This window comes from Coffea eugenioides, chromosome 5, assembly GCF_003713205.1.
Source record: "Coffea eugenioides isolate CCC68of chromosome 5, Ceug_1.0, whole genome shotgun sequence".
Classification (NCBI taxonomy): Eukaryota; Viridiplantae; Streptophyta; class Magnoliopsida; order Gentianales; family Rubiaceae; genus Coffea; species Coffea eugenioides.
In genome coordinates this window covers 37,464,942-37,537,030 of record NC_040039.1, presented here as the reverse complement: position 1 = coordinate 37,537,030, position 72,089 = coordinate 37,464,942, and the positions used below count along the sequence as shown (strand labels likewise).

General features: G+C 34.1%; 4 protein-coding genes across 4 annotated transcripts; 3 read left to right on the top strand and 1 right to left on the bottom strand.

The window, feature by feature from the left end:
- The first annotated feature begins 3,790 nt into the window (after nucleotides 1–3,790).
- LOC113771538 (dirigent protein 11-like) lies at nucleotides 3,791–4,342 on the top strand. The gene has a single exon (XM_027316114.1). It carries the CDS (start codon nucleotides 3,791–3,793, stop codon nucleotides 4,340–4,342), a length of 552 nt encoding a protein of 183 aa, XP_027171915.1.
- Nucleotides 4,343–16,745: 12,403 nt separating this feature from the next.
- Nucleotides 16,746–17,468, top strand: LOC113771537 (dirigent protein 19-like). The gene has a single exon (XM_027316113.1). It carries the CDS (start codon nucleotides 16,746–16,748, stop codon nucleotides 17,466–17,468), a length of 723 nt encoding a protein of 240 aa, XP_027171914.1.
- A 25,438-nt stretch (nucleotides 17,469–42,906) lies between these two features.
- On the top strand, nucleotides 42,907–52,166 carry LOC113771536 (cellulose synthase-like protein H1). Its single transcript, XM_027316112.1, has 8 exons — nucleotides 42,907–43,221; nucleotides 44,123–44,248; nucleotides 44,817–44,933; nucleotides 45,055–45,267; nucleotides 46,851–46,962; nucleotides 47,682–47,869; nucleotides 50,215–50,565; nucleotides 51,615–52,166. The coding sequence occupies exons 1-8, from the start codon at nucleotides 42,922–42,924 to the stop codon at nucleotides 52,164–52,166; spliced, it is 1,959 nt and encodes a 652-aa protein (XP_027171913.1). The 5' UTR covers nucleotides 42,907–42,921.
- Nucleotides 52,167–54,217: 2,051 nt separating this feature from the next.
- On the bottom strand, nucleotides 54,218–58,960 carry LOC113770275 (NADH dehydrogenase [ubiquinone] 1 alpha subcomplex subunit 13-B). The gene is made up of 3 exons (XM_027314694.1): nucleotides 58,649–58,960; nucleotides 54,703–54,774; nucleotides 54,218–54,582 (listed from the first exon to the last, which is right to left on the bottom strand). The coding sequence occupies exons 1-3, from the start codon at nucleotides 58,861–58,863 to the stop codon at nucleotides 54,438–54,440; spliced, it is 432 nt and encodes a 143-aa protein (XP_027170495.1). The 5' UTR covers nucleotides 58,864–58,960; the 3' UTR covers nucleotides 54,218–54,437.
- Between the last annotated feature and the right edge of the window lie 13,129 nt (nucleotides 58,961–72,089).

Here is a 72,089-nt window from a genome sequence, read left to right as displayed (position 1 = left end):
CTAATAATGAATATGGACGCTTTTAACATTCGTACCGTTTATTTTCTTCTTAACATGATTACACATTATCTATAAAGGTATGATTAGTACACTCGGATTAAATCTAAACAACGTTACAACTAACATTTCTAGATAAACATTAAGATCTAGTTAAATAAACTCACAACTAAACAGAGATGAACACAAGACATCTAATTTTTGGAGTTCAACCTTGATTGTTATAAAATTAAAAGGGCTTCATTGATAAATCACAATATTTAGTCGCATACCAAGTTTTTAATGAAGATATTTGACCCCATAACCAATGTTTTTCAGAATCAGACCGGACCGGCCGGTTCGACCGGTTGGACCGTGAACCGGACATACCACCGGTCTTGTCTAGTATCAAACCAGCCAATTAATGAAAAACTGTTAGAAACCTGTCTAATCGTATGAATCGTGAAAAACTGTCCAAACCGTAACCTGATGGTTTTGGAATTTTCAACAATTCTCCAAATATTTGTAAATACACACAAAAGGTTTACTCATAGTTGATAGAAAGAAGATGTTCACAGTTTCTTCTCTTTCGTCTCCTGTGTCAAGAGTGAGGCAACCTGATAGGTTGCAATTTTATCATTTATTTTATTATTAATTTTCCCTATTATCTGACCTGATGTGGATTAATTACAAGATTCTACTCACTTTTGATATTTTGCATTTATTTCAGGGAGTATAGCGAAAATATCATAACAAGTGCCAATTTGACAGAAAAGGAATCCAGATGATAGAGCTTGGCCTAGGGACATTTTTGGAAAAGAAGATGTTACGCCCATTTTGGTAAATTCTGCAAAGGAAGGACGGCTGAAGGGGTTCTTCTTGCTGGTAGGAGCCACCGCACAGGGATCTTAGTTAGTAATTAGATAGAATAAGAATTGCAGAGGATGAGCATTACTTTAGTCCTTAGCTTTGACTTTTCCTTGGGTTCTTTGTAGCTTTTCTCCTCGGATGTCACAGGAGCAATTAGGAAGATTCCATCATTATTTGTAACTTTCGTTAACCTTTCATTCGCTCGGCCGAATTGGGTTTTCCCAAACGCAGACGATGGCCGCGGCTCTCTCTCTCCAATTTTGTATGGTTTTTTTTGCATCAAATATGAACTAGTTTCTTCACTCTAGTCAAGGAACAACGGAGGTTTTGGTTCGCCTAAAAATTGTGAGATCGATTTAATTTTATCTTTTTCTTTTATTTGTTGGTATTCGCATATTCCCTAGTTACAGTGCTTATGATTGTTTAATTAATTGATTGTCTCGGATCTAGATAATTAGTTAATTTGATAATCTATTGTCAATTAGGACGTTAAATCCGTAATTGTTTAATTGTCTCAAAATAGTGATAACTGGCATGATTGTGTTTGTGTCAAGGGAATACGCGGGCTAACCTAAAATAACCCTGGTAGTGTGTTATTTGGTTAGAATAGGGCTCCTATAATACGTAAGGCAATTGGGGAATTAAATCTTACGGGCATACTTAAGATTATTTCTCAATTAGAGCAATAATTAACGGGCGTACCTTAATCACCGACACAGTAAGGAGGGGTTGACTGTCATCGCTTGTTTGGTAGTTATAACCTATTTATTGATAAATAATTGGAATTGCCTTTGTTTCGATGATCAATTAGGTGCACCATTGCTGAAGTTATTTCTTGGCTAGATCCTTAATTATCACCCATTTGATTTTAGTAATTTGTTATTTAATTTTTAGTAGCTTCTTAGATTTTATTTGAATTTCTTTGATTGTCACTTTCTGCATAAAAACACCCCCTTTGTTACTATGAATTTGAAAAGAAACAATTACTCCCAATCCCTGTGGATTCGACCCTACTTACCGCTATCTACAGAAATTACTTTTAGTTTGAGCAGGTTTTATTATTGCACAGGCCGACAACCTGTCACAACCCAGAATCGAACCTTGAACTTTCATGTTCACAGAGTAGAGTCTTACCGCTAGACCACAATCACAAGACAACTTGAGTTTGTTGAGAATTTTATTTAACTTGACTAAAAAGTAGATTAAAAAAATGAAACCCTAACATTAACAAAAGAAACAGCAGAGTGCATACGCACTTTTCTTTTCATCACTTTCTCGGACGGCTTCACCTTCATCAGGTGGCCAACGGCTCTCCATTCTCCTCTTGGATTTTTTTTCAACTTTTTCTTATTAACCCTTTCAAACCCAAATATCCACAACAAGATTTTCTCAAGCTTTCACCATTATCATCAGGCCATCATCTTAGCAGATTGTAGACGACTTGGAAATTTCAACTTTTCTTGTTTTCCATCATCTTGGTAAGTTTAATTTTTCCTTTTTCAAGGTTTTTGATTTCTATATTATTATCTTTAGCTAATTTTTTTTGCATTTTCTTCTTTTTCCCCCCAATTTTCATCTATTTCTCCTAATTTTTGTTTTATTTTTATTTAATTAATTAAGGATGAAATTGTTGCAAAAGTAGTGCACCTCCGTGTAGGAAATAGGAATTGGGTAGGAATTACAAATAATAACATTGGGCAGGTCAAAAATATGGTAGTTGGCACATAATCGAAGCTATTTATCATTGAATTTAAAATAATTAATGATAAAGGATCATGGAATAATGAAGATCCAAACAGGAATTAAAATATTCTTGAACCTTTTTGGCGACAAATGAAACTGGTCGTCATGCGAATTCGGGAGTATGTCCTCTGGCTATTTAAATGCTAATGGTAATAATTTGCATCCGTGTGAAGTCCATTCTACAATAAGGCATGTTATTTTCATCCGTTTCCCTTAATTTTCCCAATTTTCATCTGTTCCCCCTAATTTTCAAATATTTTTTTTTTTGAGTTTGGGCAATTAGATTTATATTTTTATAATAAAATTTTAACTTTTTCAGGTTAAATTGATGAAATTGTGAAGGTGGTGTTGTTGCTTATCATGCCACTGATGGAAGTTTGTTATTCAAATGGTTTGTCTTGAATATGAGTTGGACTCTTTTATGGACTTTTTTAAGGATTGTAAAAGAATTTCAATATTTATTTTATTTATTTTTGTGTTTTTATTTGTGATAATTGGTGAACATTTGGATTGTATCTATTTATGTTTGTAAAGAATTTATAAAAACATGTGGTGAATTATGATATTTTAATGATGTTTATCATTCCAGGTTTTATGTATAACTTTTAAGAAATTTGTTATTATGTCAACTTAAATTTAGTTATGTTGGTGAATGCATTTTAGGAACTTAAGTTATCAATAACCATATTAAATTGTACACTAGCCATCAAGTTCAAGTGTAGAATGACCTGTGAAGTGTGAAGTACTTAACATTAAAATTGAAAAAAAAAAAAAAGTAAACTGATGAACCAATCGGTCAGACCAGTCGAACCGATCAGACCGCGAATTGACCGTCACTCCGGTTCGCTGGCCTGTCCGAGTTTAAAAACATTGCCCATAACCCCACCTTCCTTTCCTTCGAGAAAAACAAAAAACCCACCTTCATCTGTCAACTTCGTATCACGTGCACATATTAGTTTTTGGACTTTACACTCTCCGTACAATGTTAGGCACGTGGAGCTCTATTTAACACAATAATATTGAAATTGAAAGCGGTTACGTAACATACTTTTTCACTTTTTTGAATTTTTTTGGAAAACGGAAATCGTTGCGTTCCCCTCAACTGTGGTCCTATAAATGGTCCTCCTCATCGTCTTTATACTTCACACCGCCCCAATTTGTTTCCTTCTTTCCCCTCCTCCTTTGTTTCTGTAGCAAAACAATGGCAAAGAGTTTAGCCATAGCATCCCTCCAAATTCTGAGCCTGCTTTTACTAGCAAGCTTGGGACAATCAAAGAAAGTGTTCACAAATTTGACGGTTTACGACCATGAATTTCGAAGTGGAGATGGCCAGAGCGTTTTCCCAGTTGCAGGTCTTCCCAACGCAACCTGGGGCTTTAACCAATTTGGAACTGTTTTTGTCGTTGATAATACCTTGACCCAAAGCGATTCGTTCAAATCCGCACTAGTTGGTCGTTCGCAAGGCATTGCTGCAGTAGCATCCCTTGATAACACCAACGTAGAGCTTGTGATAACTTTTCTGTTCACTAATGGAAAGTACAGTGGTAGCACTGTGGAAATGAAAGGAATTTTCATACAGTCTATGGGTGTCAATGAACTTGCAATTTTAGGGGGAACCAAACAATTCCGGTATGCAACAGGGTATGCTACCTTTGAGGTGGTCAGCCAAGTAGGAGATCATCTTATTCTAAAGGTGAATCTCTACATTAGACAGGACATACCTGATGACTACCCTGGTATTGCTATTCATTAATAAAGGATATATTTAAATATGTACTAATTGAGGTGCACAGCCAGTACCCACCCAAAAGCTTTCAATTGCAATCATAATTTTGGAAAAATATAATGAATTGTTTGTACCTATATATTTTTATATGTAGTCTTTGTTTAATTTTTGAGCTAACAATCATCAAAGTGTTTCTTTTTTTATTTTTTCCTCTGTACCTATATATAGTTGGATAATTGCAGACAACGTTAGTATTTCTAACTAACAATTATGAAAATCAACCAACGTCAAAAGCAAGATAAAGTAGTAAGAAAGACTAACAGGGATAAAGTATATTAAATAGCATACCAAGATTTCCTTCAGTTTAATCATTAAACTTAATAGTCAAAAGTGTTGGAAACATGTACAGTGATACTTGTTAAAGCTTATACATCATTTTTCAGTTATGGTCCAGCTGTTTGCAATCAAAGTCATCGAAATATAGCTGATTAAACTTATAAGGAACTCCATCGAAAATAACTGCCTAAGTAACATTTAATCAAGCAATAAACAGGCAAGTTTCTAGTAGCATGATAAACCTAGCTGAGAGCGATTAGAAAACTCAATGTGGCCAAAAGTGAACTAAATTCTACAAAACAAAAGCATCAAACATTTCAGAAAATATTCTCTTAGCATGCTACCAAACGGGTGAATAAGTAACCAATCTTAAAAGTGCTCCCTTAAGTACGAATATTTGTGTTTCCTAATTTCTATTGCTTGGTAAATGCTTTAAACTTGAGATAATTCAAATTTCAAAGACAAGATCTCTAACTGTATATCTTCCCATAAACTCGATATCTTCAAAGAATCGAACATTTTTCTTCTCAAAAATCAATATAGTCATGAGATCATAAAATTTATAACTCATGGATCTTTCAGAATATCCAATAAAATAACAACTTACCATCTTTTAATCTAATTTCTTTTCAACTTTGACTTTGCACTTTTGGTCCTCAATGTTTTCATTTTGAAACATTATACTTCCCTAAATTTAAATAGTGACATTGAGGGTTTTAAAGTAAACTAGGATGCAAATTAGAATGAAATAGTATTAAATGGATCATACGAAATCTAATGAAACATTTTTTCTTCTATATTTTTTTTGTTTAACTTATTCACGCTAATAATATATCATATATTTCTTTTTGCAAACTAAGTTAATCCTATTTTTTTATTTGCACTTTAATAGGTTATTAATTGAATTTAAGATGAAATTGGCATTTTTTTCATGTTATATGAACTATTCAATGATAACTGAGGCACATAGATATTAAAATAAACATTTTAAATCTACAATATTGGAATGTTAAATTTTAATTGGCAGGAAAGATAATAAAAAATAAAAGATAATTTTTTAAAATTTCCTAGACTACTTCACATTGATACTTACCTTCACCAGTTTTTATAATCTAAGTGAAGGCAAGTATCAATGTAAAGTAATTTTAGGAATTCTTAACAAAACTACCTTTTATTTTTTATGTCTTTCCTGCTAATTAAAATCTAACATTCCAATATTGTAGTTTTAAAACATTTATTTTAATATTTATGTACCCTGATAATCATTTAATAGTTCATATAATATGTATAAAATGCCAACTTTGTTTCAAGCTCAATTAATAACCTATTAAAATACCAAAACAACGAAACAAAAATATCAAATTAGTGTACAAATAGTATATATTTCTTAAATTTTAAAGGATATTTAATTAAGCTTTCTAATTACCACTAGAAATAAAAATAATAAAAATCATTGTCAATTAATTATTAATAGTAAGAACAATAATATACACATATCATACCAAGTTTGAAACTAACCATGCAAAAGAAAAGAAACATATGATATACTACAAATATGAATAAATAAAATACAAAGAAGAAAAAGAAAAGTTTAACTAGCATTCTTATTACCCATTTAATACTATTTTATTCTAGTTTTGCATTTCAATTCATGCTAAAACCCTCAATATCACTATTTAAAATTTAAGAAAAATATAATGATTTAAAATCAAAATATTAGTGGTCAAAAGTGCTAAGTCAAAGTTGCTGACTAACAGTAATTTAATATTTGACCGTTAGTCATGGTTCTATTTCAGTTAGTTGTTTTAAATCTACCCAAAATCACAAATTTTTCGGATTAGATTTGTTTTGCTTGAAGCAGTCAAGACCAATTTGGCACAAGGGCTGAATAATGGGGACCAAAACTATGATTCTCTTAAAATTCATAAAAGTCATCAATACAGGTGAACTTTGTTCTAATCACGCTTGTCTCATAAGCATTTCTTGTTAGACATTTTGTTTTGTCTAATTCTTTTGTAAGAGTAGTCAATTTGAGACATTAAGACTTTATGAAAGTATGAAGTAAAGATTTAAAATAGTACCAAAGTGCTAGATATTGGGGGGTGCGAAAATAGATTGAAATTGTTGAGTCAGCAATTGTTTTCTGCGTGAGTGGTTGCCTGTAGCCATCAAGAATCCTCCCCGGATTGCATAGAAGTTCACAGCATTTCAATGTCTCCAGAGGCAACCGGAGAAGTCCATTAATCATTGAGAAGGATGATGGTGAAGGAATCAAAATAAAAAAAGGATGAGAAGGATGAAGGTGAAGGAATCAAATTAAAAAAGGATGAATTATACTTTATCCTCGTATAATTAAATATTTTTTCACATAATTCTCTTCTTATTTCAAAAGTTATAGCATTAATTGCGATATGTTCCCCTCAATTATGATCTATTTGCATTTAGCATCTTAAACTATCGAATTTAGTACTTTATTACCTTGCACTATTCATTTTTTTCCCCAAACAGAAAAGGATGGAATTTAAGAAATGAAGAGGAAGAAGAAAAATTTGAATCCAAAACTTTTATTCTTGCAGTCTCAACCTTAGTCAATAGACCAAGATTTCCTCAGCCTCATGACACTCTATTCAAGTTAGTTACGAATAAATAAAAGGGTTAATTTCACTTTGTCCCCCCAAACTTTGGATGATTATCCACTTCAGTCCCTAAACTTCAAAATGGATCACTTAAATCTCTAAACTTATAAATACCTCCCACTTAAGTTCCTAAACTTATAAAATGAGACACTTAAATCCTTAAACCCTTATAAAATGGGACACTTCGACCACCAATGGCATTCAGAATTTGTTAATAATTTTCCTTAAGTGGGAGATATTTATAAGTTTAGGGACTTAAGTGTCCCATTTTGAGGTTTAGGGACTGAAGTGGGTAATTATCCAAAGTTTGGGGGGACAAACTGGTATTAACCCTAAATAAAATTTCTTACCATTTATTAAAACAAGAACATAAGCAGCTCAAATCTGCATTTGTTCGTGAAATTCTCTTTTTCATTGACTGGAACTAAAGCCTTTTTATTCAAAAATAGCCATAAAAAGTTTGTTGAGTATAAATGAATTGGTCAAATGTACTATAAGTCAATAGTGTAAGGTCTTGAATGCTGCAATCGATACTTATGGTTCAAACTGCTACCAGCATTAGTTTAGAAGTGCAAATTGCAATTAACCAAATAAACAAATTGTACCACAGGAATCATTTGTACGCCACTGTTTGTGTGTTTGGCACGTGTTTGATGTGTGCATTTATGCACGAGACTTGTCATTGTTAAAACTTAAAACTCGTCTTTATCCCTATAACTTGGTCTTTGTTTGGGTTGGTTTGGTTAGAAAAGTCACATACTAGAGATTAAATACGCATACCAGAAATTAATTTCTCTCCATTGTTTGTGTTTCCTGGTGTAAGCTTAATATGCTTCCTCAATTTTTTATCTGGCGAGAAATTAATCGTAAAATTGCCAGGATATAACAATTTTTTTGATCCAAACATATTTGTCTTGTTCAATATGACTAAGTTGTCCATTTTGTTGCCTAAAAAAAAAGTTGTCCATTTAGTTTACGAGCTGAGAAGCCAAGTAACAAAAGCTAAGACAATATAAATGACATTTTAGGCAATGCTTAAGCTTTTTCTGATGCAGCCAAGTACATGTTCTGAAGATTGATGCCAAAACTTTTCAAAAATGGACGATGCTGAATACTAAAACAGCAATAACGTACAAACTTTCTCAACTACCCGCAAGACCATCAAATAGACGCAAGCAATTGTTTAGAAGGGATAATTTCAGAAACCTCCCTGAGGTTTCTAACAGTTTCATTGAGCTTTCATGAGGTTTTCAATATTATACTTACTTCCCTTGATGATAAACAATGACTATAATAGCTTTCATAATTTTTCCAAAGACAAGCCATTGCTAAAAAAGATAACAAAAAAAAAGGAAAACAATTCTTCTTGACCAGGCCAGATATTATGACCAAACTGTTGCAACCATGGCCATTAAATTATAACCTTTTATCACTCAAAAAAGGAAGAATTTTGGTAATTGAGGGGCTTGGCCGTTTTAGTAGGGAAAAGGTAAGGATTGTAAGTTTTATAACTGTCGATTTGGTAAGCAATGTATGAAAGAAACCTATAGAGAGGTAAAGATTATGAAAGTAAGAATTATGACAGTGGATTTTGACATCTAAAATGAAGAGTTTGTTCGTAAGAAAAGAAGTGATAAGAGTTTGAAAATTTGGGTAGATGTAGGAAATCATGGGATAAAAAATATTAGGACATTGGTTAAGTAATAAAACTCATAATTTTGTAATATAGAAGTGTATTCTTGACTTTTAAAAAATTTTAATGATTATTCATATTTTGAAAATTAGATGAGGACAATTTTGGGCATTCATATACTTTTTCGATCTTAAATCATCAAGGTGAAACCCAAATCTAAGTTTTAGAAGAGGTATATGTAATTTTCAAAATGTGAATGGAATTGTCCAAAATTGCCCTGAGGTTTCTGAAATTATCCCTTTTTATAAAGAATCTAATAATGAATATGGACGCATTTAACATTCGTACCGTTTATTTTCTTCTTAACATGATTACACATTATCTATAAAGGTATAAGGATTCTTATGCACCTAAAATTCTTGAAATTTACATGAAAGTAGACTAGCTAGTTAAGCTTGAATTGAGCTTGGAATGAATAACAATGAAGCTGAGAGCTAACATGATTTCAAGCTTGCTAAGGAAAAGCAAGCCAAAAAAAAAATATTTACAGTATTTGGCTCTGATTAGGCTCCTTTATAACCCTGAGACCTACACAACAAAGCCCAGCCATTTCCCAGAAGCCCTACAAAGAGAACCTCCATCACCAGAGCATTTACATTAATAGCTAAAAGCATCAGAAACATTAACTGTTCTGTAGTTTGCAGATAAAGCCTGGGTACAACTGGAGATCATGTATTCCCTATTCTAAGTGCAGCAAACGTGGGAAATGTTAAATATCTAAAATAACTACACAAAACAACATTGATTTCTGTTGTGTTTGATGTCTTCTGATAAGGGATGTGAATGGTTGGGAAAATAGCGCAAGCCGAGCCGGAAATATTCTCCAAAAATAAGCATGTGTGGAATCATCAAACTTTTTCATTGTTCTCGCTTTACAGCAACAACAACTATTAATTATTTATACCTGGTGGAAGAAAAAACTATGTGTGACAGTAGATTGACTCAAAAACCAACTTCCGCCTCCAGCGCAAATCTTGGAAAAATACTTCTCTTTTACAGCATCTAGCATCAACTGATAAGAAAAAGATCTACAACCTAACTTCTTGTTAAAAGTTAAAAGAAGAAGAAGAAGAAGATGGGTGTTAGTAGGTTCTTCTTCTAGTAGTCAAGGGGGCGATCATGTGTGGGAGGATGCTTATGCACCTAAACTTCTTTTGACGGGCTTGGGACCTTTCCCATTGCCTTGGTAGTGAATAGCACCATGGCGAATTTTACAAATCCTTCAAGTAGGATAACCTATTCAGTATCTATGCATATGAATGCTCCCACGGGATAGCTCGAGCGGTCCGCTTCCCCTCCTTAGGGTATGGTGACCTTCCTAGCTTGTCCAGGGTTCGAGTCCCGTTGTTAATGTGCTCAGTGTGGAGTGGGGCCTCCTCTCCCGGGTCGCAGGGGATTAGTCGGGCCCCGTAAGAATTGACCCGGACAGAAAGTGTCGAATTTTACAAATCCTTCAAGTGGGATAACCTATTCAGTATCTATGCATATGAATGCACGTAGAACCAGAAAGTGTTGTATTTGCAGTAAGATTTACATTCTGTAGCCAGTCCAATTTAAGCAAAATTTCAATCACCAGCTCACTAATATTAAATACCAAAAGTTGTCGAACACATTTAATACTTATGCATATCATCAAGATAAGACACATGCAAAATAAGGATGAGCAGAACCAATAACTCCTATAATGTTATCAGCGGCCTACAGGTCATTTCCAACATTTCCAGGCTTATTGAGTCCATGAACACAAAATTCAGTCTCCATACACTCCATAAATTTTCTATGCCAATAACAATACAATATTAATGAACAGTAAAATACAAAGGCATTTGCAGCAAAAATCAACTCCCATATTTCCCTCGATACTCAAAGCACCAAAAATTCTTACACCTGCTACAATTTCCACAGTCACAAATGATTCGTATACTTCCAACTGATTTTACCCTTTTTTTTTTCCTTCTTCGAAAAGTCAAGATAACTTCTATTACTGGTGATTAACCAAATTTCAAGCAAAAATTTAACAACTAAATAAATAAAAACAAAAAGATCGGAACACCCAAAACAAATAAAACCTCCAAATTTCAGCTTTATTTTCTCAACAACCAAAGACCTTCATCAAAAAAAATAAATTAATAAATGAAAACAGCAATACACATTTCTACGTATAGAAAATTTTTTAAAACCACTAAATGACTGAAAAAAACACCCAAATGAACCAAAGTCCAACACTTGATAGCACATTCTCACTCATCCAAAAAAAAAAAGTTGCAAATTTCTACTTTATTTCTGCCCAAAACTCCAATAATATAGTCCTGTATATATATAAAAAAAATCATATTAGAGCCAACAAATAATGGGCCAAAAAAAGAAAGAAATGACACCCAAACTAATTGAAGCCCTAAACTTGATAACAAATTCTGAATCATGCAAAAGACCCACACGTAATTTCCACATTTCTACTCTCTTACAGTCCAAAATACCACAATTATTCATCTATTAAAGAAAAATCATAACAAAGCCTCTGAATATTAGAAATCAAGAAGAACCCAAATCAATTAAAGACCAAAACTTTATTTAAGAACATTATTAGCCTTACCGACGATTCAGGTAGTGTATGTGGGCTTTCTGCTCAGCTGAATGAGCGAGCGAGCGAGCGATGACTGGAACTTTCCTTCCTTTTTACATTTATTACACTTAATAAGGGACGAATTGAGAAGGCGTGGAATTCTGTGCGTCAGATCTGCCACGCCTTTTTTGTGCATAGATGCGCAGTAAACAAGGCTGAAAGACAAACTAAAATTAAGTTTGATTCAATGAGAAGTCATTTCTATTTGATTCGACAATTAGCTAATTGTGAACAAGATTTATTTATTTTTTCCTCAAGTAGCACTATTTAATTATCTATAATCTAAGAGAGGGGAGGGAGAGCCCAACGAAGTTATATGAGAGGTTAGAAGGAAAAGACTTGTATAGACGAAAGATGTGCACTTTAATTTACAAAGTTGATAAAGTACGACAACTTGTCTTCTAACTTGGGATAAGTAACTTTTAAAGTAATTGCAGCGGGTGGGAGAGCTCCTATCCCTTGTTCCATCCCTGATTATCCCTGGCCCGCACCTCCAGCAGGTGCTCCCGCCCCCGCCCTACTATCATTTTTTGTTGTTTATGTGATTATATATAACACTAATAATAGATTTACTAATCACGTTTCTGAATTTTTTTAAAAAAATTAACATGAGATAAAAATTAAAAATTATTTTGACCTTGTGAATCCGTTCTCTATAATTCTAAATAATTATCATTACTTTTTTTTATAAACAACATGCCATAACAAAAAAATATATATATATAAGGAGGGCTGTGGAAAAATCACATGTTTTCTTATTTTGGAGTATTATGTAATTATCTCTTTCAAATGTTTATTAGCATCGAACACTAACGTGTATAAGGACCAAAGAAATGCCTCTAGTATCAAAAGATATGGCCTTATTTCGATAACGAGAACTCCACAGAATTATTATTATTTTTCTTTCTAATAAATTACTTTTTGTTTACCGATAAGTTCCTTTACTTGTGTTGACATATCTTCTTGCTTTTATTTTTATCATAAGATCATTTCTTTCACTTAGGTTTAGAGCTGGCAAAAAAGCCCATAATTCAACAACCCGTTATCCATTAATTTTAAAGGATGGGTTGGGTCAATTGAGTTATGATTTTGTTGGGTTGGATAAGAAAAATCCAACTTATTCATCAAATGGGTTAGAATTTTTTATTTGAGCACCCAATACTCAACTTAATTAAAAGTATTCAAAACAATAAATATAAAATTCAATACACATATGTCCAACCACTTGCATTTGGACATGTGTTAATAATTCATTGACCAATTTGTATTCAAAATTCTCATATATATGTTTTCAATCAATTTTTTTAATTTTTATGTAGAAGAAAAAAGAAACTTGAAATAAAAAATCATGCTTATTTTACTTTTACAACAATAGTTAAACTTGCTTAACTTCTATAATAATTTATTATGCCTTTTAAGAGTATGTTGTTTTCCTCCCTTTTTTTTGGTGGTTGTTCTCAAGTTACTACTTACTTCTGTTTGTTAATATTTCGTGTACATAGAATAGAGTTTTAAATTTGTTCTAATTGCATTCTTTTACTTTTCTCTAACTTGTTTTATTTCATAGTTAATAATTCCTCATCAATATTATAATACAACAAATCATATCTCTTACTCACATTTTCAAGCATAATATAATCTAGCATTCAATAATTTAAATACATAGAATATTACAACTTACAATAAAGCATATATGAACAGTAAACCTGTTAATAAGTTGTGATAAAAATAAATTTCAATCAATTAGTAGTATTAAAAAGTATAAATTAAACAAATTTTTTTAGCTAATCTATTTAAATGTACAATTTATTATCTAAAATTCACAATACAAGCAATATAAAATATTATTCTATTTATAATGTGTTTCTAAGGAGTTTAAGAAGTGAGTGTGTGTGAAAGTGTGTTAGTGTGTGAAAATACATTTATGTATGTGAAAATGTGTTTATGTGTGTAAAAAAAATCTTTTTGTGTGTTAAAAGAGATAAAAGTCTATCCGGTTCATCCGAATTAAAGATTTGTTCGGATCCCATTAGTTTGTAGACACGCGCATCCCATTATACCATGCTTTTCATTTTTCTCTTTCTTTATTATCTCCATGACCTCCAGCAACCCTACCATCCTCGTTCCTATTTTCTTTTCATTTGAACCTTCTCCTGCAATCTTTATCGTCATTCACTCTTCTATCTACTCGCCACCGCTACCATCATTAAGCTCTAATGCCTGAAATTAGATTTACAAGCTCCTATTTAATTCACTACGATTTGAGCAAAATACCAGGAAGAATTGACGTCTATTTTTCTAGGCTACAATTCCAATTTAATCAACAAGCAATTAAGTATCAAACCTTCTAATCTTCTATCACATATGTTTCTTAGGCTTTGTTGAAAAAAACACAATGGTAAATGCAATAGGAATCTGACATTGATGTTCGGGTTGCATTTGGACTATTTGATTAGGATGATTTTGGATGATTTTATTGTGCTACCATGTCAGATTTTTTATGATAGCTCTTCTACGATTGGTGATGGTGCCAGAGGAGGAATAGTTGGCTTCAATTGTGTTTTAATTCAGAGGTATTGGCGGATTAATGGAGGAACTTGTTAACTTGCTGCCATGATTAGAGGTGAGGTAGTGGGGAGCTTGGTGTGGACAAATGGAGTTACGGAAGAGAGGCAGATAAGGTGCAAGGAGGCGAAAAAGTAATGGGATAGGTTGAATCAGAAAACTTAAGCGATGAAGAGGAAGTGGGACTTTGATTGTGCAGCCGTGCAGGGAAGAGAAGAAACCTTTTCTCTTTTTTTTTTTTTAATTTCTGTCTTGTATCACAAGGTGCACACGTGGCAACCGATTAGTGGCATCCGAACAATAGCCTTCTTCGGATGATCCGGATCAACTTTTAGTTCGTGTTAAAATGTATGTGAGAAAGTTTATATATGAAAATGTAGTAACTAATATGTTGGGTTATATTTGCATCATGAGTTTAATATGATCACTATGATCCAACCCAAAATCAACCTAATCTAAAGTTGGATGGTTTGGATATAAATCATTTAAATGAAAACTCAATATCAATCCATCCAAAACCCGTCTAATCCGTCCAATTGTTAGGTATACTTAGGTTAAATAGTTCTAGCAATTCTTTGGTCTTTTTCCAGCATGTCATAAAAATTTTTCCAATACTAATAATTTTTTTTCTGATACTAAACTTTATTATTGCAGCTACAATACCATATTATCGATAACCCATTCTCCAAACAAAAGCTAAATGATAAAGCTCTTGATCAAATAAGACTTGGTAACTGTGTTGTCCTCTATGGATAGTGATATTTTCAATACCCTTTTTAGATTTTACAATCCTTGCATAATTATATTTTAGTCATTATCAAAAAAAATTTAAATACGAAGAGCCAATAAAATCTTGACTTGAAACTTTTTATTTGATTGAGAAAGATAGAACAGTGCAAGATTTTTTATTTCTTTATTTTAAAATAGTTAGTAAATGGACAAGGTTTTAACTCTTCTCTTGCACTTCTTTTGCACAGAGACCATCCAATCTCGCTTTTGGCCTTAGCTCTGAAATTTTCAGCCATTTCATTGTGCCTCCTTAACTTTTTCAAAAATTTGTTCAATAAGCACTCAAGGTTTCTTGAAAATCAAGATAAAAAAAATGATTTTGTTATTCGCTGTTCTTCCTCTTCTAAGAATTGCATAAAAATTATAAACAAAAAGCAAAAGTAAAGGATTCTTCAAGTTATAAATTCGATAATGAGGAGAGTTGTGGGCAAATCATGTTTTTTATAGTTTTATTATGTTGGTGTACTTTGTAATTATTCCGAAATGCGTATTAGTACCAAATAGAAACAAGTGTAAGGATTAATAATGTAGAACATATTTTAGAAGACTTTTTGACCAAAATGATCACATGAAGGTTGAAAGGAAGAAGACTATTTTGGCAATAATATCACATGAAGATTTGACAACATCTCACCATAATGCCAAGATATGATGAGATTTGATAGGATTTTATTTTATTTTGATATGATTTTATTAGAATGAATGATTGATCTAATTAGAATAATTGGTTGGCATGATTGATTGTCATGATTAGGAAGACAAAGTTTGATTGATTGTTTTGGCTAGCAAGGTATTCTTTTTAATTCTCCCAAGTAGTTAACCTTATAAATAGGTCCTTGTGGTAGGGTCTCTTAAGCCTACAAATAACCTTTTTAGCTTTCTCATAGTCTCTACTTAAGGTTCTTTGAATCTTATTTAGGGTTTTTCATGAAAACCTTGATTATTTCTTTGAATTGTTCGTGTAACAATTTGGCCTATTTTGCTTCCACGCCAACTGAAGAGACCTCCCAGTATCCAAATCAGTGGCATTATTCCAATAATGAGAACTCCAAAAAATTAATGATATAATTTTGTTTGGTTTACTACAAGTACATTTACTTATCTGACATAAATTCTTGCTTTTATCTCTCTATTATAAGATCATTTCTTTCACTTAGTTTAAAAAGCTCTAACCATTCTTAGAACCTCTTTTAGACATGTCATAAAATTTTCTAATACTAAAAATTATTCTTCTATTTAATACTAAATTTCATTATTGCAGCTAGGATATTATATTTATCTATACCCCTTTCTGCAAACAAAAGTATAATAATCAATATCTACAATAAGTTCTGAAGTACAATATAGGAACACAAATCTTAAGGTATAAAAATATAAGAATAATCAATGTATGTATACATACATAGATACAGACATACATATATATATATATATGTGTGTGTGTGTGTGTGTGTGTGTGCAGAAAGAAAAAAAAAACAAAATCAAACGTTTAAATCCAAAATCAAATTGAAATCAAATTCACTAAATTAAATATATTTTGACCTGAAATTCGGTTAACCAATTTCATGTTCACCCCTTGAAAACAATATAGAGACTTTAAGTCCACTGCTCACCCATGTTGGACGACAGACGAGGTAATCTGGGGCTTTAGTTTTATAACCCTATCAGCATTTGTTAACAAGGTGATAAGGTGCAAATCGTAGTTTAAATGAGTGATTTTATGATGGAATAATTGTATATATTTGCACATAAATTGGTTGTTGGTATGCCTAAATTAATTTGATTGTCATGAAGAAACGTGTTCGATCAGGAACCACGAAGAAAAGAAGCGAATTGAAGAATGAAACACCAACTCCGGCGTCGGAGTTATCACCGGTCATTCTGCTGGAGTTTTTTTGGTCAAGCAAAGGAATATCATTTGATGAAACACGGGCACATGAGTTATCGCCTGTGTTGTCGCTGGTCTTTGGCGGGTTTCTGCAAGTTCGATTTTCAGCAGCTTCAGGAAACCTATTCCAACACAAATTCACTTGTACTATAGCATCTGTCCAAATTCTCGACGTGCTTTTTCTCGCAAACTTGGGACAATCAAAGACAGTCTTCACACATTTGACAGTGTACGACCATGAATATCGAAGTGGAGATGCTCACCCTATTTTCCCAGTTGCAGGTCTCCCAAACAAAACTTGGGGCTTTAACCAATTTGGAACTGTTTTCGTCCTCGATAATTTCTTGACACAAAGCATTTCACCCAGATCCGGACTAGTTGGTCGTTTGCAAGGCTTAGTTGCAGTGGCATCCCTTGATAACATCAACCTAGAGCTTGCGTTTATGATTCTGTTCTCTAATGGAAAGTACAATGGTATCACTGTGGAAATAAAAGGAATTGTCATACAGTCTGTGGATGTCAAAGAAGTTGCAATTGTAAGAGGAACCAAACAATTTCGGCATGCAACAGGGTATATTACCTTTGAGACGGTCCGCTCAGTAGGAGATTATGACAGGAAATAAAGGATGACTACCCTGGTATTGCTCTTCATTAATTTCTTTTTTACAATAAAATCTATTCTAAACCTACTTCTATTCCTACTCTATACTAAGGGAAGGGGGATTTAAAAAGGGCCAAGAGGAATTCAAAAGGAACTAAACTACCACCGGTCCAGATGGACGTTTACACACTTGTCGACAAACTTTTCCAGGAAAGCCTAGATTTTTTAGAATGCAGGTCAAGAAATTTAATCTCTTAACCTACACTTAAATAAAGGTTTAAAATTTTCTTGATGGCCAACTACTTCTACTCCTAGAGTAGTTGGTTATTGCACTTCATTAATAACTGATGTAAATAAGCTCGACTACAGGTCATCAAGTCAAAAGTTCTTCCATCTATTAATTTTAAAAATGTAGGCTGTGAGCTGTATGTTTCTTGGGGTACTTTATTACCTCCATGCATTTAGCAGCTCAAACTATCGAATCGGATACTTTATTAACTTACACTATTGCTGTGTGGCATACTACACATTTTTTCTATTAATAGGAGAAGAACGGGATTTAAGAGTTGGGAAGGGGGAATGAGGGATTTGAATCAAAACCTCTATTTTTTTTTACATTTCAAATTTAGCCACTAAATTAAAATCTACTTGACCTCATAGTGCACTGTTCAAGTAAGATACAAATCAATAAAATCTATCACCATTTATTAATACAAAGGACATTATCAGCTTGAATTTGCATTTGTTCTTTCTCATTGAATGGTGCTAAAGCCTTCTTTATTCAAAAAAAGCCATAAAAAGTTTATTGATTATAAATGAATTTGTAAAATGTACTATAAGTCGATAGTGTAAGCTCTTAAATAGTGCAATTGATGGTTTATGGTTCAAACTGCTATTAGCATTAGTTTAGGAGTGCAAATTGCAATTAACCAAAAAAAAATTATACTACAAGACTCTTTGTACGTACGCCAGAGTTCGTGTACTTGGTGTGCGTTTGATATATGCACCTATGTGCGAGACTTATCATTGTTTGATATCTATGCTTGATGTGCGTTTGATATGTGCATTTATGTGCGAGACTTATCATTGACCTTGAAAATGATAGTTTTCGAAAAAAATAAACGATGACAGTTCCTAGACGTATTGTCCAAGTAAGACAGTTTTGGATTCGTACTAAAAGATTTTTATGAACCAATGAGATTGGGTTGAGGTTAAGAGTAGTTGGCCATCAAAAAAGTTTTAAACTTCTATTTTGGTGTAGATCAAGAGAGCGAATCCCTTATCCTGCATTCTAAAAAATCCAGAATTTTCTAGAAAGTTTCGCCAGTACTCATTTGAATTGGTGATAGTTCAGTCTCTTCAGATTCTCTCTCCTCCTAGTATAGAGTAGAAGTAAGTGTAGATTAGAATCTATCATGTCCGACAAAAAAAAAAAAGAAGATTGGGTTGTGGTTGTTAAGCCAATGATGGAAGACAAAATCCTATCGGGTTTGGTAAATGAACACCTGGAAATCACTAAGTTATTTTTTCTGACATTCATTTTTCTTTTTGAGCTAAAGTTTTCCTTTTTTTTTTTAACTTTTTTTTTTTTTTTATAAATAATTACTTTATTCATTCCAGACCACGAAGACAACGAACACCAGGGAAAACCCCAGTTACTACAGTCTATGCACGCCCTATCCTAACACGCCTAACCAATGGCACCCCAAGTCTATTCATCCTGCACTCTCCCCGGGTCACCGAGGGAAGAGTGCGCTCAGTACAGTAAACCCTAACCAGCTCTTGCGGATGAGATACCCCCACATTCGCTAGTATATCAGCAACCTTATTTGCCTCTCTGTAGCAATGCTCAAACCGAGTCCCCCCAACCAGGTGCCAGATTTGCTCCACCTCCCTTCTAACGGACCAAGGACAAAGGTATCGCCGCTGGAGTATGTCAACTAACAACATTGAATCCGATTGCACTACTGCGGGGAGAAGCCCCTTTTCAAGACACACCTGAACACCCTTCAACATGGCCAAAACCTCAGCACGAAGACTAGAAACTTCCCCCAAGTATGCCGAAAAAGCAACCATTAGTTGCCCATCGGAGCCTCTAAGTATGCCGCCTCCACCACTCGCTCCCGGGTTTCCCTTAGAACAGCCATCCGTATTGAGCACCATATCTACTGGACCCCCTGCCCTCCACCGTACAACTGTGACCTCATACCGATCAGTTGATTGAGCTACCCTCTCATAGAGCAGCGGGAAATCGCTCACTTGGACTGTCATGCTGAACTGAATCTCAAATGCCGATTGAACATCGTGGAAGACCGCCCCACATACCTCCTTCGCACGAAACCCGATAGGATTTTGTCTTCCATCATTGGACATGATTAAGTAAAATCTCTAATCTTATGGACATGATTTGTAGTTTATGTCATTGAGTTGAGTATTCCTGAGTTGGGAACTATGTCTTAAGCTTTCATCTAAAAAATTGGCGCCTTTAGGGCATATTGTAAAAAAAATGGACCTGATTTTTTTTTTTTTTGGGCAAAAGGGTATATTTTCTCTATGAAAGTATTGTGATTAAGGGGTGGGTGATAATTCTGATACTATAATAGCAGAATCACCTTTTTTTGTATACTTACTTTGTGCTCTTAGGGCACTACATAGGAAAAACCATTTACCGAGAGCTGAAAATTTCTCGGTTACATCAGTTGTGATATTAAATATTTACAATGTACTTATCTTAAAATTCTTATCTAGAGTGGAATGGATTATATTACTCTTTAATAGTTGCACATGGAATTTCAATTGCGTATGAATTCTTTAAAGAGTAGCTGCAATTGGATGAATTACAGAAGGATTTCAACTCATTGATCAAAGTTCGGTGACAACTAGCTAGAGAAGTAAGGGTGGGAGAAAACGAATTGAATATAATCTGTAAAATATGTGTGGTAATTGAAGCCAAACACTTAGTTTATATAGGCAATTACAAATGCAAGATATAAGTAGGAAATTGCAAACAAAAATAAGAAAAGTAAGAAATCTGAGAATAAAATTTTGGGTAGCATGCTTGTAGTTTATGGCTTGTCTTTGCATGGTACGTCCCACTTCTCTTGAAGTTTATTTACGTGCCAAATTCCTCCACCGCAAAACAAATTAAGAAGTCCACACTTTCTTTTTTGTTTTTTATTCAGACAAGTATGAAAATGATTGCTACCTAATTAGCTGTGGTTACTTATTTTAGCTGCTGAAGCATCTATAAAACGATATCAATAAATTTTTGGTCCACACATAGCGGCGCCTGATAGCCGCCTACCGACAGCGATGCGCGTGTGGTCACTGGTCGCTAATCTATAGAAGCAAAATAAGGACGAAAATACGCACTGTAATTGCCTTCCAAGTTGTCGGTGAGTCCCCACTCTTTGTACTTAAGCGCCACTCTGATGGGTGAAACTAGCAGCATTTCAACTTGATTAATGTCTAAGATCAAAACAGATTGGGTAGCTAGTTAAGTTCGGTTCACGGTTTGAGATATTGGATGGTAGTTTATATTAGTCCTTTGGTGAAAATCATCACCGATTAAACTCAAGATTTTTATGGCGATTATTACGAAATGAATTAACAGTAAAATTACGGAAATGTATCTGGATTTATGTTGACAAACTGGTACTTGAATTTTTAGAGATTTTGGGGTGGCCTTCCAAATTAACACGTATTTGCTATTCCTTTGAGAGAGTCCATTAATTTCTCTATGGTATTTTTCATGATGATGAGATATTTTCTTTTTGATATTTTTTTTCTAACGATGGGATATCAGGAATTAGCTATTTTTTGATATTAGAAAATATAATAATAAGAATACCCATGTGACTTGGAGACCATAACCTTATTTATAGATAACATTCTTGTTATCTTTTGAATTCCTACTTCAGTCCATCATAAAAATAAAAATTACCTTTAAATTTCTACATATTAAAGGCCCATATCCTATTAAATATATTAAAACATAAATCATAATTAATTACTTTAATTAAATTTAAATTCATTTGATAATTTATAATACATAATTATCTACGTATAAGTTGAATGTTGGATCCTATCCCTGATCCAACGTGAGACCGTGCCCAAGTTTTACTGAGCTATACTACGTACCTGGAAAGAAAGCCTCGAGGTGCTGGCTGCTGAGAGTGCAGCAACTCTGATAGAATCCTCGACTGTAGCGCTTCAGACCAACTCTGATGGAAACAGCAAAAGAAAGGATCTGGCGCCGGTCCGAAAGGCAACACATGCAGCAAGTACTTGGGCCAATCGATGCACCCCGCACCACGCTGAACATAATAATTCCACCAGAGAGAAATTAAAAATACACTCCATAGTCCATAGTAATAATAATAAGCTGTATACAAGTGGAAAAATATACTCTACTACTCAACGAATAGGCAGTGGGTTTTGAAAAAATGGAAGCAGGAAACAAAACTGAAGTGGCCAAGGAAGGTGGGGTTGGCAGCAGTCTTGAAATCATGGAAGAGGTGTGAGGTAAACAAGTGACGGTTGATAGGAAAAAAAATGATATATTACCTTTGAGCCAATCAACACAGTAGTTTATATGCGTATCTTATAAATAAACTTGACCCTGGCTTTGCTTCTGTTAATTCAGATGTAAACAATATGAGTAATTCCAAAAGGCATGGTATGAGTTGAAATATTGTTTTCCACATGAGCAACATAGATGTTTTTGCCAAAATTTTGAATAACATTTTTAACCTCGGGTCTTGAATAAATGAAATAACTTTTTTTTTTTTTGCCTTACAAAATTCAAAGTGCTGAGTAGCATAATTATTGCTTAAGTATTTTCCTATCAGACTGCTCCAAAAAGCATTACTGTTGTCCTCAGAAGGTTCTCATGACCGCATTTGAAGGACAGCGCACAGTTACATGTGGTTAATTATATATGCCAGCAACGACCCTAAGTTTCAAAAATTAGATTGAACTCAAACAGTTTGTTAAGGTTTCAAGGCAGAACTTCTCACATGGGACGGTTGGATTGAACGGTACGGAGAGGGAGTGTAAGTCGAGACCTCCGGTTTACATTAAAAGAAAAAAACTTCTCACAATTAATTTGTAATCTTGTGTGGTTTCTTTTGGAAACTATAATTGAGAACAACATTTTGGTAAAAAGGAAATGGTTTAACTAACATAGAGTATTACACAAATTTTGTTTAAGAGTGTAAATTCTTTTTCGCAAGCTAACCTCTTTGTTAGACAAACTCCTCGGAGGATGAATACTATTTATGTGCTTGGATAAGAGATTAGTTGAAATATTATTTGGAAATGTAATTAAAAAATAAAAAATATATTAAAAAATATGTTTATAATGTAAATAAATAACAATTTTTTATCAAATAATCCCATACAAACACATACCGACAGCCTCAGGACCATTACTAGTTTTCACTGCAATTATGGTTGTACGGCCCCATGCAACCTTAGCACTGACTCACCGATGCATGGTGGCAAGAGGGAAGACCAAAAGAAATTAGGACAAGACATCACTGTGGGGCAGGGTAAAGAAAAGCTGTTAAGAAAATAACATGTATTCCCTTAACAACGTATGGGCATTTGCATGCACCCAAAAATTGTCATTAATTCGGGAGTAGTTTCCCATGCTTTATTGGCGGGAAACAAGTTGCAGAGAGTAAGAAGAGTTGGAAAAATTGGTCAGATGCAATAATCCTGGGATACGTAAAAATGAGCCATGTGTATTCCAATCTTAATTGTAAATGCTTACGTGACAAAAGAGTTATGACGGTATAGATTTAATTGTTAGTTGACATTGATGAATAATTATATACATAAATATTAGGGGGAGTATCGTGCGGGTATTTCGCGCCTGTGGTTAGAGAAAATTTTTCATTGGATAAATAATAGTATATTTTGGAAAGAAATAGTCATCAAATATGATAAAACTAATAATAGTATATTTTAACTGCAATACACACTTGTATACTTTGTTTTATTAATGCTTGTATAATTTTACCATTTTCAAAAGGTCCAAAAATGTCAATTGAAAATCATCCAAAAGGAGACATAAGTCGTTTTAGACAAGGTAATACCCTCTAACAGTTAGTTATATCAACGTATTAATTGCACAACGAAAGTCACACTTCAATTAAATGTATCTATAACATCATTTTAGTAATTACACCAACATATAAATTTATATGAGTTGTACTCGATACAAAAATGGTTACAAAATAATTTCATATTCCAAAAATAGTCAAATGTCTCCATAAATCAAATCTTTAAATATACCAAAATGAGATTATTTCGATAAATATACCTAAACACGTGCTACTCTCAGTTGTACCAAAAGTTTTAAAAAACTACACAACATTCCACATTTCCAAAAAACCTCTATCCATGCGGTTGAAATTCAAACCCTCCTTTAACCACTACTCATTCTTATATAGTATAAGGATGTAAAAACGGTTGCAAAATAATTTCATATTTCAAAAATACCCAGATGTCTCCATAAATCAAACCTTTAAATTTACATTTAAAAACCTAAACACATGCTGTACTTAGTAGTACCAAAAGTTTAAAAAAAAAACTATATAACATTCCACATTTCCAAAAAATCCCTATCCAAGTGGTTGATATTCAAACACCCTTTAACAGCAACTCATTCTTATATAGTATAAGGAATTAAAAGAAATTAATTTTATATAAAATTAATTTTTTACATAATTACATTTATTATAAATTTATTAAAGAATTTTGGTTTATAAGGTTATTGTGATTTAGTACTTACAATATTTGGAGTAGCTACGAGTAGTTATATTGGCAAAATGTGATTAAGTAGTCAAAGCAAAAATTAGTTTTTTCTTTAAGGATAAAATAGAAAGTTTAAAAAATGACATAAAAATGTTTACACTAACTGCGACCCCTCTAACTTTATATATTGCATAGATAGCTTCATAACTGGAATCAAAATTATAGATGAATTATTAGAAACATAATCAACATAGTGCTTCAAGAAACTAGAATCGTGACATAATTGACCTGGTAGATTTTAATTTAAATTTAGAAATTAGATAAGTAATCTTATATGTAACATGATGACTTTCAAATCGATATCGAATTTGTAGATGAGTAATCATAAACATAATTAACATAGTACTCCAAGAAACTAGAATTGAGATTGTAGATAAAATAATTATAAACATAAATCACATAATACAAATGTTTCAAAGATTGAACGTTTCAACTATTGAAATAACTAGATGGTTATCAACTTAAGTCCTAGCTCCGCAACGAGTTGTATTGGACATGAGAGACTATAAATCACAAATTTGACTAGTAAAGTAGTGTTAAAATTCACTACAACAAAAATGGCCTTTTCTGACATGCCTATAAGGACACTTGCTGGTTTGTGTCATTATAGTAAACATATCATGACACTTATTAATAAACTCAATAATATGCACTATGATTTTTTTATTTTATCATGATATAAAAATAATAATATGCCTTTAGGCTACCTATCATGACACTCGGGAAATGTGAGATGAACCAAAAAGAAAAACCAAAAAAAGATAGAAAACGACATTGTTTTATTTTGGTTCCAAAACACTTGGTGAAGTACTCTGAAGTTTCATTTTGCCGGCAAAAGGACTTGGTGAAAATTTTCTTCTTCTCATCTCTCTCACCTCTCCGCATACAAGCTATCTCGGCCAGTCCAGAATGTTGGTAGGAATCCAAGCTATCTCCGCAAACAACCATCTTCATCTTTTCTAACCTCAACTTTAAATCCCTCGGCTAAGACATCTAGAAGGGCAGGCAGGGAGTAAAAGTTAGAAGATCGGAGCTCTACATTGGGAAAGCGGGAAGATACTTCAGGCGTGCATATCTTGTTCCAAAATTGAAGTGGTAAACACAATGAAGCTGTTGCCCATAACCTGTTCAATAAAATGTCAATTCCCCCATGTTTTTCATTTTTTTCTGTGAATCTCTTTTAATGTTAATCTATGAAACTTAGTTGTAATTGAAGTTCTGTTTAGGCTATGAATAGAAATCGACTTGGAAGCTCTTTGATGAAGATCAAAACAACAATGGGGTGACTGGAATGACCTATTTGCAAGATAAGTGCAAAAGTTTAAGAAATAAGTTGATGGAAATTAATATAATGGGGTGACTGGAATGACCTATTTGCAAGATAAGTGCAAAAGTTTAAGAAATAAGTTGATGGAAATTAATATTTAAGGACATAATTAATGGACTTCTTGTTGAACTGCACATTGGTCATGCTCTGGTTATGCATCCGTGACAAATAGGTTCAGATTCTTGTTGAGCAAGATTATTGAACAGATAAACAAATATTCTGCCGTTATTGACATGGGTAAGAATGAATGGTGTACCATTTGATTATGTCGTGTTTGATTGACTCGAACTTCCACCCTTCCCAGTTCAGGATGACATAGCACCCTTACTGGTTCTGTTTTTTTTTTTCTCAATTTAGTCCTGTTTCTAGATCAATTAGCTGAACAGTCATAGCAACTTAAAAGAATCTTGGGACCAAAAAAAGATTATGAGTATAAAATAAAAAGCTAGATAGCATTCTCTTCTTTCTTTCACATTTTACTGTCTCTCTGTGGTGAATGCTTTTTCTTCATAAATATCTGCTGGTCTAACCGTGTCGTAAACCTATGCTTTTTCTGTCATTCGTTTTTTCCAATTACCCATGCCGCCAGTTGCATGCCTTTCTAAAGAGAGGACTTATAAAATTAATCACTACTCACCGGAGATGTATGTATACTTTGATGGAAATTTAGTAAGATTCTTGAATTTCACCTATAGTCTTCATGCTCATGTGTTTGTTTAACCTTTGACATTTCAGATTGAACTTAGGAATTTTGCGAAGACGCGAGCGCAGGAGTTGGTACGAAGGGCTTTGTTCTGTTATTAGGTAAATAAAATTTCTATTCGCTTGCTTGCAAATTCTGTTTTTACAGATTGTTGAGAAATTTTGCATTTTGTTGATTTCCTTTATTTGCTGGGCTGCTTGATTTAGTAGACTGTAAATTCTTGAACTTGAAATTAGGGACTTGTAAGCCACGACCTGAGTTTAAAAAAATCAGGGCGCTTCTTATTCTCAATGATTTGATGGGATTTGTCTAGTTTTCTAAGTACTAATGTGTAGTTGTCGTTTTCATGCTATTGGAAGCTTGTTGGAGGACATTTATTTATATTAAAAGTATGGGTAAAAGTTGGATGGATTTTTCAAGAACAAGTGAAAAGTACGAGGCAGGACTTCAAATGTTTCTAAACTTCGCATTTTCTAGATCAAGTTGTGAGGGAATGATTTTGTGTCCTTGCAAAGATTGCGACATTAGGTGTTTGTGTGACTAAAATGGAAGCATATGATCATTTGAAAGTGGTAGGATTTATCAAGAGTTATAATAATTGGATAGCACATGGAGAACTTTCAAACTACAATGAAGCCACATCTAATTCTGAAAATACATCAATTAGGGTTTCAAATGGGACTAATGACATGCAAGACTTGGTCCATGATATATTTAGGATACCACATGGAACAAATGAATTGAATAGAGAAGGGGACATTCCTATTTCAGAGGCTGAAAAATTTTACAAATTGATTGATGATTCTCAACAGGATTTGTACAGTGGTTGCAAAAATTTCTTGAAGTTGTTTTCATTATTCGTTTGCTTCACCTAAAATGCCTTGGTAAGATGAGTAACAAGATTTTTAATATGCTTGTTGAGCTGTTGAGAGAAGCATTTTCGGAGGCCATGACTAATTTGCCTTCTTCTTACTATGAGGCTGAGAAATTGATGAATACATTGGGGCTGGGTTATGAAAAGATCAATGCATGTCCTAATGATTGTTCTCTTTATTGGGGTAGTGCTGAAAAAAGAACTTCATGCGAAACATGTAACGAGCTTAGGTGGGTTGCTTCAGAAAATGATCCAAGTGGTGAAGAAAGAAATATTCCTCAAAAAGTGTTGTGGCATTTAAGTTAGATTACAAAGACTATTTATGTCTTCTAAAATTGCATCTCAAATGAGATGGCATGAGCAAAAATGTACAAAAGATAGTTTTATGAGACATCCAGCTGATTCTCCAACTTGGCAAACTTTTGACCATCTACATCCAGAATTTGCTAAGGATTGTCGAAATGTTAGATTGGGATTGGCATCTGATGGGTTTAATCCATTCAACAACATGAGTTCTACACACAGTACTTGGCCTGTGGTTTTAATACCATATAACTTACCTCCGTGGATGTGTATGAAGCAACCGTACTTCATGTTGTCCTTGTTAATACTCGGACCATCCTCTCCTGGGAATAATATTGATGTTTATCTACAGCCTCTAGTTAAAGAACGGACCACATTGTGGGATTTTGGCATTCAAACTTACGATGCATCCCAAAAAGAAAATTTTCAATTGCATGTAGCTCTGTTGTGGATAATTAGTGATTTCCCTGGATATGCAATGTTATCTAGGTGGAGCACTAAAGGTGAATATGCTTGTCCTGTTTGTCACAAGTTCACTCATGCATGACGGTTGACTCATAGTTTCAAATATTGCTATATGGGTCATCGTAGATTCTTAGATAATAAACATAAATTTAGAAAGTAAGCCCAATTCTTTGATGGCACCGAAGAATATGGAAAGCGACCACCTTTGCAAACTGGGGATATGATTGTGAGTGAATTGGGAGACTTGCAAATTAAATTTGAAAAACTTGTGAAAGGTAATCCGAAGTTGCCTTTTAATTGGAAAAAGAGGAGTATTTTCTTTGACTTGCCATATTAGAAAGATAATGTTTTAAGACATAATCTTGACTTCATGCACATTACGAAGAATGTTTGTGAAAATATTTGGGGGACATTGCTGGACATTGAGGATAAAGCAAAGGACTATTATAATTCCCGCCGTGATTTGAGAGAAATAGGAATAAGAAAAGAGCTGCATCCCATTGAGACAGAACCTGGAAAGGTGTACTTACCTCCATCTTCCTTTGCAATGGATAAAAAACAGAGAACTATGTTTTGCAATGTGCTAAAAAAGGTGAAAGTTCCAGATGGTTATGTAGCTAACGTCTAAAGATGCGTTCAAGTAAAACCACCAAGAATTTCGGGGCTTAAAAGTCATGATAATCATATCCTCATGCAGCAATTGATGCCTACAACTTTGAGAAAGACTTTGCCAAAATCTGTGCGCTATTCTTTGATTCGATTGAGTAGATACTTCAGGTAGCTTTGTTCTAAAGTTATTTGTCCTCAAGATGTGGTTCGTTTGGAAAGTGAAATTGCAGTTATACTCTGCGATCTTGAGAAATGCTTTCCACCAACATTCTTCGATGTCATGGTGCATTTAACTATTCATTTGGTAACTGAAGTGAAATTAGGTGGCCCGGTGTATTATCATTGGATATATCCTGTTGAGAGGTACTGCTTGTAATTCTAATTATGTCTTAAATGTTTATTACTTTTTTTCTTTCTTTGATTTTTGGAACTAATCAGAGAGTTTGGAATGATGATACTTTAGGTGCCTAGGAACATTAAAATCTTATGTTCGAAATAAAAGTAGGCCTGAAGGTTCGATTGCTCAAGGCTACTTGGCAGAAGAATGCATAAACTTTTGCTCATTGTATCTTGCGGACTATGTTGAGACAAAATTCAATCGTCCAAACAGAAATGAAGAAGTACATAAGGAAATTGAAGATGGTTTAGATATGTTCTCTGAATCAGGACATCCTCTGGGGAGGGGCAAGCCAACAGTCTTTGATGCTCATATCTTGAGTAAAGCACATCAGTATATTTTATTTAACTGTGATGCTGTCACACCTTACATAGAGTAAGTTCAACTAGAACTTGATGCATTAAAATTTTATTGTAGAATTGAATGTATGATTACAATATTGACTCATATACTTCTAGGCAACATCGTAGATTGATAGAAGAAGGTCATCCTCAAGTTGCACAACATCTAAAAGAGCGCTTGCACAGCGAAAATTTTGCTTGTTGGCTTGCTGAACATGTAAGTAAAATTTTGAATAATTTTCTCTTGGTCTGAAAAATGCCATTTGAAATAGACATATCGACCAACATACATTTGAATTCTTCATATTGAAATATGGTTTCATATCTTTTTTTTTTTACAAATTGACAAGTTAGAACTTCCTTAAAATGTTTCGATGTTAAGAGACTTGAGGTTCCTTACTAAAGGTCTAGATGTTGTTCGAATCCAACATGACAAGTACGTTGTTAATGGATTTAGGTTTCACACCAGTGAAGTTGAGAAGAAAAGAAAAATGCAGAATAGTGGTGTTACAGTCAATGCAACAACATCCAGTTTTGCAAGTATAAGGGATCAAAATCCAGTTTTGAGTAAACTAGTTTACTTTGGCGTCTTGAAAAATATAATTGAATTAATTTACGGAGGTTGTCGGGTGGTGTTATTCGAATGTGATTGGATATCGAATGGTTCGAGAATGAAACAAGATGCTGATGGGTTTACTGTAGTCAATTTTGCAAATGTGAGGCCTCATGTTGAGTCATTTATACTCGCTTCACAAGCATCACAGGTTTTTTATGTGGCAGATCCAACTGATAAGGATTGGCAAGTTGTTATCTCTACCACTGCAAGAGCTGGATATAACATGGGGACAATCATGGATGTTGAGACATATTTGCAAAGTGATGTTGGCAATCCTGTTGTTGAGAATGAAAATGAGAAAATTAGCTGGGTTCGTGAGGATGGACTCGAGATTGAAGTTGATTTGTCCCAATATAATCTGATTTAGTATCTTTTATAGTTGCTAAGCTTGCTGGCCCTATTCTTCTCTGTTTCAATTGCTAGGGGTCTACTAGTGGCTGTCATTTATTTCAATTTGTAATTCAAGGAGTACAACTTAGTTATAACAGTTGGTATTATTTTTAAAATTTTTTGAAGGTCAGCGCCAATTAGTTGCCTATGTTTTGTTGGTCTTGTATTATTCTTTGAAAGTTAAACGTTAGAATTTATCTTCCATAGGAACAGATGAAATTTGGACCTAGACATTGTTTCATTGTTTCCCATGTAAGGTGTTAGTTCAGTAAGTGTTTTGGCTTTGTATTCTGATTAGTTTTGCTTACAGAAGTGGCCAATGCCACGCCTCGTCTTGTTTTTAGGTTCATCCCACCGAAATGTGAAGAAAATAAGTTTTAAAAAATTTTATAAACAAAAAACCCAAAGTCGAATAGAACAGTAGCTAATTGACTGAATCCGTTTGAAACTTTAATCTCTAAATTTCTTAAATAATTTTTTAAAACAAAGGAAAAATTATTTTTTAAAAAATTAACAATTCAAAGTGGTTTTATAAAAACAAATATACCAACGTTTTCAAACTCGGAACAGGTTTAATCATGTTTTATTTGTTTTAGAATTAAAAAAATTTGAATATAACTGGTGTAATTTTTTTAAAAAAATAAAAATTTAGTGAATTCCGATAGAACTTTCCGATTTTTATTAGTCAAACTGATCTTTGATTGAGTTTAATCGGTTTAATTGGATTTTTAGATTAACCATCAAAGTGATCGGAGACATTTATCGAATCGATCGAACCGATCAAGCATGATCGAATCGATCTAACTGATCATACCGAACTTGGGTTGTTCAGTTTGATTGAATTTTTGGATTAACCATTGAACAAGACTGGAGACACGATCGAGTCGATTGAACCAGACATGATCGAATCGATCGAACCGATCAAACCGATCGCATCGATCGAACCAATCATTCCAAACTTGGGTTGTTATTACATATTCTGTACACTCCACAACTGATCTTTGATCGAGAAACTGGTTTAATTGAATTTTAGAATTAACCACTGAATAAGACTGAAGACATGATCGAATCGATCAAACCGAAGCAAGTGTAAGACAGTTTGCTCAGTGATCATTTGTAAATTTTGAAATCAAAACCCATTTTCAAAAACACCTAGCGGAAAGTACAATTTTACGATCTTGTAAGTGTCTAATTGCTTCTAATTAACACAAACTTGAGCGGCAATTAGTTTGGAATTGAAACATTGAATATATATATGTTCAATCAATTCTAATCCTAACATCTATCAAGCGTTCCGTTCATATATTTGGAAGTTCAGTTTCTTGTTCGATAAACTAATTCGATCGGCCTAATGACTTGTTAGACTACAAGCTGTACATAATTGGTTTGGACATTTAAGGTTGAATATATATATGTTCAATCAATTATAATCCTAACGTCTATCAAGCGTTCCGTTCATATATTTGCAAGTTCATTTTCTTGTTCGATAAACTAATTCGATCGGCCTAATGACTTGTTAGACTACAAGCCGTACATAATTGGTTTGGACATTTAAGGTTGAATATATATATATGTTCAATCAATTCTAATCCTAACATTTATCAAGCATTCCGTTCATGTATTTGCTAGTTCATTTTTCTTGTTCGATAAACTAATTCGATCAGCCTAATGACTTGTTAGACTACAAGCCGTACATAATTGCTAGCAGCATAAAATAAATTGAGTACCGAAAACATTTTGATTAAAAGAATGTTTTTTGTTAGCTTCATAAATATAGTTCTAACAATATTTGTAGTAGACAACTTCTACTCAAAAATATTTATAGGACATTTAAGATTGTTATATTTTTTAGAACATTTTTAGTTGTTATATTATATTGTATATAGCTTTAACAAAATTTTTAGTTGTTATATTATATTGTATATAGCTTTAACAAAATTTTTAATTATTATATTTTTAATTGTTATGTATAATAATTGTTATATTATATTTTATATAGTTTTAACAAAATTTTTAGTTATTTTTTTTTTGTAGTTGTTATATTATATTGTATATAGCTTTAACAAAATTTTTGGTTGTTATATTTTTAATTGTTATGTATAATAATTGTTATATTATATTGTATATAGTTTTAACAAAATTTTTAGTTGTTATATTATATTGTATATAGCTTTAACAAAATTTTTAGTTATTATATACCTTTAACAAAATTTTGCCCAAACACACAAAAATTGTCTTTAGTAGCGCGACAAAGTGAAAAATTCAAGAGGCTTGACTAATTTACTTTGGCGTCATTAGTACCGCCTTTATTTCAGACATCTTCTCCCTCTCTCGTTGTCCTTTGTCTGTCCTCTCTCTCTGTTTCAAGCTCGCACTACTAATTTGGGTAAACCCATCCATGAACTCGCACCCATTTGGGTAACTTTGTTGAGCTCGCACTGGGAAAATCCCTAATTTGGCTGTTGTATTGGTTTGGTGGCAAGAAATCAGAAATTAGGGCTTCAAAGCTTGGGTGAAAGCTGGAGTTCAAAGCTTAAAGCCTGGGAAAACCGAGAAGTTAAGGATTCAAGGCATAGTTTGAGGTAATTTCAGTATTTTGTGTCTAATTTTGCATTGCATGGTAGACATGTTCTATTAGTTTGATTTTGCATTCCCTAATTCTTGTTAGATTTAGTTTTTAGGTTGTTCGGTTCCCATTTATGCTCTTACTGTGTGGTTTCTGACAGCATCCTCATAGTAGAGGACAATGTGCCTAGTGGTTTTGAAATATTCCAGACCCCTGGCAGTAGTCTGTTGTTCTTTCTTGTCAGGTTAGGACAATGTGGCTTGTGGTTGCTGTCGAATGCGACGTAGTGTTGTGTATTGTCAGTTGCTCTCTATTACAGCTTTAAAGAGTAAATTTCCAAATTTTTTTTCATATGAATGATGGACTTCTAAAATGTTGGTGCTGATTGTTTATGAGGAAATTTGTAGTCACAAATGAAAATGATGGCTCTAGATTCTAGTATGATTGTTGAAAATTATAAGTGTCTTTTCTAGTACTTGATAGGATACTTGGGTTCTAAAATGCCTATTCTGTTAGTTTTGTTTTCCACCAGAAAATGGTACTTGGTAGACTGCTTGATTTGAGCCAATAGGGGGTTTCTGCTAACAAGAATTTGTTTCTTCATATTTAAATCTGCTGTACATTTGAGGACTTTTCTTCTCTGTTTTCCACAGCCTTATCGTTTGCAATTGGCATGCTTTTTCTTGTTTTGTGGAGAAAAGTTGAAATTTGATAATGTCAACCTCATGCTAAGCTTCAAGCTTGAAGAAACTGATTCTGAATTAAGTTGTGTGAATTTCAGTGTGTGTGTGTGTGAGGTACATATCCAAGTATCTTGGTGTACATTTTCTGAATTCTGTTCTCATAGAAGGCTGCTGATCGAGTAGGTGATACTGGTGATTGAGTTTGCATATTAGTTTGTCAATGATTGACCATTCTCACGTAATCTCTTGCTGGTTGTGAAAGACCTGTCTTTGAGCACCAAAGTGTGCAGAAATCACATTAGAGGTGTGTGTGTTTTTGAAACATTTTATTTGCACAACGAAATTGGGAAATCTTACCTTCGATATTCTTTGCTTAAATCAGTTTATGCAATTGGCCTCTGGTGCTTCTTCTTTTGCTTCTACTCTGTTTTTACTTTCCATGTAATGAAGTTCTGCTTTATAAGCAATAAGGTTTTTGAAATATAATTAGAAACAAACTGCCCGAGTTGTATATACAATTGATTCAATAATATTCGTTGGAACTCAAAATTAGTTCAATAAAAGTATGCTTGAGCTCGGCTTGCAGTGTAAGCCTAAGTCAAGATAACTAGTTCATTAATTTTAGCTTATATATTTTATCCATTATCCCAGCTTGATGTGCTGCTATAAGTAGAGTGTTTGCTTCAAGAAATTTTAAACATTTACATTTGTCCCTTTCTTCATCCAAAACATATATATATGGTGGTGGACCTAGTATCAAATAAATGGTGAATTATGCAGGTATGGCCCGTAAAGGTCGGAAATGTAAGCGAGCTGCAAATGGATTGAGAGATGAACCACTTGAGCAACCTCCCTCATGTCATAAAACAGGGCAGCAGCCTCTACTTGGAACAAGCCATGAACCAACAGAACAAGTTCAAGGAGAAGCTGCTCGGGCACCTCAATCTCCAATTCAGCATTCTACATTGGGAATAATGCATGAATCAGGTGACCAAATTACTCAACAACCCGACAGAGGTTCACAGTCGCATGAGCAGTGCGAGAACTCTCCAATTCAACAATCTCCACTTGGAACAAGGCATGGGCCAACTGAAGAAAATCCAAATCAGGATTCTCGAGGTCACATTCCAATGACACCACCTTCATGTCATGCAACTCTGACAATGCAGGTATTACTTACTATTTTGAACCAATTCCAGAATTGCATTTTTTATGTTCATAACCTACAGCTAATTCTTATTTTATACTATAAGGTATTACAAATGATTCAAGTGAAGTACATCAGAAAACTCGAGGCCCTACATTTATAAAAGAAATTTGGGGTCGGGCTAAGGACTTTCCATGGATTGAGATTAAACTCGATGACAATGGGATCCCAATAACTGAGAAAACTTCTTTCTCTGAATTCTTGGGCAGTTTGGCTAGGAATGGTATGTATTGTCCAATAGATGTTGAAAGTTGGTTTAAGGTGCCAAGGAAACTTAAAATGAACATGTTAGAAGTGATAAAGGTAATGGTAGTTTTTGTATTAAGTATGCTTTCTAAAAAAATTACTGTGAGGTTATGTTTATTTTCTTGTTCCTAACTACGTTTCAGGAAAGGTTTGCTTTGCCTATGGGACTGGAAGCTTAGACCTTAAGATCTATTGGCCAAAAATGGAGAAGCTGGAAGGCAGATTTAAAGGCTACATATTTTAATCCTGCCGTGCCAAATGCTGAAGCTTGGTTTCAAAAGGACATAAGGGTACAGGAAGAGCAATGGATCAAACTTTGGGCTTATTGGAAAAGTGAAGAAGCAAAGGTACAAATCAACTACAACATTCTTCATAAAGTTGTGTTTATTCAATGCTATAATCTTGCTTTTGATTTTGAAATTTAGAAACTAAGTGAGAGGAACAAGAAAGCTAGAGGGGAGAAGAAGATGAACCACACAACCGGAAAAAAGTCATTTGCTCATCCTCAGAACCACTTGGTGATACCTCATCCTTTTTTAGTTGCTAATTTTTTTGACTCATACATGTTTCATTATGTTAGCTTGTTTTTTAATTATATGCTAAATGCTGATAATTAAAAAAATTCAATTTGTTATAGACCAAACAGTTGAGAAGACCTCCTACTAGAGTAGAAATGTTCAACAAGTTTTATACCCATGCCAATGGAACTCCATCAAGTACTATAGTTGCTGAGAATTTGATAAGGATCCTCGAAACACAAGCCTATAAATTCTACCATTGTTTCAAACAGGCTTTTGTAATAACAAGTATTTCCTTTGTTATGTAGGAAAAAATGAATGAGCTGAAAAATCAGCTTCCATCGGATTCGCAAGAACTAGTTGGTCACAATGATATATTTGCCCAGGTGGTTGGGCAAGGCAAACATGGTTATGTTCGCTTGTTTAGTGACGGTGTGAATCCAACGGACTTATGGGAAGACATTCCTAGTCGTAACACATGTTACTGTATAAGTATTCAACAACAGTCAACATTGGTCCATTTGGAGGAAAGGCTTCAGCGACAAGATGATGAAATAGCCGGTTTGAAGAAAATGGTTTTAGTTCAACATGGAAGGGGCGATCCAATTGACAGCCCGAGACATCCTTCATCATCATCTAACAATGTTTCAAGCCATACTCCAGCGCGAGCCATGCGACCTATTCGAGTAAGTCTTTACAACTTCTAAACTTTTACATTTGTAATCTGGAATTTGGCATGACTTTGATTCTTGTACTTGTTGGATCTTTACTAGGTAGGGAATATGGTTTCACTAAAAAGTTTGTTTGACCCAACAAAAAACGTGGCTAAGGGATATTTACGGAGTCTGAATCCATTGGATGAGATTGGGGGACAAGCTCTTGGGCCAAACTGGTGTGCAGTACAGATACAAGTTGCAATGAGTCCACGTGAGCAATTGATTAGACCGTATGATTTGCAACAAACAATTCAAGATGCACTTGGTGTACCAGTTGCTTGGCCTTGTCATTTGGTGAGATATGCACTTAAATATATCGTGGCTTTTCTGGAATTTTAGTTCTGGCTATGATGATCTAATGATCCCCACAAACTTTGTGCACAGGTGGAACCTGCGGAAGAATGATGGGGACTTCGTGGTTATGACTGAGGGCTCTCAACACAATGAAAAGTTTGGAAGCTACTTCTACTTCTTTCAACTTGTTAGGGATGAGAGTCTTTTAATTTGTGTATAAGAATGTCTTTCAAGTTCTTGTACATGAGAATCTTTCGGTACTTGTTTGGAATTTTAGTACTTGTTATGTTTGTACTTGTTATCGACTTTTAATTCAACGAATTATATTTGAGTATCGACTTCTTCTTTTAAATTACTATATGCATTCTGCTCTGTGGGATAATTTTACAAGTCATTTGGGTTTCTGGTTGATGGAATGTACAGCAAAGAGTACTAATTACAGGTTGCTTCCATGCAAAAAAAACAGAATAAAAACTCCTGGCAATTAAAAGTGTCAGCATATCTCAGCTTTGAAAGCAACATCTAATGACAAATGGGCATGTCGTCCAAAACAATGTAAATTAACATGGCTACGTGTCCTTAAAGCCATATATTAAGACAACTCAAGATGCCTTCATAGAATTCGAAATCCTAGTGATATACTAATGCTATACGGACACTTTCGATTATCACAACAATGGATTTTTGTTGGCAGACAGAATGCTATAGTAGCATGGTTTTCCTGACACATTTGAATGCTGCTAAAGAAATGAGGCTATCCCCACATTGGAAGGGACCACACTCATCCGAGGTGTGAGGAAAGATAAAGTGTCAGGTTAGATTATTTATACTGACACCTTTAAATGCCGCTACAGGACATTTTTGTTGTAGTGATTTGAGGCTTTTTAAATATTAATAATATCTAATGATAAGGATAACCAAATTATAGTAAAAATCAAAATTTACTCTTAAAAGTATGTGCTAAATTTAAAGATTTTATTGTGATATGAATTATCTAATGATAGCAAATCCATTGAAATAAGCAAGCAACGATATCTAGATAATGTCAACCGTGTTCAAATTAACATACATATATGAGCAAATCTACTTGACGATAAAGTAAAGAAGTGAGACCCAACACATTGTTTAAAACACAAACATCAAATACTATTGCATGCCTTCGCCAGAGCTGGATACTCGATATCCCAGTTTATGTCAATGTCGTCCTGTTTATCGTCATCCATTGGTTGGTTAGAAAGATTACCACCGTTCAGCACCTATAATTGGCGTGAAGGAAGTAATGATTACAAGTGTAAACTTTAGTTTAGAGTAGTAAATACGGAATTGAAATAGTCTTAATTAAAATTGAAATCGAGAATTCTATTTTGCAAATTCTAAATTGGAATTGAAATTGATTAAGTTGGTCGATTAGCACAGATGAATTATCATAAACATAATCCAAAATGTTCTAAACTAAGATAGATATCATAATCCTTTTTCTAGGGAGAGGGAGGTTTATGTAGTGTGGAATTGAATTTTTTACATTGAACCAAATTAGTGTTTAAGCAATTGAGTCACAAAAGTTATGGACGTTAGATTGAAAAGATTGAAAAATTGGCAGTCAAATAATCATGAAAAATGTTTGCAATCAGCCTAATGCATGAAATTCTGGGAGAATAATTTCAAATTTGAAAAAAAAATATGAATATGAGTAAACGTGAGTTGATTGAACAATAAATTTGGCTATTTCATTGTTAACCATTTCATTACTTTATATTATCTTCATATGTTAACCATTTCATTGTTTTATTAGAATAACAATTTGATTTCATATTCACCAAATCAAAGTTGAATCGAATTGAAATCAAAATTCAATATGAATCTTTTGTTAGATTTTATCGATATTGAAATTTGGTTAAAACACCAATCTCGGTTCTAGTTAACTTTTGTATTTTGTTGAGAATATGTTGGCATTCAATTTACACAAAATATTTGAACGGAGAAAAGATTGATTCACTAATTGATATATCCAAACCACAAGATATTGCTTTTGTATGGGTTTTACTAGGTATGCATTATACTAATCTTTTAGAACTACATCTTCAATGTATTATCGTACTCAAGTTTTGATTATTAAATCATCCAATTATAGTAAGTGTTAAGATAAATTAATGTTGCAAGGTTTAACAGTGTTATAAGGTAAATCTCGAGGCGATACATTCTTTTTTTTTTGGTTAATTAAAATTTATTCCCTTAATACGATATAAAGTCAAGCCGTTCTTTCCGATATAAAGTCAGGGTGGAGATTTATTTTAATACGAGGCTTGGTTTGATCATTCCCTCAGCTTTATGAATGGTCGGGTCGCCAAGGCAGCAGGATTAGATTTCAGCTCGTGCGGTGGAAGGCAAGGGAACCAAGCTGTCTAACGCTGAATACGGACGGATGTTCCAAGGGTAATCCAGGCTAGAGTGGTGGCGGTGGAATCTTATGGGTCTCGTCAGGAGGGCTTATGTTGGCTTTCTCGACTTTCTTTGGAATACGATCGAGTTTACATGCGGAAGCCCTCGCAATGTTAACCGGCCTTCGGATGTGTGTGGAGCAAGGGTTTGTCAATGTGGAAATTCAATCGGATTCTCAGGTGTTAGTGGGGATTATTCAACGACGTTTTCGGTGCTCGTGGTAGATCCGGAACGAGATAGAGCAAATCTGGGACCTGACAGTGGACGTGGCGAGAGTTTCTCACTGCTACAGAGAAGCCAACCGTGTGGCGGATATTCTGGTTAATGTGGGTGTCTCTCACCCGCAACAAGGTTGTGCTATCTATGACAACATAAGCGTAATTCCAAAGTTAGCAAAGGGGGAGGTCCGATTAGATAAGCTAGGCATGTCATCTGTTAGGAGGATAATAGGGGATGTGGAGCAGGCAGGGCAGGTTGGGGACACTCTGTAACTTTGGTTTGGTTTTGATCCATAAGTAATAAAGTGGGATATTTTCCTTTAAAAAAAAATTATTCCCTTAAGGTATATCCTGATTTTTTATCATGTTTTGGTCTCTCTTCTCTTTTTTATGCGAAATTAGTTGTCTTTTTTTAAAAAAAAATTATCCGTTAAAGCCAATTGCCCATTTTGACAGTCTCGTATTCCTTCTTTTTGCAAACTAGAATGTGATATTTATCCATTATGAATAATATTTTTTTTTAATTATCACTTAAGTCTATCTAATGTGAAGTTTAATTATGTCAATCCAAGTAATTTTGGATGAAATTTTGGAGACTGGTAGTTGGTGACTTTAGTTGACTTCCGCAATTTCCCCCCTCTACCCTTACCCCTTGCTGAATCTTGAAATTTTTAATTTTCATTTACCGCTATTATTCGGAGAACTGTAGTTGGCGGCTTCATCAGTGGGGATTTATAGATTCCATCCACCAGGACCACCACAAGGTCTTGTATTTGCTGTTCACTCCCTCAGACTAACCCGCAATTTTTCTTGTAGTTTTGGTCGTAGGTGGCTTGTGCCGGTTACCTTATCTGAATTGGGCCCCAAACACACAAAGAAAGATGGCCATGCTGAATCGTCTTGTTAATATTCTGTCTGCCTTCCACCCTAAAAGCGACCCTGGTTTTCCACTGCAGCGAGCTGTGTGAAAATTGAAAACAACCCCAAACGACAAAGACAAATCATTGATGGTTCTATCAATGCTAAGGATCTCATTCTTGATGCAATTTCTATTGTCATAGCGATTAGGTAATTAGTATGGAATTCCTGGTCATGGAGTATGGTCAAATTTTTGGGAATTTGATGTATTTGGATTGGGTTGGTAAATTGATATAGGTGTGGATGAAGTTTGGTAATTGGCATTGAGGGGAATATTCTCATGGGTTTTGGCTTTGAGGAACATCTTCCATAAGTACACAAAACACCTCAAAATGAAGGGGCAATAATTTTTTTTCCACTGAAAATATTTTCCTCGGGGAAAAAATTTTACACTGAAACAAATGCACCCTAAATGTTTTTGTATTTCTGGTTGGGATGGAAAGGTTTATTTGAGGTGAACTAAGGTGGTTGATTGGTACATTAAATGGGTAATTTTTTCTTTGAACACCAAAAAAGATACTCATGCTCCTGTACAATTGTTGTGAATATTACCAAAAATGTTTTAACTTCTTGATTATGTTCTTTTAAGTCATTAGAGACTTTGAAAAATGAACAACATTAGTCAGACATGTTCAAAATATCACATATTTTGTATGTCTTATGGGTCAATCTATCAGGGAAAGGAACTATCAATTTGATCTTGTGATTTTTTTCTGATTTTAATTTAAGTTTTCACAAGCGATAAAATCTTATTTACCAGGGAGCACAACTTTTTCGGATAGATGCAAATCGACAATACAAATTTAGAGATCATTGACATGAATACCAAATTTTTGGAAAATTGTTTTCATCACTTTTTAAATTGCTTGAGTAAAGTGATATAGTTCAATGTAATAAGTGAACATAAGAACTATATAAGTCAATTATGTGTTTCAAAATAAGATAATTGTATTGCTAATCTGTCAAGTTTTTTGATTGACTATTGAGATTGTAGGATTTTGATTATGTAGTACCATTATCAAGATTGTTCATTCGTGATACACATGAATGTATTATATTCATGTCATTTTCATATGATTGGTGTAATTTGTCGTCTGTGAATAATTTATGGTATGATATGACTATTACGGAGGCCCACAGATTAATTAATGATTTTGTAAAGCTTAGTGAAGAATATCCCCATTAATTATTGATGATATCGGATTCGATCTGTCCCATCCCATGGAAGAAAATCCAAAGTTGGCGAAGCTTAAGGGCAGCCAACCAAAGGTTATTAGTTAATTCACTCGATTTGACTCTCATGGCAGCTCTCATCACAACTATTCATCTTTATTTATTGTAGATGTGCAGCATTTCGTATTATTTCTGTTGGATTGGTTAAACTGGTTACATCTTGCATTTTTAAAGTCTAGAGAGACTTAAATTATTTTTAATCACATCGACCAAGATACCTGTTAAACATTAGTTCTTGGAGCATAACCATGCACTTGAATTGTTCAGAATAAATTTTGTTCATTTCTTTTTCTTTTTTTTTGGATTTTTCTAACAGATGTTTAGCATACGAACATTCATTAACATATCCAAATTATGCTTTACTCTTTTTTATACTTTTGTTTATAAGTGCGAGGTTTTAAATATACTTTACTTAACATGTGAATACACACAATTACAATTAGTGCTCTCCCACATTTAAATACTTTTCTAAATTAACTATGCTTTTTTTAAAAAAAAAAATCAACACTTGAGACCCTCATAACAATTTCTCAATGAAATTGAGCACTCATTAGCCAAACTATTTTTTTTTCTAAATATGAACTTTTTAAAATAGAAATACAGGAGTACTAGACTATAACTTGAACCCATAATGGTAGGACCAATGTAAATGGAGATTATCCAACCAATATTTCAACACACATATGCTGAGGACAACTTCTCACATATTGTGGGAAAAATGTTGAACTAGCTACCAAGACCAGGATTTGGGAGTGAAGGTGTTCATTATGCAAAACACCGTCAGTCGGGGCTAATGACTGACGTCTTATACTTGACTAGTATACCGTATTTGTACAATATAATGCTTAAGCTGTAACGTAACTCTAACAAATAATTCAAAATGGAAATTGACATCGTTAGTGTGCTACCTCAAACTAATAATTTCTCTTCGATTTGAGCGCACCTCGAACTAATTCATCTCAACAAAATTATATGCACGTCAAAAACCTCAAATATTATTTTGAATCCTTACGAATTGAGCTACCTAGCTAAATTTAGCGGTTTACGGGTTGCTTCTTTGCAAAAAAGTTGGCAAATGCTAGTGTGAAAAACAACTATAAATAATATATGGCCTATCAACACAACTAAAGCGTAGTGGTGAAAACAAGCTCCATCGCCATCTGCTAAGGCCATCTTAGAAGTCTCCGCCATTATCCTTGCAATGTCCAAAACAGAAGGTCTTCCTCTCTATGAACGAAAACATCTTAAAAACACCATTCCAAGATTAATTGAACTTACAATTCTTTTTCTTTGCTTTTCCCTTCTTGGCTATCGCCTTCTCCATCTGAAAAACCATGGATTCATATGGCTCGTAGCTCTTTTGTGTGAATCATGGTTCACTTTTATTTGGATTCTTGTCGTCAACATCAAATGGAACCCTATTGCCATCAAAACCTACCCAGAACGCCTTCTGCAACGGTGCCTAGCTAAAACCTTAAATACATATATGCATAGTATTTCTTGATCTGTGATTCGTTTTCTTTTGCTTATATGTGTTATTTTCTATGTTTTTGGTGGGATAACAGGAAGTTGGAGCTGCCCCCGTTGGACATGTTTGTAACAACGGCAGATCCTGTTTTGGAGCCACCGATTATTACTGTTAACACAGTAATATCACTCTTATCTATGGATTATCCAACCAACAAATTAGCATGCTATTTGTCTGATGATGCAGCTTCACCTCTTACTTACTTTTGTCTTGTGGAAGCATCCGAGTTTGCTAAGCTTTGGATTCCCTTTTGTAAGAAGTATAATGTTCCTGTTAGAGCTCCTTTTCGGTATTTCTCCGACCAGAATTTGTTCACCGGAAATAGTTCATCAGAATTCCAAGAAGATTGGAACATAATGAAGGTAATTTTAAGTTGGTAGCCCTTTTTAATTAGATTGTGTAAAATGGTTAGTCATTCTAGACCATTGCTCCTTGATAAGTTCAGAAAAAAAAACTTCAGAAAATTAGCTGGTCCTTCTTGGCATTTGAAAATGGCAGTTAAGAACTTGGAAGTCAAGTCACAAAATGTCCCTATTTCTTTCTCTCTGAAGTTGAGTGTTTTCCTTTTGTAAGCTTTCTAGTGTGTCTTGATCATGAGAGAGTGTGAGATTTATAGTTTCTCAATAGTTTAATCCGTATCATTTCCTGAATATTTTACGGATTAAATTCTAAGTAAAAGATATAAGGCAAATTTACTTTTTGTGCCATATGCTAGTTTTCAATGCAAAACACTAGGCCAAGTTGGTGAATTTAAGAGATAAATTATTTTGATGGAGGAGAGCAAAGAGTAGAACAAAAAAGGGTTAATTGTCTTCCATTTTGTGGGAATTTTAGAAGGGAAAAAAATACAGAAAAGTCAAAAGATGCGGCTGTTTAAATATGTCCAAAAGTAAAACTAACATTTCCATCGTGCAAACGAAGACGACATAACTATAATTAAGAAAGGGACAAAATGCAAGATGCCAAAAAAAAAAAAAAAAAAAGGACGAAGGGAGAAAATGGCAAAAAGGGGAACAAACTCTCAGAAAAGGGGTTGATGCTGATGAATCATATAAATCAGGGAGTACGCGGAGGGATGGGTTTCTATCCCACGTCGAAAGATCGTGAGATCTTTATTCTGGATTTAAGATTCACAAGAACCTATTCGATTACCAATTAACTAAACATGATCTCTTTGTGAGCCTCCCTTAAATTACCTTTGATCGTTCTCCTGATGACTCCTGCATGGTTCGATTAGTGCGTGTGTTTGACTCTACCCTCTAGGACGAATACAGACGGCTCTGCCACAAGATTGAGGAAGCTACTCACAAATCTGTGCCATGTGAACTCACCGGAGATTTTGCAGCTTTTGTCGACATTGACAGGAGAAGCCATCCAACCATCATCAAGGTTGTTTTTCTGTACATTATCTCCTATATTTTCCTGGCGTCCTAAACCCTTGCAAAAACAATTCACCTGTGAATGTAAATTTCAAGCATATATTTGTAACTAAAGTTTGTGAATGGAAGTTAACCTATGCCAAGTTGCCAAGTTAAATACCAATTTGGTATTCTATCTGAATGAATAGGGACTTTGAGATTTACTCATTTAGTCTCTAAGCATAGCCAGCGTCATTCTAGTGTTTTGATTTTCTTAAAGTGTTACACCTGTGGAAACTTCATTCCAATAGAACTTTAGCCCAAAACTTTATCAGACAATAGACAATTGCAGCTTGTATCCTACCAATTTCTACTTTGCCTATAAATAATTTAACAATGTTTTAGACCGGAAGTTCCATTCCAAAAAGATTTCAAGAACTCGTGTTACTTGTAAACTTTAGGAGCTCAAAAGGCATTTAAGATGAAATTTAGTGGCCACTCTAGTAACTATATGGTGCACTAGGAAACTTTCAAGTGAAAAGAAGTTTACTTGTACAGTAAATGTGACATGTTGACCAATTAAACAATATGCAATGTAGGTAATATCGGAGAACAAGGAAGGTCTTCCAGATGGGCTGCCTCATATTGTCTACATCTCCAGAGAAAAGCGCCCAAATCATGCTCACCATTTCAAAGCAGGAGCAATGAATGTTCTGGTAAAACCAAAATTTTACTAGAGTAGTAATCAATTTTCTATTTTTATTTGAGATTTTATTTTATTTTTACCAAAATTAATGTGCATAAATATTGATAAATTACTTTGGAAATTTTCCATAGGCAAGAGTCTCCGGTGTGATGACAAATGCTCCTTTCATGCTGAATGTAGACTGTGACATGTTTGCCAATAATCCACAAGTTGTCCTGCATGCAATGTGTCTTCTTCTTGGTGTCAAGGATGAAACGGACTGCGGATTTGTGCAGTTTCCCCAACAGTTCTATGATGGATTGAAGGATGACCCTTTCGGAAACCAAATGGTTGTGACGATTAAAGTAAGTAAATCTCATCATTCCACCAGCAAAGTTTTAATACTTCTTCCTTTTGGTTTTTTTGAAATCATACTTAAACCAATGTTTTAAAAACCGGACCGTTGAATTGAACCGGTAAGTGAAAGGGTCGAGGTTCAACCGGTCGGACTGATTCAACTCGTTCAATGGAATTTTTAAAAAATTTTATATAAATATATGATATGTACAAAATAAGACATGTAATGGACTAATTAATACTTTATATGATGAAAAGTTTATATTTTTTAATAACTTGGATTTTAAAAATATTTTTTAAATTATAAGTTAAAACAAATAAATTTCATCTCAATTTCAATTATATCTAAATCCAACCCAAAAATATCACAATATTTTGAAATTATACAAAATTCATGTCTATGAAGAATTTAGATATTGTGAACTTAAATTTTAATTTACGTTTTGGGATTTAGAGATTGCAATTTAAAAAAGGAAGTTTGGAGTTCAAAGGAAGTCAAGAAAATCGAAAATAGAAATGTAAACTTGATAAGAAACAAAAAATGAGATAAAAGTGAGTGTTTGTGGCATTAAATAATTTGGGTTAAAAAAAAATAATTATTTTTTTAAACTTTTTTCAATTTAATGGACGACAACAAAATTAAAAGAATTGAAGAAAACATCAATAAATTAAAAATAAAAGATTGATTAAAAAGGGAGTGACAAAAGAAAAGAGGATAGAGAGAGAGAGAGTTGAAAATTAAAAAGAAAGAGCCATGAGAGGATGAGATTTTGTAAGAAAATGAAAAAAGAATATGAGTGTTATTTTATATAAATAGATTATCAAAAAACTAATAAGATGTGATGGTGCAACGGTTAATTCATTAGTCTTCTATTACAAAGGTCTTGAGTTCGAATCTTGATAGCTACATTTTGCAAAAAAAAAAAAAAAAAAAAAAGGAGGTTGAAAACCGTTCAATAGCGGTTTTTACGGTTCGACCGGTTCTTGACCGGTTTTATGACAAAGTCAACTATGGCATTGAACCGGACCGGTGCCATGGCCGGTTCGCGGTTCAACCGGCCGGTTCGGTCCGGTTTTCAAAACATTGACTTAAACATTTTTTCCCTCAAGTATTATGATGTTATAAATCTTCTCCAATGTTGAAGTTTAGAAAATGAATTTGATAACAAAAGAATAACTTATTTGTTATTATGAAGTTTTACTCCTACAAATGTCGTAGAAAATGAAAGTGAAAAACTAGCTCCCTACAAAAAAAATACATATACCCTCTTCTGCTTATAATAACAATTTGAAGACATATTGGTTCTACCTTTTAATTCCTAGATGTATTTAGAATTACAAATGATCAGTGATATTTTAAAAACTCACAAAGAAAAAGCGTTTCAAATGAAAAAGAGAAATCGTTACAAAGTTGACAAACTTCAAGGGAGTTTAGAGCAATTTATTTATTTATTTATTTATTTTGCAATGCTTTAGTCTTCAAGAAAATGTCAGGAAGTGAGTTTGACAAATGCCCTTTGTAATTTACTTCACTTTGTCTGCCACATGCCATTTGAAAATTACTCCATTTTGTTTGATGTTGTTTAATCAGTACTTGGGGAGAGGAATGGCTGGGCATCAAGGCCCCTTATACGGAGGGACAGGATGCTTTCATAGAAGAAAAGTCATATATGGTTCATCACCAGAGGACAAATCAGGCCATGGTATGAAAGCTATTAGCTGTCACCTTTGTTTTGTTTTCATGCACTAGGGTATCATCAATTGGAAGGATAATCTATTTCACGTTGGAAAGCATTTTTTGTTGATTATTTTGTACAATAAATACTCCTACATGTACAGAAAAATATCTATATACCTCTCAGGAGTGCTAAAGAAACATAGAAACAAGAACAAAAAATTCATTTGAACATGTCTTAAGTGAGAAGGCCAAAGTTGGAAAAGGAATTGCTACTTCCTTCTTTCGTCTCAAACCATGAATAGAACTTTTAATTACCTCACAGAAAGCGATGACCTTATTGTGCTGAACCGAGGACTAATATTTAATTTTTGAGAATCACTTGAAAGGATTAGGGGATCACAAGTTAAGTTCCATTTAATTTAAACCAATTTGCATAATTTGTACAACTTTTATATATATATATATATATATATATAAACTTGTATAATTTTAGTATAGATTTGAATTTGTCAACTCATAGAAACAAGTTGACGATTACATCAAAACTATATGAATTTATTTCAAATATAATAAGAATTATATGAATCAATTTGAACTAGATAGAATTAAACTTGTAATCCCATGCTCCCACTTGAAAGTCCTTTATTATCAGAAGCGAATATGACTCACAAAAAGTCACTTTGTCATTTTATCGAATATGACACACAATGGAATTGTGACATTCTATTGCACTATTATTCTCAGGAAAGATGAACATTGGGGATTTAGAGAAAACTTTTGGAAAATCCACAAAATTCAACAAATTTGTGGCTCAGGCTTTATCTTCATCAACCAGAACTGCAGAATGTCCTGAATCTATCTCCAAATCCATTGATGAGGCATGCCTAGTTGCTAGCTGTGGTTATGAATATGGTACTGCATGGGGCAAAGAGGTGAGAACATTTTACCTACAATTTGCACTTTCATCCTTTTCATTTGTTTTTATTCTATAAACAAAATTTACAATTTGTTGTTCATCCTTTTCATTCATTTTCACCCTATAAACGAAATATTAAGATGGTAAAACTTAATGGGTTTTTATTTTTATTTTTGACTATTCATACACGCATACGTCCATAACATGCACATTTATATTTTTTAGTTCTCCTTACATTTAGAAAGTTTTCTGGTTTAATTTTACCTTTCCAAAAAAATTAAACTTTGAGGCCATACTTAATCCATAGTTCATAAAGGAATGAAACAACAATATTGTTTAGGTTTTTGAAATTTGGTGCATTAAGGATACAAGATAAGTGCACGCACGTGCAAGGGAATATATATATATATATATATATATATATACCCACCATTTGAACTCTGAAATTATCACCTAATCTTGAATTACAAACACTATTCCAAAAATAGTTATACTCTACTGGCAAATAACTCGCTTTGTGTCATGGTACCGAATGGAAGAAACTATTGTTATCTAGCACTAGATGGAAGAACCTTATTGTTGTTTCTGAGTTTGGTGAGCTTATCTTGGGTCTGCTTGGGACCTTGTTTTTTTTGGACTGGTTTTAATAGATAAGTTTTGTTTAATAACTTTGTCTATAAGAACCCTCTTAAAACACCGCAAATTTTTTAATACACATTCAGAATATCTCAAAACACTTATAATTTCTCCTTTCTTTCCTTTTTCTCCTTCCTCCTTCCTTCCCTCCCCTAAGCCGACCATCCTCCATTGGCACTTCCGCCAACTGGCACCTCTGCCACCACCATATCTTTCCTTGCCAATTTTTTTTTTCTCTCCCTCCCTTCCCTCGTCTCTCCTTCCCCTTCTCCTTCCTCCGTCTCCTCTTATCCTCACCTCTCCCCCCTCTTCCTCTTTCCCTTCTTCCCCTACCATCCCTTCTCTCACCTCTCTCTTCACCCAGCCCCCTTGTTCTAGGGGTGGGCACGAGTCGAGTATCCGTCCTGAACGGCAAGTGGTTGACCCGACCCTAACTTATCAGATTACTATTTTTTTTTATCCTAATGTGTTATGCTTGTCTCCGGGTACCCAAAAAAAAGGGTGGGTCATAGGGTACCCACCCCTATTTGATGTGGTGGGTGAAACTTGGAATGCTCCAAATTCTGATTCCACGCTATGGTTGCTACTGGGATTCTTAAGCCTCTTCATTTTGTCGTCCTCCGCTTGTCTTGATCATCAAAAGTAATCCCTTCTCCTTGCTTAATATCACTCACACCACTATAACTCCTCATCCACCTTAGCTTCCACATTTGGCTTTGAATCATGGAATTCAACGTTTGTTGTTGCCTCTGGGACAGAATCACCAGTAAATCCAGTTCCTCCTCCTCCTCCTCCTCAGTAGCACCCATGGTGGTTGCATTGCTTCTCGATTCCTTTGTCCCTATGCTATCTACTGATCAGCCGGTTGTGGTTCCCTCCGCTGTCCTCACTCCCCTCTTTCGCTTGACTACATTGATGTTGCTCGACGTCTCCTCCAATCATATACAAGGTGGAATTCCAGGAGACAACCTGGCTAGTCTCACCAAACTGGTTCATCTCAACATGACGTAGAATATCTTCAGTGATAGCATTCCCAGTTTAGGAAAATGAAATCATTGGATTCATTTAGGCTTTAGGGTTAATAACTTAAGAAATTATAAAATTGTCCCTATATTTTTTAATATTTATATAATATACCCCTGAGTTGGATACCCGCAAGTTTTTATTTTTATGACCCATATCCGTATCCGAATATTATGGGTACCCAACCCTCATCTACTCCGTTGATAGAAATCGGATTGAATATCCTAAAATTTGGTGCTGGTTGGATTTGATCGCTCGGATAATCGGGTTGACGGGGTTTTTTGCCCACCCCTACCTTGCCCTCCTCCTCACCCACCCTTGCGTCAGGGTGAGAAAGAGGGCGGGAGAAGGGGTGGCAGGGAAAGGTGGAAAGAAGGAGAATGGGGCCGGGAGAAGAGATGAGAGAAAAAGAAAGGGAGAAGGGAGGAGGAGGGGAAAGAGGGAGGGGAAGAGAGATGGAGAAAAATGGCAACTGGCGATGATGGCAATGAGGATGAGAGGGAAGGAAGAGCAGATCTGGTGTGGAGAGAGAGAAGAAAGAGAAAAGAAAGGGAAAAAAAAGAAAGAAAAAGAAAAAGAATTTTTTATATTTTTTCCAAACCCTAAATACACAATTTTTCTTCAAATTTTATAATAAATTACAGTCAAATTTGACACAAATCCCAAATGGATGAACCATTGTCCTCTTCTATACATTTTCAGATTGGTTGGATACATGGATCTACAACAGAAGATGTACTTACTGGGCTTAATATCCATTGGAGAGGTTGGAGAACAATGTATTTGAGGACCAACCTAAACGGCTTTCTTGGGAGTGCTCCATCATGTGGGCCTAATACACTGATCCAGCAAAAGAGATGGTCTACTGGACTTCTTGAAGTACTATTGACTCCGAAAAGCCCATTCTTCGGAACTCTGTTCGGAAAGTTGGAGTTCAGGCAATGTTTGAAATATCTCCTTTTCCTTCTTTGGGGCCCAAGGTCCATTTTCGAAATATGTTATGCTGCTCTACCTGCTTGTTGCATTTTCACCAACACAAATTTCCTTCCAAAGGTAAAGGCAGCCCATGTTTGTTTTGCAAAATATTCTTTCTATTTATTTTCCTTTTTCTCGTTCTCCTTTCATATAGCTCTTTCTATCATACATATTAGTTAGGAATCAAATACAACTAAATAGTTGAAAGGCTTAAATATAAAAGAAATGAAAGACTTGAGGGGCTTTATTTCCACATTTTAAAATCAGAGTTAAGAACTCCATGCTTTATTATCCCTTTCCTTCCATCCTTCCGAGTATATCTTGTTAAAAACTTAAAAAGAAATGTGTTTATGTTGGTTATATAAAGTTACAATTTGCTAATAAGTATACTTACATAGCTAATGGATATTGAATGAACTTGTCATCCACCTTGTGCATATCTTGGGAAAAAAAGACAAATATATATATATGGTGATAATATATACACTGATAGTGATATAAAATTAATCATTTATATATATATATATATATTTGTCTTTGTTTTCCCGAGATATGCACAAGGGTGGATGAAGAGTTCAATATCCATTATCTATGTACGTATACTTATTAGCAAATTGTAGCTTTTTATAGCTAACATAAACACATTTCTTTTTAAGTTTTTAACGAGATATACTCGAAAGGACGGAAGGAAAGGGATAATAAAGCATGGATTTCTTAACTCTGATTTTGAAATGTGGAAATAAAGCCCCTCAAGTCTTTCATTTCTTTTATATTTAAGCCTTTCAACTATTTAGTTGTATTTGATTCCTAACTAATATATATGATAGAAAGAGCTATATGAAACGAGAATATGGTATGAAGTGGCATTTTTCTTGATAAAAGTTGTCTACTTCCACTTTTACCCATCAATTCATTAGCACGTGGTATGAACATGACACTTTTATAGACAAATGTGGCTGGAAAAGTGATTCGGGACAAATTTTTAAGCTTTCAATGTGTAGGGATCTTAATGCATCATTTTCATATGAGGCACTAAAAATAGATGCTATGCAATTGTTAGGCCTATTTACGATTTTTTATGGGGCTCAAATTCTTGATTAATAACATATTAATTTTTGAACATGCAGGTGAACGAACCAGCCATACTAATACCAATTTCCATTTTTGTGATCTTTAACATGTATTGTGTATCAGAATACATTCAAACAAATCAATCAATAAAATCATGGTGGAATAACCATAGAATGGCTAGAATAATTGCCATGACTGCATGGTTATGCGGATTCCTTAGTGTCATATTCAAGATCCTGAGGTTGTCTGAGACAGTATTTGAAGTTACAAAGAAAGAACAAAGTTCAAGCATTGAAGAGAGTGATGAGAAGCCAGGAAGGTTCACATTTGATAATTCACCGGTTTTTGTGCCTGGCACAACCATTTTGATGGTAAATTTGACTGCTTTGGGTATTGGATTCTTGGATTTCATACATGGGAGTGGAGGTAAAATAGAGTGGGGAATAGGAGAATTGGTATGTAGCATATGGGTGGTCTTATGTTTTTGGTCATTCTTGAAAGGGTTACTTGGGAAAGGAAAATATGGGATTCCATCTTCCATAGTTTGCAAGTCTGCAGCTCTGGTATTTGTGTTTGTGCAGATTTGCAGATCAAGCTGGGGAATATGAAACTACTTTTGTTGTTTTAAGGTTAACTGGTTAAGTATTGGTTTCATACTTGTATTTAATTTTCACATGTTCATCTAAGAAAGATTTTCATCGTTGATATTTTTTTTGGAAAAGCACAGTAAAACTGTGCTATAATAGTATATCACTTTATTAAAAAAAAAAAAGAATGCAGTGTAAGATAATACAACGTTTGAAAAGCATGTTAGATATTTTTCAAAACATATATTTTCTAAAAATTTCTTTTTTGTTTTATTTTTTTCTGTAAGAGAAGATTGGGAGCTTGGGATTTTAAGAAATAAGGAGGGATGTCTGCTTTGAAACAAATGTTTAGTACCGGGGAAAATTGATCAGACTCGACTACTACATCAAAATGTTCTCGACTAAATACGTGGCTCTAAAATTTAGTAGTGTATCAAAATGATTTTTGAAATTTAAATGGGAATAACTCAAGGCTCCCATGTTTACCATTTTGACCAATGTGATCCCCAAAATTTCAATAAAACTAAATATGGTCCCTAACGTTTCTAGATACCTTGCGGCCGTTTAATATCTAAAAAGCCATGTGGGCTTTAGCAACTAACATGCGATGAACTACCCAGCGGATCTTCTATCACATTTTCTATTTTACTTTTTATTATATTACTATTTCTTCTTTCATAAATATCATATTTTAGTTCTTTTTTATTTCCTTTACATCCAATAACTATTAATTGAATAAACAATAAATACCACAGTCTCAAAAAAGTAATATATAATAGAAAATTAAAAATACATAGAAATTCATAAAAAAAAAATCTCATTTATTATGCATTTTGATTTTTTGAGTTTTGTTGAATTTTGTGTATTGCTCAATTAATAGTTATTAGACATTAAGAAAATATAAAAAAATATGTTATTTATGAAGGAGAAACGGCAATATAATAAAAAGTAGAAAGAGAGTGATATAAAAAATAAGACAGAAGATCCGTTGCACAAACTAGGTTATCCTGGTGTCTTCATTGAATCGAAAAACAGATTATCTTGGAATCAAAACTGTAGTTGTTTTTCCTGGAGGGGTCTTTTTAAGGTTAATAGGTGCTTTCAACAAGTGAGATGGATGCCTGTTTCAGAAATTAATCTGCAAAAGGTGATAAACTCAAAAACTCTTTAATCAGAGAAACAAACAGAAATACATAGTACTGGGCATAAAAGCAACAGCACAAACAACCTAATGCCCACGATATTAAAAAAAAAATGCTTCTTAAAACTTTGGACACTTAAAATCATAGACTGAACTCATTTAATAAGAGAGCTTGAAAATGCTCCATAAAACTTGACGTACTTAGATCAGAATCGTTAACTAGTTTATAGGAAAGCACATCAACTACTGTAATACTATATCAAATAATTTACTTTAAGGCAGTTGATATTAATGAAGTTTGAAATACAAGAAAGTTTAAACAAAAAATCTAACAAAATTTTCTCCACTTTCACTCTATTTTGTCGATAATTGCATCTGCTCATGGCAAAAAAAAAAAAAAAAAGAAGTAGAGAGGCAGATTCAATACGATATAGACAATGCATGGTACAGGCGAATTAGCAGGATGAATCAATTTTGCAATGTGTTATTATTGGAAGAAAAACCACGCGGACACTGCAAAATAAAAGATGTATAGTTTTTTTTTTACAACACTTACCCATCAGCATATTTCTGCTATTGATAATTTGATATATGCATATGTAAGCTTAAATTTTGGTCAGTCACCATATCCAAATTACTCAAAAAAGGTTTTGGAGAAGAATAACGTGGGTTCATACTGGTCATAGGCTATTGTGTGAGCTTTTGAATAAGTTACAACTTTCTGGAAAATTATTCTTTCCTTCTCAGTGAATCGATTTTTTAATTCTTAATGCACTTGACATCTATGGCATACTTGTAGCATGAATCTCAAGTCATCCAAGGGTCAGCATAATGCATTGAATCAGTTGACAACCAACGTTCTAGTGCATTCTGCAACATGCAAAACTAGGTACTTCGACCGTAGGAATTACCATATCAAACCCTTTGCACAAAAACAAAAACGGGCCATGATTGTGCACAACGCATTCATTCAAGTGTATGGAAAGAGTATCAAAACATTTTGACAACAGAACTGTCTCGTGAATGTGAATACATGTAAACAACGATTCCCAGATGCATCTTTATTTTTGACAAGGCAGGCAACTGGAATGTAAAGTTCCCATGAAATGGAACACTGCTCTAGCTGTTAAATGCCTTGGTAGGCCGCAATCTCACCAGACATCAGGCCGGAGCTCGCCAGTAGCTGGAGGCATCCATCTCCCTGAGTTGTAGACATTCTCACCTACTTTCCATCCAGGAACATCCTTCATTATTCTAGCCTCTTCCTCAAGATATTTCTTCCATTCTTCGACAAATCTGATAAGAGAAGCCAGTACATAAATTAATTAATGGGGAAGTCATCAAGTTAAATGCAATAACTTCAAGAGGGGCACATTCAGTGTGTTCTGGGAGAAAACCTCAACAGAAGTTACTCACCTTTCATCTTCTTCAGCTTGCAGCAGAGGTAAGATAGCACTGCGTGCAGCATACTTTTCTTCCTTCAGTGCCCTACATAGTGCAAGAACTGTCAGCACATAATGCACATAACATTAATGTGTTTTGTATTACTTCAAGCGGAATTCAGTAAAACCGGCTTTGGTTCTCAAAATCAACATTCATCTGTAACTCCTTTTTTGTGGGCAGAGAAGGTAAAAATCATGAGTTTTACTACTGATTATTTACATGGATGAAAAATAAATTCGCTTATGAGTAAAACTCCAACACTAAAGACTAGTGCTAAAGTAAATGATACCATCCCGCTCAACAGGGAAAAAAGATTGAAAGTAAAAGGAAGAAGAGCGGTTTCTACAAACTAGTTTGCATGACTTTAGGAAAATGAAAGGAAAGAATAAAATGGAAGGACAAAAAAAGGAATCAGGAATGTACTCGATAAAATATTCATCAAATACTTGTATGAGTGATATGCCATTTCTGACAAAAACACAACTTAAGATGTAAAGGATTAAACTATGCCTCCCTTTCTTTGCATTTCATTTGGTTCTTTCAAACAGATTCCAACACAAGATCTTAAATCTCCTAGTCTTCTCCTTTCTTCTACTATTGATTCCTTAAATCCAAATATACCCAAAAAGTAGCAACAGCAGTGAAAATTTGGGAAGAAGAAAACCAGCTACAAAATGGTGATACAGAAATCAACTTCTGCTTTCAGTCTTTAAAAAGAAGTCAACCATAACATTACTATAGACAAACATCCAAAACCACCTCTGCCATCTATCTCGTGTCAATTTATTGGTAGTATCAGCAACACAGCTCAAACGTTCCTTTATTCTTCCAGGAAGTTCTACATACATCTCTACAAGTCTATTGTAAAACAGCCTGATATGGCAGTTGACCACATTTCTTTACTGCTTTCCAAGACTATCTATTGAGTTCAAGAAATTTTCTCTCTTCTAGTTGACTATCTATTGAGTCTGAGAGATTTAGATTTTTTATTTTATTGGTCAGACAGAACATTTATGCAAAGATATGTCTTGAGATCCTATTCCATTCAATTCTAAATTTGTTACAAGTATATAGGTAAGGCAAGTAGCCAGCAGATATCAATATAGATCAAGCTAACATAATTCTTTCATTTTCCATTCCAAACATTCTAGGCTGTCTAGCCAGTTATACACACTTTTGAATTGTTGGCCCTGTTTGGATGGCCTGTTTTAGCAAAATAAAATTTTGCCAAAACACACATCTACAGTGATCCTCCCTGAAACACTCAAAAAACACCAAAAAACAAAAAGAAAAAGAAAAAGAACATCTACAACACCCCTCCCCCCAACCCTCCCCTGACCACCATCCCTCCGCAAACCCCTGCCACCCCTCCTCCCTGCACACCACCCTGACCCCTCCCTCATCTCTCTTCCCCCTTATTTTCCCCTCTATCCTTCTTCCCTCCTCCTTCCCACTCCCTCCAATCATCCCCATCCCCCTCCGGATCTATTTCAAACCTGATTTGGAGGGTGGTTGGGGTGGGGGAAGAGGGGAGTGTGGGAACGAGAGAGGAGAAGGGAGATGGAGGAGGGTAGCTGGCAGAAAGGGAGAGGGAGAGGCAGAGGGAGAAGGGAGGAGGTGGTGGATGGAGGGAGATGGCAGTGGAAGGATGAGGAGGGAAGGGAAAGAGGGGAAGGTGGTGCGTAGAGGGGCATAAAAATAAATTTCCTATCATACTAAAAACCAAACCCCAAAAACACATTAAAAAACTCCTAAAACACCACTTCAAAAACTTTTATTAAAACACCCCAAAGCGGACCCAATGTTTTAAATCACCAGGAATGAGGAGAATATTGCCAGCATCTCTTGCTAAACATAAACAGGTATATAATGCTTGGAGTACAACTGAGACTATTGCACTTTATATTCCCAAAGTAACAGATCTTCTACATAAACATTCACAAACAATAAGTTGCTCTTAGCAATAGTTCAACATCGTCTGCACATCATATAGACCACATCATATGAAGCATGAAATTGTGGACCACATTCTTCGAATCAAACAACTCTAAGCTTCAAGTATTGGATAAAATATTGTAGAAGTAGCTACAGTCTCAATAAAGTTTCTACCGATGTGTTGAACTGTATTGTGGTTAAAGCGACCTAAATTGGAGCATTGATCCCACTGCACCACAATTCTCAAAATTTCCTCTTCTTCTCTCTTCCACTTCTTTTCTTCTAAACCTTTTGCATTCTTAAAAAATGTCCACCCCCCCCCCCCCACCCTCTTTAGCTCATTTACTTGGATTGAAAGATACTAAATGCAGTTTGGTTCAATAAGAGCTTGTTTGACATTGCTCATCTACCAGTCAAAGCAAGCTTAAGCAGGTTTTACTGTTTGCTGACTCTATAAGCTCGGCTTGAATCAGCTCAAGCATAAAACTTGAAATTTACATGAAAGTAAACTAAGCTAGTTAAGCTTGAACTGAGTTTGGCATGAATAACAATCAAGATGAACCCTAACATGATTTCAAGCTTGTTAAGGAAAAGCAAGCCAGAATAAAAATTACAATATTTGGCTCTGAGTAGACTAACCCTAAGACCTACACAACAAAGCCCAGCCATTTCCCAGAAGCCCTACAAAGAGAACCACCATCACCAGAGCTTTTACATTAATAACTTCCAAGCATCAGAAACATTAACTGTTCAGTAGTTTGCAGATAAGGCCTGGGTACAACTGGAGATCATGTATTCCCTATTGTAAGTGCAGCAAATGCGGGAAATGTTAAATATCTAAAATAACTACACAAAAACGACATTGATTTCTGTTGTGTTTGATGTCTTCTGATAAGGGATGTGAATTAGAAATATTCTCCACTAATAAGCATGTGTGGAATCGTCAAAGTTTTTTACTGTTCTCACTTTACAGCAACAACAACTATTAATTACGTATACCTTGTGGAAGGAAAAACTATGTACAACAGTAGATAGACTCAAAAACCAACTTCCTCCTCCAGCACAAATCTTAGAAACATACTTCTCTTTTACAGCATTCAGCTTCAACTGATAAGAAAAGATCGACATCCTAACTCCTTGTTAAAAATTAAAAGAAGAAGAAGAAGAAAAAGAAAGAAGAAGAAGATGGGTGTTAGTAGGTTCTTCTTCTAGTAGTCAATAGGGCAATCATGTGTGGGAGGATTCTTATGCACCTAAACTTCTTTTGATGGGCTTAGGACCTTTCCCATTACCTTGGTAGTGAATCGCACCATGGCGAATTTTACAAATACTTCAAGTAGGATAACCTATTCAGTATCTATGCATATGAATGCACGTCAAACCAGAAAGCGTTGTATTTGCAATAAGATTTACATTCTGTAGCCAGTCCAATTTAAGCAAAATTTCAATCACCAGCTCACTAATATTAACTAACAAAAGTTATGAAACACATTTAATACTTATGCATATCATCAACATAAGACACGTGTAAAATAAGGATGAGTAGAACCAATAACGCTTATAAAGTTATCAGCAGCCTACAGGTCATTTCCAACATTTCCAGGCTTATTGAGTCCATGATCACAAAATTCAGTCTCCATACACTCCCAAAAAAAAGTTGCAAATTTCTACTTTATTTCTGCCCAAAACTCCAATAATATAATCCTATATATCCAAAAATTCATACTAGAACCAACAAATAATGGGCAATAGAGAGAAAGAACTGACACCCAAACTAATTGAAGCCCTAAACTTGATAACAAATTCTGAATCATGCAAAAGACACACACGTATTTTCCACATTTCTACTCTCTTACAGTCCAAAATACCACAATTATTCATCTATTAAAGAAAAATCATAACAAAGCCTCTGAATATTAGAAGACAAGAAGAACCCAAATCAATTAAAGACCAAAACTTTATTTAAGAACATTATTAGCCTTACCGACGGATCTTGTTGCCTTTACCGACTTGGTACATGCCATAGGAATAAACACCAAAAGCGGCTAGGAAAATGGCCATGGCGCTGGGCCCTGAATTGGGGATCCGTCGAGCGTATCTAACCGGGGCAAACCCACCCGGTGGTGGGCCGTCCTGGACAAGCGGCATATCCTTCACGCTTGCCATTCCGGGTTTGCCCCTCACCACCGCCTCCGTCATCTTGTCTCCGATCTCCTACTGTGTGTTTCTATGTGTGTATTTTTGTTTATTCTTGTGTGTGTGTTTTTGTGGGCTTTGTGCTCAGCTGAATGAGTGAGCGATGACTGGAACTTTCTTTCCTTTTTACATTTATTTCATCTAATTAGGGACGAATTGAGAAGGCGTGGAATTCTGTGCGTCAGATCTGCCACGCCTGCCTTGTGCATTGATGAGTAGTAAACAGGCTGAAAGTCGAACAAATTTTATTCCCAGTTTGGATAGGGTATTATTTGAAATATTATTTAAAATAATTACTGTAACACTTTTTGTGATGTGATGTATGTGAAATAAAAAGTTAATTGAGAATATAAAAAGATGGATTGAGAAATGTGTTTATGATGCAAGCGAAATATTTTTTGAGATAATTTCACTATCCAAACACTGTTCAATGAGAATTCATTTCAATTTGATTCGACAATTAGTTAATTGTAGACAAGATTTAGTTATTTTTTCCTCAAGCAGCAGTATTTAATTATCCATAATCTAAGAGAGGGAAGGAGAGTCCAAGAGATTATATTAGAGATTAAAGGAAAAAGACTCGTATATATGAAAGATGTATACCTTAATTTACGAAGTTGATAATGTAGGATGACTCATCTTCTAACTTGGGATAAGTAACTTTTAAAGTAATGGCACCGGGTGGGAGAGCTCCTATTCCCTGTTCCATCCCCGATTACCATCGCCCGTAGCCCTGTCCTGCTACTCTTGCAGGTGCTCCCCCTCTGCCCTACTATTACTTTTTATTGTTTTTGTGATTATATATATATAATTAATAATAGATTTACTAATCATGCTTTTGAATTTTTAACAAAAAATTTAACATGAGATAAAAGTTAAAAATTATTTTGACCTTGTGAATCTGTTCTCTATAATTCTAAATCAGATATTATTTTTTTTAATAAACAACATGCCATAGGAAAAAAAAAAACATAAGGAGGGCTGTGGAAAAATCACATGTTTTATTATTTTGGAGTATTATGTAATTATCTCATTCAAATATTTATTAGCATCGAACAGTAACGTGTATAAGGACCAAAGAAATGCCTCTAGTATCAAAAGATATTGGCCTTATTTCGATAATTCTTTCTAATAAATTACTTTTTGTTACTTGTGTTGACATATCTTCGTGCTTTTATTTTTATCATAAGATCATTTCTTTCACTTAGGTTAAATAGTTCTAACAATTCTTAGATCTTTTTCCAGCATGTCATAAAAATTTTTCCATTACTAATAATTATTTTTTTCTGATACTAAATGTTATTGTTGCAGCTACAATACCATATTAACTATAACCCATTCTCCAAACAAAAGCTAAATGATAAAGCTCTTGATCAAATAAGACTTGGTAATTTTGTTGATGGTGATGTTTTCAAGACCCTTTTTAGATTTTGCAATCCTTGCATGATTATATTTTAGTCATTATAAAAAAATTTAAATACGAAGAGCCAATAAAATCTTGACTTGAAACTTTTTATTTGATTGAGGAAGATAGAACACTGCAAGATTTTTCATTTCTTTATTTTAAAATAGTTAATAAATGGACAAGGCTTTAACTCTTCTCTTGCACTTTTTTTGCACAGAGACCATCCAATCTCGCCTTTGGTCTTTAACTCTGAAATTTTCAACCATTTCATTGATCCTCCTTAGCTTTTTCAAAAATTTGTTATTCAAGAATCATAGGCTTGGAGGCATGAATTCAGAATGAAGAGAATATAAGGTTTTAATGGATTTTGTTAATATTTTTTTTGTCCCTTGCTTTTTTCTTGATTTCTTTGGGGGCTTTGTTCAAAAGTTTATGCATAAGAAAATAAATTCTCCAATTATGCTTTTCAAAAACACAATCTATAAATAATATGATAACATGAATATGTCATTTGTAATTTATTTATTCTATTAAATCTTATCAATTTATAAAGATGTGGAGGAAAAATCCACAATTGCTTAACATACTCTCTACCTATTAAAGTCAACATTTTTATTGTAAATAAATCAATGGCACTGTTTATTTGTGTTCATATATACATGGTACTTCCATATATCAGGTTACAATGTACAATTCCATTAATGTCTGTTTTTACAGGTTTTGGCTGGCTTTGCTCAATTTCTTTATTCTTTATTTTGGGGATGGTATAGAGTTGGATTAGTGTAATACTTGTTTCATGGTTAACTGGGCCAATGTAGTTCGATTTTCAAAACAATGTTCAATGATTTTAGTGCGAAAATGATATGCCACAATTTTAGTATTTTTAATTTTTCTTATACTAGATAAGTATAGGTATGTGTTACATAACATTCATTTTTCACTCTTTTTTCTATTTTCAAATGTACCATCTAAAACAGCAATTTATACCATCAGAAAAGGTTTAACTATTAAGGTATGTAAATATGCATTTGTGTTTACAAAAATATTTTAAACACTAAACACGCACCAATTAGTGCTTTTGACATCGAATAATTGGACTTGATTGCTAAATGAAAAAGATATGGCACAACCAGAAAAATAATCTATTTATTGAGATGCATGAATTGATCCAAGCCATATGTAAATCATTGGGCTTAGATGAACATTTAGATTTGACTATACGTGACAATTGGACGGGTTGATATTGAATTTTTATTTAAATGAGTTATACCTAACCCGCTCAACTTTAGATTAGGTAATTTTGGATTGAATCATATTGGATTATCTCAAACTCATGACCCAAATATGATCTAAATATTAAGAGAAAAATGCAGTTTTGGTACCTAAACTTTGACGCACGAGCGGTTTTAGTCCCCAAATTTTGGACGAAAACAAATTTGGTACCCGAACTTTCAATTTTGAGCACATTAAGTACCCTTGACATTTTTTTTCCAAATTGTTACCGGAAAAAGCCATATGACTGTCACGTGTCCGGCCAAAATGGAATTAAAAAAGGCAAAAAATGCAGTTTTGGTACCTAAACTTTGACGCACTAGCGGTTTTAGTCCCCAAATTTTGGATGAAAACAAATTTGGTACCCGAACTTTCAAATTTTGAGCACATTAAGTACCCTTGACTATTTTTTCCCAAATTGTTACCAAAAAAAGCCATATGACAGTCACGTGTCTGGCCACAATTGTATAAAAAAAGGCCAAAAAATGTCAAATGCCATTATAATACTAGGTATTAAATTTAAGGACTAATAGCGTAATAAAGAAAAAATCCAAGGACTAAATAACATCACATGAGTCAACAAAACCCAAGAACCGATACAAATGAGCTCCAATTCCAGTTCATTAATCTAAGAATCAAGTCACAAAATTTGTCTGGAATTGGAGCTCATTTGTATCGGTTCTTGGGTTTTGTTGACTCATGTGATGTTATTTAGTCCTTGGATTTTTTCTTTATTACGCTATTAGTCCTTAAATTTAATACTTAGTATTAGAATGGCATTTGATATTTTTTGGGCCTTTTTTTATACAATTGTGGCCGGACACGTGACTGTCATATGGCTTTTTTCGATAATAATTTGGGAAAAAATCGTCAAGGGTACTTAATGTGCTCAAAATTTGAAAGTTCGGGTACCAAATTTGTTTTCGTCCAAAATTTGGGGACTAAAACCGCTCGTGCGTCAAAGTTTAGGTACCAAAACTGCATTTTGACCTTTTTTTATTCCATTTTGGCCGGACACGTGACAGTCACATGGCTTTTTCCGGTAACAATTTGGGAAAAAATCGTCAAGGGTACTTAATGTGCTCAAAATTTGAAAGTTCGGGTACCAAATTTGTTTTCGTCCAAAATTTGGGGACTAAAACCGCTCATGCGTCAAAGTTTAGGTACCAAAATTGCATTTTTCTCAAATATTAATTAATACATTGTGATACATAAACTCTCTTTTATATATTTACACACACAAATTTTTTTTTTCACATACATAAACACACTTTCACACACACTCACTTATTAAACTTTATTAAACTCCTTGGAATCACAACATAAATAGAATAATATTTTATATTGCTTGATTTGCAAATTTTAGATAATAAATTGTACATTTAAATAGATTAGCCAAAAAAATTGTTTACTTTATACTTTTTAATACTACTAATTGATTGAAACTTATTTTTGTCACAACTTATTTAACACCTTTACTATTCATATCTGCTTTATTGTAAGTTGTAATATTTTATGTATTTAAATTATTGAATTCTAGATTATATTATGCTTGAAAATGTAATTAAGAGACATCTAATTTGTTGTATTATAATATTAATGAGGAATTATTAACAATGAAATAAAACAAGTTAGAGAAAATTAAAAGAATGCAATTAGAACAAATTTAAAACTCTATTCTAAGTACACAAAATATTAAAAAATAGAAAAAAGTAGCAATCGGAGAACACCAACAACAAAAAAAAAAAAGAAAAAAAAGGGAGGAAAACAACATACTCTTAAAAGGTGTAATAAATTATTATAGATGTTTAGCAAGTTTGACTACTGTTGTAAAAGTAAAATAAGCAAGATTTTTTCAAGCGTCTTTTTTCTTTTAAGTGAAAGAAAAAAATTGATTGAAAACATATATATGAGAATTTTGAATACAAATTGGTCAATGAATTTTTAACGCATGTCCAAATACAAGTGGCTAGGCATATGTATATTAAATATTGTATTTATTATTTTGAATTATTTTTAAACAGGTTGGGTATTGGGTGTCCAAATAAAAAATCAAACCCCCCCACTGAATAAATTGAGTTGTTCTTAGTCAATCCAACAAAACTCATAACCCAATTGACCCAACTCATTATTTAAAATTAATGAGCGGGTTGGGTGGGTTATTGGGTTTTGAGTAGTTTTGCCCGCTCTAGATCTGACTAAATGAAATTTGTTTGTTTGTTTTTTAATTGTCAAAAAGTTTTTAAGTATGGAAGTTCTTTGGCACACCACAGTTGATTTATATCGACATTGTTTGATACATCTATATTACAATTGGCCGCACACCTCTTCTCCTCTCTCCCAATTCAAAGCTTCTCATAGTAGTTTGATGTAATCCATGGCTTGGAATCTCATCAAATTTCATAGTGGCATTTCCAAAAATTATAATAGGCCGAACTTCTTTGTTCTCTAACACTGCACAAAAGTACTTATTGGTTCAATATTTGTGTTCAATATGCACTCAAGGTTTCTTGATGATCATGATAAAAAAAAATGATTTTGTTATTCACTGTTCTTCCTCTTCTAAGAATTGTATAAAAATTATAAACAGAAAACAAAAGTAAAGGATTCTTCAAGTTATAAATTCGATTACATGCACTCCTGCTCTTTTAACTGCTCTGGTTGCTAATTTTTCACCTTCTTGAGCAAAATTTCTTATCCCAAGTTTTTGACATATATAAAGTTGTAATGTTCTTTATGATTGTTTGATATTTTGATTAGAACCAAAAGACATATAACATAGATGTCAAGAATGTGTCAGATTCTCGCCGAGCATTCAAACTCTAGGTTTCTATCCTACTTGACTCTAAGATTTTCAATTCTTGGCACACGATTGTACTTAGTAAATTGTAATCAACACTAGATTATAAAGAAGCAAATTTTTTATTTAAAATCATAGTACTAATTTAAAGGTAAATTTCAAGTTATATTTGTTTACCGAGGAAAGTATTTTGTGCATATTTGTCATCATCTTTTAATCACTATTTCTAGGTGTACTGATTCTCAGCTGTTAATTTCCGTATATACGAAGTTGTACCCATTGCAAATCGTTAACTGTGAATTCAGTCGAATTTATGGCGTTCTTGCCTTGCTTCAGGTTAGTCCTTTTGTTTGCCAAGCATTTTACTCCCTTAACATATATGAAAATTGGGCATTAATATTTACATTTACTAGAATGACCAGCTCACAACAAAATAAATTTGGAGCCAAAGTTACATGTATTTTACCGGATCTTTTTTTTTTTTAGGTAGTAACCAAGCAGATCGAATTGTTTTGTTGCACTACTTTTTTTTTTCCTTCCAAATAGATGATGGTTTCTCACCTAGAAGCGAAAATGGAACTCACCAAAGATTTCTCTCTTTTTATTATTTTTATTTTTTCCATTTGGGAGGGAGGGGTGGGAAAGGAGAGAGTGCGGGGAGGAGTTCAGTTTCACTTAGGGATGGCAATTGGGGCGGGGGACCCGCCTCGTCACTCGTTAAAAAAATTAATAAATATATAAATAAATATATATGTATCTAATTATATATATAATATTTAATATAATTAGTTACAAAATTATAATAATGATATTATTAGTTATTGTATTATATAATGTATATTAGTGTATGTAATATAATTGCTATTATTAATTATACTAATAATTATATGAGTAAATATTATATACACTGACGGTATATACACTATCACGGTTGGATATACGACACATATGTAAAATTTGAGTTTCAAATTCAAATTCAAATTATGTGTAATGCATCTAATGGTGAAAGTGTATACATTGTCAGTATATAGAAGATTAATCCTAATTATACATGTCTACTAATAGAAATTATTAATTAGTTATATTAAATTTACTAATACATTTGTACTAAATTTCCAATTATACTTAACACAATAACACTTTTTTCCAAAAAAAAAGCACAATAATGACTTTGTGTGGACCCGAATTTTTCTTATTTATATTTTAGTTTACTGGCTTAATTAATTATTTACTCACCCGTTTTCTCTGAATAATTTATTTCAATCATTTAAACTTATTTACATAGAATAATGTCTCAATTATATTTTTAACACGTCTCGTTAGTAAAATTAATTTTTCTAGGGCTCGTTCAGCTAGAAATAAGGAATACACGTTTTTCGAGGCTATGTTCGATTCGAGAGTACATTAGTCTTGGAGAATTAAGAATGATCAATAGTAGATTAAGAAAAATTAATTGAGAGATTAGATGTGAGTAAGTTAAAATTAAGCTTATACCGTGCGCGCGTTGAAAGTTTTCCGAAAGACGCGCTGGTACAAATTAATTGGAGATTTGAGAAATTAATACTAGACTCATGTGAGAACTCATGCTTTTATTTCTAAAATAGTTATTTTCATGATTATTTACCCTAGTATTAGTTAGTTATATCATCGCTACAAGAATTCTTTAGAAATTTCGCTCTATCGCGCACAAATCGGAAGTATGCGTTTTCGCGCGCGCGATTAATTGAGGGACTTTAGACCTTTATTTTTAGACTATTAAGAGTGAATAATAATAGTATCAGTGGAAGTGCATTAGAGGTTTAGTGCACAAATGAAACAAACTCGAGAGAAAACGAGCACGAATCGCGCGCGTACGCGCACTATTCTTAGTTGATTTTTGGAGTAATTTTGGCCACAAACTCTTAAGCTTCTGAAGGAAGCCGCAAACATCAGCCAACAACTCTTCTTTCTCTCCCTCAAGCAGCCGTGCAACACCAAGGAGAAGAAGACCAAGTTTCTTCATCATTTCACCCTCAATCTTGCACCAAATCCTCTCAAATTCATACCATACCTTGCAAATAACTTCGAGATCATCTTGGGCTAGGAGAAGAGCTTCATTCTCACGATTTTTCTTGGAGCTCTAAGGACCAAAATTACTGCTCTAGCAACATCTAGAAGGTAATGATCATCCAACCCTTGAATCTTAACTTTTGTAAGTTAGATTACACTTAGAAGCTTGTAGCTTCATGTGGGTAGCTTTAAATTGTTGAAAATCATGTGTGTGGACTCTATGGAATCCCACAATGGACTTGATGATCTAATTTGATGGGTTTGGATGTTATTTGTGTTGATTAAGTATTAATCTTGTGGATTTAAGTTGAAAGAGTGAAAAGAAAATCAAAGGATGTGATGCATGAAAAAGGGCCGAATCTGCCCTGTCCTTGCTGTGCCTCTTGGTGCGATTTTTTGTGATCAAATTGGCTTGATTTTGATGTAGATATGTTGTATAGGTTGTGTGAAAAATTTTCACCAAAAATCACTTGAATTGGTTGAGAAAAAGTTGTGTTTTCGAAAATTCTTCATAGCTAGAAAACGTGTCCAGAGTTACTCTGGCAGCGAATTTTAAATGACCATAACTCTTTGCTCCGATGTCAAAATCGAGTACCGTTTGGGGCATTAAAAACTAGACACTTCCATTTTTCTAACGGTATGAAATCTATCCCCTAATTCGACCTGAGTGAACCTACCAACTCTTCAAAGTTACCTATCCTGTTTCACGACTGTGCTAGAGAGACAGTGAGGTGCTGGAATTTGTTACTTGAATTTGAGTTAGCTATGGATAGAATTTCAAAACGATTTCTTCTGAGAAATTGTAGTTCTATGAATTTAGTTTCCAACGCCACCAACCATGCCCAATTCCAAGTTGAATTGAGTGAATTGTGGCTGAATTACGAAACTGTCTCAGTGATGGAAACCCCTCTTTTTAGTTAGTTGAATGTCTTAATTTGAATTGGGACTTGTTATTTTGAAACTTTTGATGTCATCACCTACCAAATGTGTATTGGATGTTTCTTAGACCTTTCCTTTATAAATGTACCAGATTTGAAATGATTTCATTGGCCAAAAGTTAGAAAAACGGAAAATGGAAGTACAAGGCAGATTTGCCTTGGAAATTCTTGGAACTTTAGTGGCTTTGTTAACTGACTTTCCGTACGAATTTTTGCATGAAATTTAACAGAGGAATAGACCTTATGTGGTAGGGTAATACTACCAAATTTGGTGCCATTCCAAGTCCATTTCGATGCCCAACTGAAGTCCCAAAAATTTATATTTCAAATCTGGAAAATCCTTGTTCAGTGAGAAATTTTCAGCAACTTTGAACTGCTATATCTTGGCGCTCAAAACTCTGATTCTTGTTGCCTTTGTTGTGTTTTAAATTTTGATTGTAACTCTAATTGAGTTTCAAATTTTAGAGGCTAGTTCATATTCTGTAAATTTTACCGAATTTCCAAAATTTGCCAAAAATCAACCCCGAATCTGTCCGGGGAGTCCAAATCAGCAACTTTGAGCCGAATTTTGAGTGTTTTCCTTTTAGAATCATGGAAAAGTGTTTTCTAGGAACTTTTAGTACTTCGGAACTAGTTTCCAACGGTACCAAGTTTTCCATTTTTTGATCTATTGAGTGCAAGATATGATTTTTCTAAGTTTGACACACGAAGCTGAATTTTGCCAATTTCTTAGAAAATGCAATTTCAGGAACTTGACTTCTTTTCTCGATATAAATTGAACGTTTTGAACTCGATTTCATGGAAGATGCTAGTCTCTCTTCGGACATTAAAACTTGACTCTTAAACCTCGAGTTGAGAGAATTGAACTTCTTTTTTAAGACTTTGATTTAGTCTAATTGAGTGTGTATCCTTTCTTGGTAAATGCATGATTGTAAGTAAAGGTAATTATTATTTGCTCAGGCACTCAAGGGGACCTTCAAGAGGAATTCGAAGCGGACGCCTAAACACTTGTTTGAGCACTTACTCACTTGTTTTGAATAGGTGAGTGTTCCATATAGGAGTACGTGATTTGAATAGTTTTATGACATGTTTACTCCATGGTCATTATGTGTTTAACTGTTAAGTGCTATCGATAATTGCACCTATGGACTTTTCCATCACTTTGAGTTGAGTGTGTACTTTACCGCACTTGTTCTCATTTAAGTGAAGTGTACTTGAATTACTTGACATGAAATACTTGAAGTGCATATTTACGTGAAGTGTTTCAATGATTGATTACCTGCTTACTTGATTACTTGACTAGTTGATTACTTGATTATCGTAACTTACATGTTCATATGAAATTACCGCATATTGCTTACGTGTTTAAGTGTTAAGTGTTAATGATAATTGTTCATATGAAATCGGCCACCGTTTTAAGGCGAGTGCGTATTTTATCTCATTCGACCTACTAAAATGATAAATTTTTACCGTACACCAATTTACTTGATTACTTGTGCATGTTGTAAGTTCTAAGCTGAATTGGGCCCTGCCCTTGGTTACTAACCTACTCGAGTCAGGACTGGACTCGGTCGGGTAGGTTGGAACCCTGGGACACCGTTTCGGTATACTCGAATATTACCACTAGAGGGATAAGGTGATGGCCAGACAATACCAAGGGGACCGGAAGTTATAAGGTGAAGTTGACCGAAATGGATCCACTGAAACACCGTATCCTTCAATGTGTGTTTATTTTTGCATACTGATAATTGTATCATGATAATGTGCCAAGATGCAACCTTGAACCATGCTTGTGTTATGCTCAAATTACTCGTACAATGATAACTATCCCATGTTAATGTGCCAAATATGTAACCTGGAACCATACATGTAGTATGTTCAAATTATTTGATTTATTAGAATTGCTAGAGTGTCTTGGAACCTCACTGGACTGTGTAGCTCATTCCACGTTTTTATTTTCCTTAACAGGGTTCAAGACCGAGAGTGCTCGCGAAAAAGTACTAAAATTATTTTCTTTTGAAGACCTTAAGTTGTATTATAACGGATGGTTGTAGTACATATTCTTTTGGATTGTATTAAGCTTGAAAACTAACTAACTGTAAGCATGCAATATTTTGGAGTACTTTAATTATATGTTGAAGTTATTTGAATTATTTCGAGATTTTGAACTATGGATTGTAGTGAGTCCAGGCAAGAGTTGGGCAGGCGTCCCGCGGATACCCTCTAGTTCGCCTTAGGGAGAAGTGGGAGCATCACAGTTGGTATCAGAGTTTAGACTTCAGATCTTTGTAGTGTATTCTAAACTTATAAGTTTAGGATGCCGGACTGTGGGACTGATTTGAAAGTTAAGTGACTATTTATAGAGATGAAAATTAGAGCCGCTTCGCGTGGTCTCTGCGCGGGGTGAGATTGGGCCAAGTGGTGTTATGGTCTTTAATATGTGAATGAGTAAAGGTTTAGGTACTCTTCTAGAGTGAAGCTATGAATCATGAATGTAATAGGTATAAACCTTTTATCTTGATATTTGGAGAAAAATTAGATATGTATGTTGGGTAGGAATCTCAAATGTGATGATTTATTCTTGGGACCGGCCGGCTCGAGTTGTGAATTACCTTGTTACAGATTCTTGTACTCGAGTACTTAAGAATTGAGGGCAATTCTAAAGACTTGAGATCTCCATTTGAGGGGAATAAGAATGAATCGATATTTCACGTGAATAGTTACAGAGAACCGATAATCGTTTGACAAAGATGGCACAATAATTAAGAGCGGGAGGTGGAGAAGATCGTAGCCCAAAAGATCCTAGTGTTGGGATTGAAGTTGAACATGTTAGGAACGGGAATTATCTAGTTCTAATTAATCTAGTGAAGCACAATTTGTGATCTTTTATAGTGGGACAATGGGAGTAGAACTTAAGAGTTTGTGCTTTGGAGATGAATGTACTTTTGATAATCACCTGTTTACTTTTGTTTACTGACTTTGACTTGGTATGAACTTTATTTGATTATAACTTGTGTTAGATTTAATAGGCTCTAGTTTGTGTTTACTTGTATGGTGATAATGTTATTTGTACAAGTGATTTCATTTTTCTTTAAAAGTTGTTACTGGTATGTGTGTGTAGTTCAATTATGGTTTAGTGTGAGATTTATGCATATGCGTATAGATTAGTTGTGAACATGGAAACTAGAGGACAACGAAAGGGACGTCAACCTAGACAACCCCGAAATCAAAGAGTAGATAATGGATCTGATATTAATCAAAAAGCCGAGCCAAGGGTTGGGAGAGAAGATGACCAAATGACATTAGTTTTAACTAGCATGACGGATTTACTAGAGCTCTTAGTAGCTCAACAGGGTCAGGGGGTGGACAAGGAAACCAATCTGGAAACCCAGAGATAGAGGAAGATCAAGTTTTGGAGCGGTTTCAGAAATTCTTCCCGTCCAAATTTTTTGGAAGACCTGACCCAGAAGTGGCTGAGAATTGGTTAGAAAATATAAGGAATATATTCGATGTCTTGGACTACACAGAGGAAAGACAAGTCACTTTTGCTGTATTTCAATTTAAAGGAACAGCTCGAATCTGGTGGAATGTTATAAGAAATAAGTGGGAAAGAGATCAAACTCCAAGAACTTGAATAAACTTTGTACGAGAGTTTAATGAGAAATTTCTTCCTCCACTTGTCCAAGAAAAGAGAGAAGACGATTTTATAAAGTTTCGTCAAGAAACTTTTAGTGTGGCTGAGTACGAAACACGATTCACGAAATTATCTACATATGCTCTAGAATTGGTGGCTACGGAACGGAAGAGAATAAGACGGTTTATTCAAGGATTAAATTTAGAAATCCAAAATGCCCTTGCCACAACACAGATTGAAACATTTAGTGATGCTCTCGAGAAAGTGCAAAGGGTGGAAAGCACAAAATCCCAACTGAGAGCCTTTCAAGCGAGGAAAAGAGATGCATCCGATAGTAGACTAAGAGAAATTGGACCACCACCCAAAGTTAGAAAAGGAATGGATGGAGTAAGACTATCACTTCTTTCACCACTCATGATAAAGGAACTAGAAGGGACTACGTCACGAAGAGCTCCAGTAGGACAGATACAATAAAAAAAAACCTCGCAGGCAAGTCAAGTCACAATGTCTCGTCCGACCTGTGGATATTGTGGAAGGACGAATCATACCGAAGAAAACTGCTGGCTAAAGGGGCAAAAGTATATGGGATGTGGAAGTACCAACCATAAAGTTCACGACTGTCCAAAGCGGTATCCACGAGAAATAACTACTTCACAAAGAAATAGAATTATCCCTCGACGAGTCAATGGAGGAGGAAACCAACCAGTGGCATCTGCAAGAACATATGAAATGATCACACAACAAGGTTCAGGGTTATCTGAGATTATATAAGGTATGAATTTCGAGGACGAAATTCTTTTTAAGGAGGGAAGGTTGTGAGGATCCGAATTTTTCTTATTTATATTTTAGTTTACTGGTTTAATTAATTATTTACTCACCCGTTTTCTCTGAATAATTTATTTCAATCATTTTAAACTTATTTACATGGAATAATGTCTCAATTATATTTTTAACACGTCTCGTTAGTAAAATTAATTTTTCTAGGGCTCGTTTAGCGAGAAATACGGAATACACGTTTTTTGAGGTTATGTTCGATCCGAGAGTACATTAGTTTTGGAGAATTAAGAATGATCAATAGTAGATTAAGAAAAGTTAATTAGAAATTAGATGTGAGTAAGTTAAATTTAAACT

Excerpts from the sequence above, each read along its gene's own strand:
- LOC113771538 (XM_027316114.1), top strand. The coding sequence starts at position 3,791 with ATGGCAAAGAGTTTAGCCATAGCATCCCTCCAAATTCTGAGCCTGCTT.
- LOC113771537 (XM_027316113.1), top strand. The coding sequence starts at position 16,746 with ATGAAGAAACGTGTTCGATCAGGAACCACGAAGAAAAGAAGCGAATTG.
- LOC113771536 (XM_027316112.1), top strand. The coding sequence starts at position 42,922 with ATGTTTGTAACAACGGCAGATCCTGTTTTGGAGCCACCGATTATTACT. Across the intron at positions 46,963-47,681 it reads AGAGGACAAATCAGGCCATG|GAAAGATGAACATTGGGGAT; the intron begins GTATGAAAGCTA and ends TATTATTCTCAG. Across the intron at positions 50,566-51,614 it reads ACACAAATTTCCTTCCAAAG|GTGAACGAACCAGCCATACT; the intron begins GTAAAGGCAGCC and ends TTGAACATGCAG.
- LOC113770275 (XM_027314694.1), bottom strand. The coding sequence starts at position 58,863 with ATGACGGAGGCGGTGGTGAGGGGCAAACCCGGAATGGCAAGCGTGAAG. Across the intron at positions 54,775-58,648 it reads AAAGGCAACAAGATCCGTCG|GGCACTGAAGGAAGAAAAGT; the intron begins GTAAGGCTAATA and ends TGCACTATGTAG. Across the intron at positions 54,583-54,702 it reads CAAGCTGAAGAAGATGAAAG|ATTTGTCGAAGAATGGAAGA; the intron begins GTGAGTAACTTC and ends TTCTCTTATCAG.